The sequence below is a fragment of the Lolium rigidum genome, chromosome 3 (genome assembly GCF_022539505.1).
Source record: "Lolium rigidum isolate FL_2022 chromosome 3, APGP_CSIRO_Lrig_0.1, whole genome shotgun sequence".
Classification (NCBI taxonomy): Eukaryota; Viridiplantae; Streptophyta; class Magnoliopsida; order Poales; family Poaceae; genus Lolium; species Lolium rigidum.
The window spans coordinates 178,804,244-178,869,883 of record NC_061510.1 but is presented as its reverse complement, the minus strand read 5'-3'; the positions used below and the strand labels follow the sequence as shown (position 1 = coordinate 178,869,883).

Below are 65,640 nucleotides of genomic sequence, written 5' to 3'. Positions count from 1 at the left end.
GAGTCCGGGACGGTTTCTAACTCATCCCGCCAGATTTACAAATAACACTTCCTATTACAACTCTATCTTTTCCTTAAATACATCTTGGGCTCTCGAGTCTTCTTATTCTTCGGGTAGTGGGCCTTCAATAAACCCCGGGTACTATATTAGGCAGGCCCATTTGGGATGCCTATGTCACCAGCTCCATTTCATTGAAAAGAAGCCAAAATCTCTTACAGGAAGATTTATAAAGTTTTGCTAAAGGAAAACAAGAAAGAACTAAAAGTAAAAAAAAAACCGAAACTAACTGTGTTTCAGAGTTTTCGCTGGGGCTACTTCCGAAATACCAGCTAAACCGAAACTAGGAGCAGTAGTGCAGATCAAACGATATTTTAGAACAAGTCTACTACTCAGCTACAGCTCGAAAAGGTCTAGAAAACAGGGAAATGACAGGAATTCCTTCAGCTCTTTTTTGTTCATCTGAATTGCTCCTTCGCCGAATTCCGGAGGCATTTGTTCATAATTTTGCGCTTTTTCCTGAGGATCACATCACCACATGGATTTTGTGAGATTTATCAGGATTATCTAGGAGGTACGTCAATGTTGCCCTTCCTTCAAAGCTCGAGTTTCAGGTGGATATCTTGTAAGAAGGGGCATCTCACCCCACAGGAAGGCCGAGTGGAGCTTTCAAATTGGCCATCAACAGGTCCATAAATTGAATGTTTTTTCCATTTCCTAGATCCTTGAAAGGTTTCTTCAAAACCCGAAGGAGGAAGTAATCACCAATCAGACCCTCTCCTGATAGAGCACTTGGTGGGATTTATCATCACCCCGTACTTCTCTTAAAAACACCTATAACATGCTTGTACTATAACTTAACGGTGCACATAGAAATGCATAAATCATGTTGTTGTTTTAATGGCAGATGTTTGACCGGTATGCCACGGTGCCGTTAGGATTGCATTTATGTAATTTGCACCGGGTATGTTAGTATGTATGTAGATATTTTGACTCGATCGAGAGCATCTCTACCGGTAGCCTCGATAGCGTTTTAGGGGCTGGCGTGGTTTTTGGGCTCGCACCGGTGCGTCTCAAACGGCGATGACTTGTTTTCGAGCCTAATAGAATCGCCGGCATCCCCGTGCCGGCTCCTTCACGTAGGGCGCGAATCGGACGCGCCGGCGCCTCGCGGCACGACTGTTTCGCGGGTAGGGGCGCCTTGTCAGCAAGAGGACGCGATGGTTCGCATTGTCCGCAACGTGGGAAGGTTGGTCATCGACATTTAATGGTCTCCCGCGCGGAAACCGAGGCGGCCATGAGGGCAGCGACTAGCCACGTGGCGTCCATTCGCCTACGCCGCCGTAAATGCGGGTAGTTGCCACCACTATTTAGTACTTACGCCGTCCATCACCGCGGTGCTATCCTCTCATCTCCACCACCGCCGCAACGCCATTCTATCCTCTCCACCTCAAAAATGCTGCATCGTCTGAAGACGACGTACTCCATGCTTGGCCTCAACGGCCGCGCGCTGCCTCCACCACCACTGCAGCCGGAGCCGGAGCCGCAGCCCGACGCAGACTACAACTCCGACGATGACGAGGACCCATGGTTCGCGGCGTGGCACGAGGCCTACATCGCAGACGCGGAAGCTGAGGCGACGGAGGAGGCGGCGCAGTGGGGCGAGCAGCCGCAGGCCCCCACCGACCCAGAGCAGGCGTAGATCCTGGCGTCGTTGAACGTGCAACGCTTCCAGAGGTTGAAGGAGGAGGAGCGGGAGTTCGCCAACGACGAGATCTCGCGCCAGCGAGCGGCCACAGAGGAGGCGGAGCGACAGAAGCTCTACGAGCTCAACGCTCATCGCCACTATGAGGCGTTCGCCCGCGAGCAAGCGAGGCGACGAGAACGAGGCTTCTCGGCAAAAGCTGGAAGCGCGGGGCGCCGCCGGCAAGTTCCTGCGACGCAGGCCGCCATGATCCATGCGCGAAGCAAGGAACGAGAAGCGGGCATGGACGCATGCGGCAAAGGCGAAGAACGATGACAAGGCAGGCCCGTCGTGCGCCCCAACCGACGGCCATTAGGTTAGGATAAAGTTTAAATTTTATTTAGGTTTAAATTCAAGTTACTTTTGTATAAATTTCAGTTACCTTTGTATAAATTTCGTATGAATTTCGATTTTTAAATGTCATTTTAAATTTAAATTTTTATTGGGACTATACTATGGAAGCATCGGTGTGGGAGTAGCATCAATAGATAGAGGATGCTCTGCTGATGTCTGAGTGTCAGGCACGCGGTATTTTGGGGAGCCGGTAGAGATGCTCTGAAATATCTTTTTGTTGACTTGCTGCCTCTGCTCAATGGTAGGCTTTGGCGTGGTAGCCGCCCAGTGCCCAGTCAGGCACAGCTTCAGCTTTCTTCGACCAATGCCATGCCGCCATTTCTTCCTCCTCTTCCAACCCCATGCGCGCCCAACTCGACCTCCCGCCCCGCCCGCGGCCTACTCCACGCTATTCCTCACCGGAACCTGAAGCTGCCACCGGGCCGACGCGGCCGCCATCGCCAAGGCGGCCGAATCACCATCTCGTCCTCGTCGTCCACCTTGTCTGCCGCCCAAGACCTCATCGCCGACGCCCCCACGCCGCGCGCGTTCTCCGCGCTATTCAAGGCCGCCTCATCCGCCACATCCCCGTCCCCCTCCCTGGGCGTGCAGCTTCACGCGCAGGCCGTGGTGCGTGGCTTCCTGGGCGACGGGGATAACAGTAACACCATCCTCTCAACCGCTATCCTCAACTTCTACGCCTCATGCCGGGAGCCCGACCTCGCGCGGCAGGTGTTCGACGCAATGCCACGCACGAACGCCGTTACCTGGAACGCGCTCATCAAGGGATATGCGCAGGCGGGTCGACGGGAGGAGGCGCTGGAACTCTTCCGTGACATGAGGAGACAGGGCCATGTCGCTCCCGACAAGTACACCTTCCCGGCGTTGCTGTCCGGCATTGGCAGGGAGCGTGGTGGCGGATGCATGCAAGGGCTCGGGGGATCCATGCACGCGCAAGTCATCAAATCTGGGCTGCACAAAGATCCGTTTGTGGGTGCTTCACTCGTTTCTATGTACGCAGCTATAGGGGCACTGGAAGATGTGAAGGCCGTCTTCGATGATGTGGATACTTTGGACCCAGTCGTCTGGTCTTCTATGATCTCTGCCTATGTCAACTGCAAGGAGGAAGAAGGTGCTCTCCTTACATTCTACAAGATGCTGTGCCGACTGCCGAGATATTAAGCCGAGACAGTTTGTGTACTCTAGCCTGTTTGCCATCTGTGGGAGCATGTCATTACTGAAGATGGGCAGGCAAGTTCATGCCCACAGCCTGAAGAACATCGCTGACAAGGATGCTGCCATGACAAATGCACTTTTAACCATGTACTCGGATTGTGGATGCATTGATGATGCATGGAGAGTTTTCAGTTCAAACGACGTTGTGGATGTAGTGTCCTACAGTTCGATGATTTTGGCTCTTGGGCAGCATGGACACCCGAAAGAAGCATTTGAACTGTTCAGGCAGATGAGGTTTTCTGGTCTGGTACCTGATGAGGTCACCTTACTGAATCTGCTTTCTGCTTTCAATCATGCTGGTCTTGTTCGTGAAGGCTTACATATCTTTGATTCCATGTTGGATATACAAGGCATAAAACCAACGTATCAACACTATGCCTGTGTAGTTGACATGCTAGCTCGATCAGGAGAAATTGGGGAAGCCATCAAAACAATTAATGAAATGCCGTTTGAAGCTGAAACACCGTTATGGAGGATTGTTCTTGGTGCTTGTAGCAAACACCGTGATATTGCCACTGGCATGAAGATTGCAGAAATGCTGTTTGAGATGGAACCTTATGAAGCCGCAAATTATATACTACTTGGTAATATCTACACAAGATTAGGAAGGTGGACAGAAGCAGAAAAGGTTAGAAGTGTGATGGACAAGAGAGGTATAGGTAGCTATGATGCATTTAGCTGGATTGAAATGGGCAAAAAGACACATAGATTTGGTGTTGCTGACCGTTCACACCCTATCTCTGAGGAGGTATATAGGAATTTGGATAGGTTGATTGGCAGTATCAAGGCTGCAGGTTATGTGCCTGATATCAGTTTTGCTGCACACAACTTAGAAAAAGACAGAAGAGAAGAGTCACTACATTATCATTGTGAAAAACTGGCGTTTGCTTTTGGGGATTTAGCTTCTCCTTCTGGCAACACTCTCCGCATCATGAAGAACCTTCGGGTTTGTGGTGATTGCCATTCCGCATACAAATACTTCTCCCTCATTACAGGAAGAAAAATAATACTGAGAGACAATCACAGGTTTCATCATTTCAACAAGGGGGCTTGTTCATGTGGTGACTATTGGTGATGGATCAATTAAAAAATCTGTTATTCTCCGCTCATGCATCCTAACATTGATATAATCATCTAGCATTGCCTAGTACACAATGGAAGTTTAGTATGCCTTGATGTTTCATTCTACAGATTACTCAAAATCCCCTCAATAATTCAGACTCTAACACCTCATTTCTCGGTTTAACCAGTCCTACAATGTTTATTTTACATGGGCCAGAGGCTGTTACAACCTTGGGACCTTCTTAATCCTGTCACTGGACACCTCAATCATTTAAATAATCTTTCCAGAGTCCAAACGTTGCGCCTGCGAGGTCTTGAATTTCAGGAGTTGTGGGCCAGATACAATGCTGAGTTTCTTGTACTAACGGTTCCACTTAAACTTAAAGACTTTGATGAAAGGTGGATAACTTGATCATACTTTTTTTCTTTTGCGAAAACCTGTTCATACGAATACTATGTATCAGGACCTCATTTTAAATGATCATGCAAGTCACATGAAACTGTGGCCGTGCGTTTACTACTCCGAAATAAACATAAGGACGTGCACTAGTTGTCTCATTCAGACCCACCAAAAATATTTTGGTATGATTTCTGGTGATGCGTTTCAGCTTCCATTTTTTTTTTTAAAAAAAAAAGCTTGACGGTGTCATAGAGAAATTGGTGTTTTTAATGCCCTTTTTTTTCTCTGGGGCTGTATTTTGACAATATTGATAAAATTTCCACGGGCTCTCTTTGTTTTCGTCAAGAGAGAAGATAAGATTCTTCACAATGTAAATTGGAACCTATTGTGTTTTTACTCTTCTGGATTTATCTTGTTTACTTTTCTGATCTTAATTTTTTGGTTTCTTCAGCCAGTTAAAAATCTATAAGCTGGTGCACATTACTCATCAATAATGACCTTTCACTTTCCATCCTATAGATGTTTGTGTAGGTGTTATCTTCAAACTTCCATTTGTGCACCCTGGAAGGAAATTTTACTGGCATTTTCAGAAGTAGAACTAGTGCTATTATTGAACATGTCACTTCGAATGAAGTTACATGTAATTAAAGAGATGTTACCTGAATTTGATCTAAGTTGACAAGCCTAAGAGGATTTTGTCCGTTTCGCATGGTGTGGACAGCAGAATGGATCCACAGAGATAAAATACTTCTATTAGTTTTCTTTTCTTGCATTTTTTATACTGCTGTTTTATTACTTGCAGGAGAACAAAACGATGTAAGTGTCCAAGGCTGTCAATAAGATTTGAACGGCAGAAGTCAGGTGATAATGTCATTACAGTCATTTAAAAATCTGCCTCACTGTTTTACCCCGTTATATGTATTGTAATAAATATGCACTTAGGATGCATTATAAATGATACACATTCAAGAAGAATCCACAGACTGTAAATTATACTCGTTCAGGTACATTATACCGCAATTTTTCTCAACATGCTGGTCCAAATATCTAGGGCAAGTGAACTTGGATCCTGTAACTTTTTGTAAGAGCATCTGATCTAGTTCTGAAAGGTAATTTCTTATTAGTATGAAGTTGTATTACTTATACCCAGCATCCACATGTCATAGCCACAGTTTTGTTTTATGCAGAAATGTGCAACAAAATACATGTCTGTTGGCATCAAGGAAAGTTGCCTTGTCATAGTCTGAACACTGAAAACAACCTTCTCGTACAGTGATCAAACCCATTAAGCGATCACTATGATGAAGTTTTAGAGACCATCTTCAGCGCAGATATAACTTCTATATACAAAATGTAACAATTGTTTAATGGTCCTGGATGCTAGTTGGCACCACATTTTCAGCAGAAGCATACACATGATTACAAGAACATCAATCAGCAGCATGAACTACAATTAACTGCATGACAATCTGCCAAGAAAATTATGCACATGTCAATCAGCAGCAGAAATCGTCTTGAAGTACCTTTCTAGCATTATATCCCTGGGCAAGTCGGTGGGATAACCCTTGTCAACTTCAAGTCCTTGCTCCTCTGCTATCTGCTCCACCAGCCATTGAACCTGATCGGTACCAACATGATCTGGATCCAACAAGCATGCAATCTCCGTGCAATTATCCCCATGGAAAAGGGCAAGTGCTTGCACTGTCGGGAAACCTCCACTCCGTCCGGTCACCCTTCGGGTAATCCTCCTCACGGTTGGGATATCTTTACACAGTATTGGTACATTATAGCTCTCAATAAAAGGTTTAGCTCCGACCATTGTGGCACCTCTTTCACGAGAAACATGAATTGGGCCCACATCTGGCTTCATTGGAAGAGTATCAGGGAGCACCTGACCTGCCCATTGGATGCCCTTGTGATTTGGCCTGTAGTAGCCGAGCTCACGTCGTACTGCACTAACACTCTTGCCACTGGGGTGTGCTGCCGCATACAGGAACACTGGGACTGCATAGAGAATATGGAAGGAAGAGAATTAAAATGTTTATATAGCATAGCACTTTATGTGCAAGATATAGAAAATCTTGTGGTAGTTAACAGACCTTGCAAGCCATTGCCAATGTCAGAGGCCACCAGCTTAGCCAGCTGAGCAGCATCCTCCATTGTGGCTGCTTGACTCAAGGGGTGGAATGATAAGTCATCAACGACACCAATCCTTGGATGAGTTCCGCAGTGCACTTCAAGATTTATGGCTGAAAATGCAGTCTCAATCATTGCCAACAATACTTTCCTGATTGGGCTAAATACAGCTTCACCAGTTGAGCTGCCGCTGATGATATAGGAGACGAGCGTGTAGCGGACACGGTTGTAGTACTCATCCTCGAACTTGCTGAGTAAAACCACCTCAGGGTCTTTCTGTCCTATGCGACTGATTGCATCAACAACCATGGCATTTTGGCTTTCAGAGATGTAGAGCTTGCAGCAGATAACCTTTGAGTGCATCATGCTGAGCTTTGTCTTTACCTTTGCCTTTGGAGCAGATGGACAAAAGATAGGAATTCAGGTGGTGACAAATCGTATTTTGCAAGTTTTTTCCTCTGAAATACCTTACATAATCGGTCTAGAGACATCAGAAATCAGTTAGTTTTAGCTGATTTCTCGTGGAGCCCCAAAAATAGCAGGTCTTGTGGTTCTTTCGCATTTTGTTTAATGTGCAAATACTGTGTTCACAGTCCAGTATAAGTTAGAATTTGCTCCTTATTTGGAGACTTGGAGTACTTATGGTGCCTGAGCCGGATGATTTGTAGAACTGGGGTCGGAGGTGATTTCGTGCTATTAGTAGTATCAAGAAGGAAATCCCTATGAGAATATCAGCAAATTTCATTTTGATGTACTACCATCATAGGAATAGAAAGTTCAATAACTAGGTTTTCCGCGTCCTGCCTGTTGTACCTTCTGCCTGATTTCTTAATCTTGGTTCAAATCGTCAGGAGCTGCAGGGACTGGGTATCAGATCATACCTGGTTGGTGAGCTTGCTCTCCATGCCTGTTCAGCAGCTTCAGCTCCCTTCCTCTTCCTTCCTTCCTCTGCGTGCGTGCGTTTCTCTCGCCTGTGGGTGTGGGGAATGGAGTGGTAAGAGCAAACCCTTCTTATGGTTGTATGTATCAAAAGAAAGAAAAAAGTTGCTTGCAAGAAACCTTTTTGTTCTCGTCTTGTTCGCCGAGTAAGTCCCAACCATGAAAGGTTGCAGCATGTGCTCTGCAGCCTTTATGACTCAGCAGTCCCCTACATAGTTATCTTTGGTTCCACAGCAGCATGCCACCGGCCTACGGAAACATTATTCTTAAGCACATAGTAATACGTTATTTGCCTCCTAAACCACGCCGCCCATTGAATCACCTAGTTCATTATTCATAAATCCTGTCTCGTGCTACTCTTTGGTTGGACCTTATTTATTGTTTTGGGATAATGAAATCTTGTCCCTTACCCCCTTCTAGTTCTAGTGGCCAGTGTAATGTCATTGTCCACCTTGAAGCGCACGGTTTCAACGAAAACCGTCATCTATCTATTTTGCCAAAATTAAATGTCTTGTGAGGATCCACGTTGTGACGTTTATGTCGACTCATCACTGCTTTTATGCATTAGCAATTAATTCCCTGAAGACGTGTAACTGAAACTAGTTGGGTCTGAATGTGCTTGCCTGACCATCCTGCATTATCTTGAGATTGGGAGTGATTGGACCATCTATTGTTGAACAGCTTCACTGATGGTCGATTTGCTTGTCTCTTGCAGGTTGCATTTTGTCTATCAATTTGGTAACCCAAGATATTTCCTCCGGGGGCTTGTGATGGGGAACCGAACAAAATTGTGACCAGTATCGATGGTGAACGGAACAATGGCATATCAATGGAATGGGTACACTGCGCACGCACTGTTATCCGTTCCGTGCCCTCTGGATAGGGCCAACAGTTCAGCTAGTGGCTGTGCGAGTGTACGTGGCGATCACGTGAATGTTAGGAAAGCATCTGTGATCTGAAATGAGTAGTCGTTTTCCTCGTTGATGTGCACTATAGTCATCTGCACTGCCACTGCAGCACGAGGCGCTAGAGCTTTTTCGGTTTTTTTTCTTTTTTTTGTGTGCGGTGACTTGAGCTTGTTGACGGTGATTGGATTCCGGTAGCTTGAAATCAGTTATGTGGACTGAGCTACTTAAATTCGGTCAGATTGCTATAGTACATAAATAAAACGATTGAGCATGTCACTTCAATTCAAATCACTTTTAGCCATCTTATAGGTTCAGTCACTTATATTTATATATAGTCTAATTTTAGTGTGTAGGTTCATTTCATTTAGTTTGTATCTAATCTACTTCAAAAGCATCTATAACATCTTACATTAGTGCACGAAGGAAGTATAAAAGGTTGATGCAGGGGATACCACTTACATTGGAAACTCAAAAAAGAGAGAAAATAACATCCAAACAAAGGACAGTGATTACTACGCGCATTTGACAAAATGAAAATAAAACTGGTTGTCCGAAGCATGAGTTCTTCATACTGCCCCCATCAACTAGCAAACAAAGGTGTCAGGTCAGGCTCCAACCGTTATGGCAGCACCAAAATGGCTGCGGGCCTGCTATGATGTATAACTAAGATCATTTCCATCGACGCATCCTAAATAGGCGACACCTGCTCCCTCATTTGGAGAGAGGTTGCACACACCAACGATCCCGACAAGAAACCCTTAAAAAACAAAACAAATTTTCATTGCGATAGAAATATTGCATATGATTCATTTTGAGATAAAAAAATATGCATAGGCTTTATTTTGAGATAGAAATATTGCATAGTCTTCATTTTACATAGTTGCAAATGTGAAATATCAATGAAACATATACTAGAGACTGGTGATGGTCTTTATCTTCTTCGCTGCGAAGAAAGAACACCCGCTCACAAAAACTAGAGGGTTATGGTTCGCACCTTCATCGTTGCAGATGATATACAAACCTACCCTAGTGACTTCAACTGGCAATCGCTGCAAAGAAAGAACATCCGGAAACCTAAACTACACCCTTATGCTCATCGCGATTGTCCTAATTGTTGTTGTCGCTGTGGTAGTACCTATGATAGGATGTGTCTTCAAACATCTTCACCCTGAGCTCGCCGTCGTCTTCCCACTTGAAGTTCACTAAGCAGTCGACCTCAAGGTCGTGGGCACGGACAAACTTCTCCCAGCCAGTGTGGAGGAATATGCGGCCTTCCACGTCAAACAACGCCTCGACAGAAGCCACTGCTAGCTTCGCGCAAGTGCATGCTAGCTGGCTCCCGACCGGCGAGATCATGCGTAAACTTCTTCGGGAGCCTTTTTGAACCCAAAGGGTCCTCCTTGATGAGGACGACAGACTTGAAGAACTCATGGAAGCGTTTAGGGGATGGGGATCTTGCACCCGGCCTCTGCCTCGGCAGCCACAAGCCCACAACCCGTAGAACCGGCCATGGAGTGCTTGGGGAGATGGCTAATGAGGAGGATGGAAGGAAAGATGTGCCATAAAAGGCAGTTGTGCAATACGTGCAATACGAATTTGACTTCCATGTGTTTGAACAATGGGGGCGGGAGATTTTGTGTGGTGGTTAGGGTTAGAGATTTCACGCAGGAGAGGGAAATTACAGATTTAAGAGAGAATTAGGAACTTTGCTCCTCTCCTTTCACCATTGTGGTAGGCTGGTAGCTCAGGAAAAACGCTCATATAAGAGTGGCTGCAGTGGATAAATTCAATGAGTTGTGCTTTGTTTATAGTGACTCTTTTGATCCTTCCCGAAATTAAGGTACCGCTCTTCGTTAAAGCCAAGCAAGACTAAATCTGAGGTTTGCAACTTGACAATTGGATCTTCCGGTACAGTAGTCTGTGAATATCATGTCTCATCCTAACTTACGTGTCTAGAACAATTCTGGCAACCAAATTCAGATAGCAAGTCAGTCGATCAATAAATCATCTGTTCAGCAAGTTTGAATTCATTGGTTTCTGCTTTCTTTTGGGGAACATTAAATTTTGGATTCCGTTGCACAAAGCAATTTGGAGAAAAAAAAACCTCATACAATGAAATCCCGCAGATTCAATGTTTATGATGGATGCATATGAAGGAATAAAATTAGCAAGACACCAATCAATGGACTGGTATAAAACAGAGCATTTGCAGTGTCCACAAACATCAAGTTACACTGCCTTAAGATTATTCATGGTGGCTGAGTAGTGCAGCTCATCAAAACTTTGCCCACCTTAAAATATGCATCTCAGTTGCCACTGTTTATCCTCAACGACATACTTAAAGCAGAAAACAACATACAGTTGCGGTGTGAAATTAAACCCTGATGATGTAGGTCAATGCGCTGGTGCTGGTGCCACCTGCAATAGAATAAGATGAGTTTGGCAAAATTCGAATTGATACACAAAATGGCAGGCATGTCATTACTGTCAAAAAAAAGCATCACATTTTTTTATATCAAAGGTGGCTAATTTTTTATCTCAACTCTGTGCTTTCCCCACCTAATAAAATAAGCATCACCTTTTTGTACCAATTCAGATTGATAAGGAATAAGGGTATAAACTATCAATAGCTAGCAATTGGGTATGTGGAATGCATGCATTTGTAATATCACATCAAATATATTTAACTAAGTTGTGGAAGTAGAAAGTATACATACAGTACCATCAACATGGTAAGTAACAGGCATTGATACAAAAACGCATACAGCATATAGGCAAAGGAAAGTATGAGAGTTACTGAGAGGGGAGCAAGCGCAATTATTTAAAACTTGTGCAGAATTTAAAAGGGTCCAACTTAATTCAGGAGCCGTTGTACAAAAAATAGATGAACGGCTCATATTGATTGGTTCCAAACAACTCACCCTCAGGTTTACATTTCTATTTGAATATTCAGCAGCACTTATCTCGCATGTATCAAACAATTATCACTGGATTTTCATATGAATGATGGTATGTTTCCTATAGCCTGAAATAGGTACACGATGCTTAGTATCAAAAGCCTTTGATACGTTCAAAGCAGCATGACCATGCATGCTAATAAATTAAGGCAGGTAGTTAACATCTGCCAACCATGCTACTGACTTTGTGAATTACAATGCATCTGGCATTTACTATTTAGCCCTTGAGAATATAACACGCCACGTGATTGCATTCTACCATGTATGGCCAACTACCAAAATAATTCTTAAAATTTTCTTGTGCTGTGAAGAACTATGAACAAAAAGATTGTACATGGTTTAGTAGAAATAAATACCTCAGTTTTGACTTCCTTCTTCCCACCACCAAATGCCTTCAGTCCACCATAGACGATGCCCCCCCACATTGCAAGACTGGCAAGCACAAACTGCACAAGGAACAACATAATAAATAAGAATTTTACTATGAATTATTCATGAACAAACATGAAGAACAACGCAAAGCAAGCTATTGAAAGTTCCATGTTAGCAACTATCAGAACAGACTAATTGAAAGTCGTGTATTATGTACATTCAAGACTTTTCAAACGAAGTGCATCCAGAAAGAGATTGCATGGCAGAGAAACATAAATGCAAAGCAGACACTGCAAATAAGAGCACTGATTCAACAGCATGGTAAATGATTATATGCACAGAGAAATATACCTCCTCAAAAGGTAAATAGATGAGAAAAGGTGATGGAAAATGAGCGGTCTATTGAATTGCACAAAAAAGTCAAATTATACAGCAAGGACGACAAATGACAACAAAGGTTTTGGTCAGCTTTTGGTTAAAGGGTAACTAAAAGGCCTAACCTGTAGATCTTTGATTACTAACAAGATGCAGGTTAGATTAAATAATGACATTCCAACCTACTGTACACTCAGGAAGATACTTTTAAAGTGATATAGAGATTTTTTGAATTTTGTGATGAATAACATAAATCTCCAGAATGTAGTCAGATAGTGCATATGAGCATTTCACCGTTGTGTTTTAGACTACTCCTTGCATGGTGTTTTCCTGTAACAAATCACAGCAACATCTAATACTTGATCCCAGTGGACAAGTGCGAGAGCTGCAAGCGAACTTGTTCGGTGACCACAAGAGATAAGACATCTACCTGCCTAACCTAAAAGTTCTTGGTACCCACAACCAGCGATTGCAGTTTCTGTACAGCAGATCTTGACTGTTAGTTTCTCTTAAGCCAACCAATAAATGTCATGACAACTTTGGCTCTAGTGATTCCTCAGAACAGTGATATATTACACTACAGGCGTGGATAAGTACTCAAGAAAAAGAAACACATGAACTACCTACAAAGTTATGGTACCAAAGAGAACTATTAATTAATAATCTATTGTATGTTAAAATGATAGATAAAATAGACCCCTCTTTCCTCTCTGGAGTTTGATTTTATGCTCTTATTGAATTGCATACATCATATGACATTAAAAGAACGTAAGAGATAGTCTTTGCATGAACTGAAACATACGAGCAAAGCCTAATTTAACAGCCGTGCGACTATGCTATCCCAAGAAAATAATGCATACTAATAAAATGCATCCCTACACTTGCTATATGCCAAGGGCTAATGAAGTAGGAAGCCGTCCTAAAATGAACATATAGAACTCAATACTGTTTACTGCAATGTGGATGAAAAGAATCTGAAGGGAAAACTCACGTGCTCTTCCTTCCAGTTCCCCGGGTTCATGGGCTCTTGCCACATGTTGACCTTGGTGGAGCCGTGGTGATCTGTTAAAGCACACAAGACGAATCAGTCAGAAAAGTAAGACATCAAGCACAACGGCACGCGGCCAAAACTAAGTAGGGAAATGGGCTCTGATTTCTGGGGTCAGCGCGCACCGGGATATCCTTGGTAACTATGGAGACATCGACCCTAGGCTACCTATATCCCACTCAAGGAAAACCAATTGTACAACCGAATCGCGGTCAACAACCGGCTCGATCAACGAACTAATCAGCGGATCCAAACAATCGGCGTGTACGATTCTCAGATCTGGGAAGGGGAGGAGAAGGCGCGAGCGCGTATTCAGGCATACCTGCGGCGCCAGCGAGACCGCGCCTGGAGATGAGGCGGGCGAGTGGGGAGGAAGACGAGGAGGAGGACGCCGCCGCCGCGAGCAGACGAGATGCCATGGCTTCGATTCGTTTGGATTCACCAACTTCGGCGCTGGGTGGAGACTGGAGAGGGCTATTCTGACGCCTTCTAGTTCTAGGGTCCCGGATTTTACGTGGGCTGAGCTGGGCTGGGCTGGGCTGGGCCAAGGGTCTCCAAAGGGTCCGTGGACCGAGGAAAAAAATGCTTTGGAGCTCAACTGACTTTTGTTTTTTAGTTATTGAAAAAAAAAATTAGTACTCCCTCCCTCTAAGTTCTTAGTTGTTTCCACTTTAGACATGGATATATCTCTAACTAAAATGCATCCAGATACAAAGTAGAACATCTATACGATGGCGATGGCTCAATGGACCTATAGGATGATGATTGGAGAAGTTGCGGTGGTGCAATGATTGTGACTTTTGTGTGTTATACCAAGGTCCAATGGGTGGGGGATTTGGTGTGTGGCACTCTGGGCGAAAGTCCTACACGACTTTTGTCGGTGCCCACGGCGGCGCCACCTTGGGGCGTCGTCAAGGAGTCTATCTCCCTCACCATTGGGATGTTGCCCCCGTTGAAAATCAAGATCTGGCAAGCTAGATTGGTGATAGCGGCATCCTCGGCATCGCTTCATTGCTGGAAGCATCGCTCTAGGTGATAGATGAGGCCTTTGACGGGATTAGCCAAGTCTACCACTCACTTGCTAACTCACTAGGCGGAAAGGGTGGGAGGGGCCAGGTAGGGAATCTTCAAGGAGCGCTTCCTTCTTTGGAGGTGACCATCTTTGGCCGAGACGCGGCTATGAGGCTCTTGCAGGGCAAGGCAAGTCCTATTTTTTCACGGTTGTATCTAGAGTGGTGGCAAACCTTTAAGTTAGTGTTGTTGCATGGAGTTTGTTGCGACAACTGAGTCGCGTATGATGTTGGGCCGTCGGCCTCCTCTTCTATGTGTTTGATATGTTTTCCAGGACATATCCTTGAAAATCTATAAAGTTTCACATCGGTATGATGTGCCGTCCAGGACAAATTTGAACTCGTGATTTTTCCTAGACTTTTGGGCGCAAATTGTAACTTCGAAAGGTAATATCCAAATTTGTGGGTCTAGGTACACCCCAACTAATCTAAAAGATGGGGTACACCCAAACTAATCTAAAAGAAGGGGTACACCCCAGCTCATTCATTTGAAATGCGTATGAGGGTAACATCAGGTTGCAACGCAATGGTCCTATCATGCAATGTATGCTTGTATCTTGGAACCAGATTGCAGCTTACATAACATGCATGTTTATGTATATATCAACAGAGAGAACCGTCACATTAACATGATAACTTAGACAGCATCCAACTGCTACCGATTTTACCACAAATATAAGAACACAAAATACCAACTGGCATCACTGTAATTCTTTACCGCAAAATAATAATAACTGTAATCCAACCCAAAACCAGTTTGGCAAACCACCTAGAACCTAGAAAAATACATCGGATCAAGGTTAGAATGGCATAGCATAATTGTAGATCATTACCTTTTGCAAACCCGATATCATTACAAAATTGCAAGTACTAAACAAAACAACCCTTAAAAACGTCAAGCGAAACTGTTCTTGGATACTGTTGATAATATTGCTAGCCATCCACAATATAAACAAAAACACCTGACACTAAGACGTGCCACAATGTAAATTTTTAACACACTTTTTTTGGCACTAGTCAGAAACGTCTACACGGCCATTTTACCGGAATGGATACATAGAACCAGGCAGCTGAACTTTCAGCTCCTTCACACCCAGTCATTGATGCTTCTACCATAGAGACCAAACCATCATATTTTAGAGTAATGCATATTCTATTGTCAGAACAGCAAATCATTTATGCATAACAACATAATTATTTAGCTGACATTCTATGCACTGAGATGGCAAAAGTCATGGTGTAGCCAAATTTGGGTCCAAAAGATTACATCCATCACAAGGAACTTTATTCAAAGAGGAACACAATATCTCTAGCTCATCAAGTTCCTTAACACTGTGGAGAATATATGTTACACTGGCCAGGAAGGGACAGCTAAAACACCAAAGCAGTGACGTCACCTGCAGGTGGAGAAGTTATCATTCCGGCTTGAAATCAACTTTTTGGATCTGGAGATACACGTAATATATCCAAGGGAGAACTACATCCCTATATCTTCTATCTCTAAATAGTTGGTCCCATTTTCGGGGTTTCTCGTGCAGCCACGTCACCCCTATTCCCCTCCTGTGTTGGGCTGCCATTCCTCCTCGCATCTCGCTGGTTCCTTCCCGTACGGGCCACTTCGTCATATGTGGGCTGGTCGAGATATGCCATCGTGGGCTCGCGGAGTCATGTCGCGATTCAATGGGCGTTCCTTCAGAAAAAAAGCGGTCGCCGTTTCTATTCCGCTTCAGGCTCGCGGATTATTCTTCTGGAAAGAAAGAACTGATGCGATTCCTATTACTCCGCCCGTCCGCCGCCGTGACGTACCACCTCCTCGCCACAAATGCTCCTTCCACGATCTAACGCTTCCTCCCCCAAATGCTCATGAAGTCGCTCGAATTGAAACTGCTCCATTGAGTTGAACCACCGCCACTCGAGGTTAAATACACTAGCGCTGCCATTGGCAGCAAGCACACCAGCCTGCTCCCGTCGCCACCTCTGCCACCGGTCTCCAGGCTGGTAGTTGGTCACTCCAGTTTTGAATGCCCTCTTTTCTTTTTTCTTCAATCCCCAACATTGATTCCTCTATCTGAAAGGTTTTCCCTCTGGCTTCAAAGATGCTCGACGTTTTGCCCCTCCACCCGATTGGATTGAGTTTGCGTGGATTTATTTGACTATGTATGCTGGCCTTTGAATCTAGGAGGAGGAGGAGCTTTCATCTCGTGTACTGTCTACAGACACTGGGATTCGGACAGCAGCACCTGTTTGCATAGTTGAATTGGTACATAAGCTTCATCTCTTACTCTTAATTTTATATTTTACATTGGATTAGCTCATATCAATCACCTACTGCAGCATAAATCTCCAAATAGCTGGTCACTTTGCATAGTGTCCCCTCCTCATCTCACGCACTTTCTAAACAACAGGTGAGAGCCTTTTAGTTGTTTGATGAAATGCCAATAAGTGTTGACAACTTCATAAGTAGTTAATTTTCGCCAAAACTTCTAAATATTATACTTACTCTGCCATTCATGTGGTTGATGAAATCCCAATATTGCTGAAAGCTCCATCGGTATTTCATTTCGCCACTTTGTTAATTGCATCAGTTCATCCCATCTGCAGGTCTGTTCTTTCGGTTGCATGTATTTGTTACCGTGGAATATCCCTTGAACTATTTAGTTACATTAGAAATCACTTTACGGGAATATTCGTTTACGGGATGTTCTGTAGGTCACCTCTCCCTCTCTCTCTCACTAGGGTTTGCTGATGGGATTGACTTGATGCTCAACCTAATTTATGAAGTTACACTTGCTGTGTCGATTTGTTTCTTTTTGAGACAAATGCAGTTAGACAGTGCTGCACTATTTGACAGTTTTTCTTATAGTTTGCCAATCCTGTTAATATTTTGATCCAAAGTTTCCGTCATTCTCATATCAAACTGTGTCTATTGTACCTCATTTACACAGGAAGTTAGTAGAATATGCACCCTTCAAACCAGAGGTTTGTGATTTTTACGCCAGGCAGGCCTCTTTATGTTTAATGCTTGAGTCCTCATTTTTCAGTTCTACGAGCTTTTCAGTCCTAACTTTGTTTTTTATTCTCTGAGATTTTTCAGTTCTAAGCCCAAAGATAGTTTTACACGTCATTAAACAATCCTTCCAAGTTTTGGGTTCTGAATTCCTCATGTAGTGCATTTTACACTCCCTTACCACTAATGCCACCTTACTCATACATATCTTCTTACATTTTGGTATATATGCTTCCCATGTGTCCATATTTAACAAATGCCATTTTCAATCTATAACTAATTATCATAGTAATTTATAAAAAGTATTACCATGTTGCTTATTGGTCTTAGAACATGGAGGGAAGAGTCCCAGGAGCAAGCAAACATGCGTCTGTTGCATTATAACAAACCAAGATTGCAGAATGTAACCAAGTGGACAGAAAAGGAAGTCTCAGAGCGAGCATTCAAGGAGACTAGACATTGAAGTAATCTATTGGTGAGGCGCTTTTTATTGGCGTGTATTTCTACATGTTTCCTACATATCAAGTTCATACTTATAATAAAATTCAGTACCAATATTGTTTACTTCATTAGCGTCAAGTCGTTGTTTATTCCGGTGGGTCGCTGAGCCGCATCTGACAGAAACAACACTATGCCACTCTCTCTAAAGGTACCAATTCTTGGTGTTTGAGGATTATTTGGTTGTTCATTTTTTAAACATTGTGTTTTTACCTATTGAAATAAAGTTACAGCAAATAATACGAAGGATATAAATAATATTTGCTATTATTTGTTTACTCAAACCTTTGTGCCCAACATATTAGAATGTCAGGAACCTCCTCCATGTCAAGGATCGATCAGGTTAATTGCAGGAAAAAAAACAGACACTTAAATAAAACAAGTAATAAGCTAATCAATACAAAATCATTGCTCACAAATTGCCTCACTTTTTATTTTATTTTTGAGAAACCGTCTACTTTAGAGGTACTGTTTCTAACTCCTTAAAAATTAACTAACCACACCATCCCTCTATATAACAGGAACAATGCAATTTCATTAAGGAGTTATAACTTTCATTAAGGAGCATTACTTTCAAGCTACATGTCGTCTATCATACGGGAGCAACAACCAGGTACTACTAACTCAACCATGCATTTCTATTTCTATTTCATGACCACTGTCTTCATGTACATTGATCTCTATCTAGCATGCCATCAAAGCACGCCTCATCTGTACTTCCACCTTCTTCAACTCATCGACAATAGAGGCGAGCAAGAGGGGAGAAAATAAGGACCTTCACGTGCGTACATCTCAACATACTTGGATCTAATCATCCATTCTTCACAATTGAATATGTCAAACATGGAAAATGAACATGTCACGACTATCCTTTCTGATGATAAGACCTACAAGACGTTGAATAACTATTATTGTAGTCATCGAGTGCTTAGATCATGTAGTGAATGGTTTATTAACTTTCAAATCATGGAATGCCCTTTCTACATAATGTTTACAAATAGCTTTATGTATTCTTCTCCTACAAAGATAATGTAATAGATGATTTATTGACTTTTAAATCATGAAATACCCTGTTTGACATTGATGTTTCCAGACACCTCTATGAATTCTTATCCTATCCACCTCCTAAAAAATTCCCGCCGCAACGCGCGGGGTATCATCTAGTATACATAAAAAAGAAGTAGAGCACAAATAATGGAAATAAAATTGTATTCTCAAACTACAACTTACCTAGTACATGTTGATTCTGAAGATTGACTTCAAATTGAAAGGCTTGCAAAAAGGAGTTCAAGCTCCTCATCCTGGGACGTTGTCCTCTGCAAAGCAAAAGGTAAATGGGTCAAGAGAACTGAGCACAGTAAAATGCAAGCACATCTAAATGTTTAAAGTGATTTTTTCACATAAAGTCAATGATAAGTTTTAAGAGATAGCGAGATACCGTGCAAAATAACAGATACAACCCGCCCTACAGACCATCAAGTCCCCCAAGTGGACCGATCACTCGAGCTAGAGCCAAAGCTCTCCAACATGAAGTGAACTCGCTCCTTTCTACTTGTGATTTCAACACACCTTTGGATAATATACTACTTCATTCAGATATGCTATGTGTGATCAGGTACCAACCACAAAAATTTCACCCATTGGGCCAAGGCAGCAAGACCAACGGAAGGAAAAGGTGAGCTGGAAGCTCCAGGGTCACCAGGGACGGTACAACCTACTGCCGATCAAGCCTCGCATGGAAAAGCTACAAGATCGGTACTACCAGTGCCCCAACACCGGTACTACCGCTCGCCCTCCAGGACTGGTACTACTGACCCACTACCGGCTTACTACCAGACGGGGCCCCGGAGCTCTCTGTCACCCGCCAAACAAAGACTGGTACTGGACCAGGTACTACCGCCACCTGGGCTGGCACTACCGCCAGTGACGTAGCTTTTGGGCTTTGACCCATGTAACCTTATCCATAAGGTACCCCTTCGCCCCTAGTAGTATAAATAACCCCTTGTGGCTCAGATATGAGATTAGACTGAAATTGAGATCAGACTTGAGCATGTGCTCTCTTCCTCCTATGTGGAGTAGATCCCTAGTGGATACCAAGGCCTCTTATTAGATCCAAATCTATTGAGTTGTACAAAACCTGCTTTGATCTTTCCCTTGTAAGGAAGTGCTTGGTCTCTCCCTTGAATGGATTCTACCTGGTTGCTACTCTCTCCTTGCAACTGATTATATCAAGTCCTTAGCCAAACTAATCTCTCGCGTGGGACTCTACCTAACGTTGTCTCCCTCGTGATTCTATTGGGTTGGTGGATTCGGGCCAACGAGAGCTAATCGGATTGTATCGTGTGCATGTGTTCGTCTTCCACCATGCGTACTTACAATCCGTGAAGATTGGGCCATCCTTTAGAGGTTGGACCTCATAAGTAACAGCCACAATGGAGCTCTGAAAATGGTGTCTTCTGGAAAAGCTTCTTCTTTGCCTAAGTCTGAGCTTAAACGAGTCTTCTTCAAAAAGAGCCTTACCTAACAAGAGTCTAGTATAATCTCTCAAGGAGATACAATCCAAAACGATCGCCGATGGTATCCTAATATGCCATAATCGAATCTTTCAAGGAAATCTTATCCATAACTTCGACGACCGTAACTAATTCCTTCCTTGGACTCCTGCCACAGTTAGCAGCTTGATGCCTGGACTCAAGGCACGGCATGTCGGCACACCCCTTGACGCTAGCAGCCACATGCACCTAGTCCGCTTCTCCTTCCTGGATTTGGTATCACCTTTGAGATTTGTATGTTTTCCCCAGAAACGTTTCTATCGCCTAAACCCTTGAATAAAGCTTGCTTTTGGTCAAAACTTAGGATCCAAAGACTCTATTAATGTTCAATGCTGAAGACGTCAAGAGAGGGTCATGATAACTTGACATGTAAGTGACCGGAAATGTAATGAATTTATTAATCATTTGCCCTGTTACAACCCGAGGGGTTCAGAACATATTTTGTAGAGGCCAAGTATCTGGGACAAAATTGTTACTTTGACACCTTTAAGGAACATAGTACAATACTACAATCACACTACGTTTTGACAATCATTACCAGATATGGAAGACTTGCATAGGTGTCTGTCTTGATGAGCAATATGGGGTATGAGAAACATGCATATGTGTATGTCTTGACAAGCATCATTGTATATAAGAAACTTTCATAGGTGTGCGTATTGAATATTTGATAAGTATTATTAATATAGCTGTATAGTTGCAGGGCCAAAAACGTGTGTATTTTTGTTGGGACCCGTCCTTATGAAGCAATAACTCCAAAAACCTGTAGTATATGCTTTCATAGATTATACCTCCCCCGTCCCATAATATAAGATGCCATTACAACCAATATACTCAGATATTGGTTGCAATAATATCTTATAATATGGGATGGATGGAGTACTAGAAACTTTAAAAAGATGAGTCTCAGCAATCAACAATGTTGCTTATCTCCCATTTTTTATGATAAAAATGCAAAACGAAATGCCTTCTTCTTCGTTGAACATTACAAAGATGCATATACTGGAACATACACGAAGCTCTAAGTTGCACCTCGACTAGCCTCATGAGATGTAAACTTTGCAGGACGATTGATGACAACGACAGGGAATTTCTCATCACCCAAAAGGCAGAATTATGTAAACCTCACCTTTATAGAAATCAGATGGCGAAGTTTGCTCAGCACCTTCATGCGGTGAATCGCGTAGGAACTATTGGCTGGTAGCTTGTTAACCCTGACCATCTCGGCATCAATAGCAGCTCCCCTATCCCCTTGCAGCGACTCACCCTGCTTGCTAGCAAAAGAATAAGAAAACTTAGCTTTTAATCACTGCGTCACAGAACAGTCCGATTAACCGAAAAATTAGATGCACAAAAAAACAAGGATCCGGAAATTAAAGGTCCGCAAGGCGCCATATAAGGTTTAATTTGACATGCGGGGAAGTCTCTCGCTCCAAGAAACCAATTCAAGAACGCAGCCACAGTGGGCAAGGAGATGGGTCAAGACTCGAGAGAATATAAAGAAGAAACATACCGAGGTAGACGGGGTGGTGATGGTAGGGGAGAAGGGCGTCGCGCTACCTCCTCCGTCCATGATTCGATGCTTCAGGTATCTTGGTTTAGGAGATACAGGAGGAGGGGAAAGACGGGAAGAAGAAAGAGGAGGCTCCAGGAGACTAGAGTCCGGACAGCCGCCTCTGGAAGAAGATCACGGCAAAGGGGGAAAAAGCACGCGCAGGCCGGTAGGGTATCTGCTGGGCTCCTCTTCTAGCGTTTGGCCCAATAGACTTAGGTCAGTTTTTTTTCCCTTTCTTCCGGTCACGTGCAACTTAGCCTTTTTTTTAACAAGGGGACGGTCCCGAAGGACCGAGATAACGCTGCGTTAATACCAAGCGGTGGCAGTACAAATTACAAGCAGGAACTCAGGAAATTGGAAAATTACAACTTGGTCCTGGAACTTAGCATAGAGGACCTCCAAACTAAAAGTGAGAACACAATCAGGTCCTTTGTCTTCTCCACCGCGCTTGCAAGATGGAATCGCCTGCCGGCCGTCGCCACCATCACCGGGGAACATGCCACTTGGGAGGGAGGCAAGTAGAAACTCCGACGCCGATCCATCGAAGAGGGGCCTCACCTTGAGGTTGGATAGACGCCACATCCTTGGCGTCACGATTTGCCGCCCATCAGCATAGATCGATGGCCTGCATAGTGCCATCGTAGGAGAGCTCATATCTGCAGCTAAAAGATAGCCCCGCCACCATCCAGATCCGGCACACTTCAAGTTGTTCTCCTCATCTCCCTCGCCACCAAGGCAGGCCAAGACGAAGAGCTCATCACCGAAATCACAAGACTGGAGATAGCCACACTTATTGGAGGAGCCCGTACCAGCAACCTCATCCTTCATCTTCCTCCATGGAAGCTTAACAGAAAAGGTAGAGGATGACTGTCCAGCGGCGTGCGAGACCACCAGAACAGCAAAGCTCCAAGATACGGCTTTATTGACGGAGATCCCTAGGATTTGCTCAACCTCCTGAGACCAGAAGATCATAGAGGGAAGAACAAGCCCCAGGCCGCACCGGAACCAGCCGAGGAACTCCGGCGACCTACTCCCAAACGTCATAAAGGACAAGCGAGAAACTACTTCTATCTACATCGGCGCAGCTCCATGTCCAGCTCCGACCGGCTAATCCGGTGGAGAGGGCATCGGAGAGGCCACGACCTCTGTAGAAACCTCTCGAGGTACTGTTCACCACTGAGAGAGCGAAGGGGAAAAAGACTCCTTTTTCCGTGCAACTTAGCCTGGCAGCTACCTATGAGTGACAGCGTGACTTAGTCTAGTTTTGGTACTCTCATGTCAGCATTTTCTCTTGGATTCGGTTGGAGAAACGAGATTGGTAGTTTAAATGTTGAGGAGGGTTGGCCTTAACGAAACTAGTTTAATTATAATTACCTCTAATCTGTCTAACCATTCATCGATTCGAGATAAGATCTACATGAAAAAGATGCACCTCGATGTTGTGATTCCATTTTCGTAATTGGTCCGTCGCTTCGTCAAGTGTTTCAAACTCGGTTCCGTGTTTCTATTGGAGTTATTTTTGGACGAGTTTTGTCAACTTTTCGTACACGGTCGACCATTTCAAATTTTCTTCGGGGAGTAGCTTCACCTCACAATTTCACACTACTTTCATGTTCAAATTTTTCGGTTTCGACCTTCGTAAACGAGTAGATATATTACTTCGTACAGTGTACTATGAAGAGATGTACTCGTATACGAATATCCAAATGGAAAACTATAAACACAAAAGTTGGGTGCGACAGTGAGATGAAGCTACTTTTCGATGAAATTTTGAAACGCGCGAATAGATGTGTAAATTTTAACTAAAATCGGCCAAAAAAGCATCAAAGGAAACACGAAATTGCCATTCAAATACTCAAGAAACCAAAAACTATTCATGAAAAATGATTCGTAACATCAATATGCACAATATATTTCAAACCGACCCACCGTTTTGTGGATCGGGGAGAATTAAAATGATATACATTAGTGGTAAGGTTATCTACACATGCTCGTATGCCTTTAGCCATGAAGGGTCCACTTTCGTGCTTGCCAACGCTTGGCTGCGGAGAAACAGCCAAACTGGGGCCAACTTTTGCCTGCATCTAGGCTGTTTTGAAAATCATGCTAATCAGGAAACCTTTTTCGTTGTGGCCTACTAAACGTTTGGTTTTTTCCCCAAGTGATGCGAGAAATGAATTTGTGAGCAACCAATCACACCCTTTTTTTATCAAGGCATCTTGTGTTCCATTGAATTCAAAGACTTGAGGTACAACACCATCTAAAAAAAAGTTGAAGTACAACACATGTAGCCTCACTCTGGAACATAGCAGAGAGACAGCTCACCCAGAACTTCTACACAAAATACCCTGAAAGAAAAAAAATGCAAAAAAACCTTCGAAGTTCTTCTGTGCACAGCCCACAGCCCACAGCCCACACCCATCATCTCCCACCTCCACCGTCGCCAGGGAGATGGAGGAACGAAACCACGTCCCAAGATCTGGAGGAGCGCCATCGGAGACCAGCTCCTTTGTGGACCTCAAATGGAGCCCGCCGCAAACGACGAGCACTTCTCCTCTGTGGAACATCGCCCGGGCACGAAACCCGCAGCCATCACCATATCTCAGCCGGGCCACCCCCCCCATCGACCAAATAGAGGAAAGATGAGCAAGCTGCCACCCATCAACCACTTCCCGAGCTCCGGATTCGCTGTCTTCTGGTCAACGCTGACGCGAAACGACGACACGAAATGCCGGCCACCTCCTATACAAAGCTCCCCGCCTGCCTCGGAAACGCCAGAGGAAGCCTCGTCGGGGAAGGAGCGGAGTGAGGAGCACAAAATCCCAAAGCGGTGCCACCACCGCCACCACGACAACGCCGCCTATGGAACAAAAGTGTGCACTCAGAACCTCAAGAGAGATCTAAGCACCGCACCACCGGGCAGCCTGGTCCATGGCCGACCAAAACCTATGAAAGAAGACTACCTAGTCTACCCCTATACAGAGCCACGCGGCGGATCCGCCGACCCCTACATCCCTAGCGAGCACGAGGCCCCCATACAAGAGGATTCAACGGAGCCGCTACCGGCAACTCGTTTGCCTTTCTGTTCACCCTTTTCCTGGAAGAAGAAACGGACAGAGCGAAAACGGTTCACGTAACAAAGGTGCGAGTAGAACATGATAACCAATCACATCCTTAGGACCAAAGAGAACCGCATACCCATTTCGTATGACGGAAACAACAACATTGGCATGTGCTACACAACAGAGAGCCCCGTGCATGCGCTACCGTGCGGCAGCGTCATTTTCCTCCTTTTCGCTTTTTTATCTAGTAACTACACTCTACACACTAGCGTGTGTCAAGGGTGTGTCACCGTCCTCGTCCCTCCATAACCAAAATCATGCAAGGTTAATTACGTACGTCTAAGAGCATCAACTCTTACCGAAGATGAGATCCGTAGATCAGAAGAGTCGGACCTCAAAATCAAATCAACAAACATAAAACCTGATAGAATGGCAGGAGATTCGTGGGACACACAAGTCCACGCGCCTTTCGCTGGTGCTAGATGCACCACCAGAGCAAGGATATGACATGAAGTACCTTATAATGACTTCAAGACGTAGCCATCTCACCATCTTGAAGAAGAAATAACCTAAACAAAGAACCCTAGAAGAATTTTACTTCATGATCGTTATAACACCCCGGCCACCTTACGGCCGAGCCTGTTACCCCGGCAGCTCTTTAGGATCTCTAGAATGGTCATAAACCAACACTAGGATTTTCTGTGCACTTTATCCTTACTCGTGCGAACCCGGAATCAACATCCCGATCGATCACCCTGACACCCTCAAATCGCTCCAGGTTAAGCATGCTTAACCTCAAAGTTCTTTGAAGGTGAGCTCCCAAAAAGAAGTTTTAACTTGTTGATAATTTGATATGAGTATCCTATCAATCCTATTAAGCTCTAGGCCATGGTGTCACAATCACCTCTCTCCTGCCTCACGTACCGGTTGCATGTGTGCAACCATTATTACACTAATGCATGTTTAGATTAACACGCGTCTGCTCGCCTCACTCTTCCATGCATGCACGTAGATGACATACGCGAGATTTTCTTAAAATTTTAAAACCTTCATCTCTTGAATTGCTACTCCGTTCAGAGTTCCGCTTTCACAGTTGGTTTTGTGGCATCAAAATATTTAAAATTAGACACCTTATTGACATGTTCTGACAAATTTTTTGTCAGCAATTGTCAAATTGTCAACACTTTGTTGCCAGCCGAATTGCCAAATTATAACAACTTAGTTCCCATATCACTCTCACTATTTGGGATCAATGCAAGGTTGTATAATACTTCTTTTAGTGGAAGAATATCTCCTCGTGGTTATTGAAAACGCTAGAAATACTCACTCCCTAGCTCTATCCAACATTGCAATGCCTAAAACCATATATAAATCATCGGGCAACTTTGAATTATTCTCTTGGAAACTGTTCATTGTTAATTTAGCAACCACACTATATATAAATGGAAACTAGTGCGATGAAAAAATATCATTGAAACATACGGACATGTGATCTAGTTTGGAAGTCGTTGCTGATATGAAGTCAGCGGTGAATACATATCGCTAATCCGATTAACGGTTTAGAAAATAAATCATTTTAAATATGCCCTATTTGCATTTAATGCAATGACATCAACGTTGATGTATGTGCTCTCCTCAAGGATGATTCCTGTTGTAGACTGTCGTATGTTAACGCTAACTGGGGTGCCCGTTAGATTAGCCGAACAATATTTTTAGATATAGCTACTTCAATATCTCTTGTAAAAAAACTCGTCCGGACCCTCCTTATGCGACATGGGTGCCATGCTTCATCCGGTCTTCGTGCTTGTCAAGTTAGATGTATGTTCTCATCTCTTCACGATTTTGGTTTCTTTTGTTACCGATTAATCTTGATGCGAGTATTAGCTAGGCCAGCCACCTGAAGAGAGGGAAGTAAGAAGGAAGGTGAAAATTTCTCTACGCTGAAGAAGAGACTATTGTAATTGCTTGACTTCAGGTTCACTAGGGTGCGCTACCGGTCATCCTGGAATTATTAGGATGGAGTAGTCATGCTCTAAACTCAGATGCTGCAGTTGGCTCGCTTCTCGAGATCAGGAGCATGCGAGGGATGATATCATACTTTTGTCCAAGAATAACATAGATTCTGGAGAACCAAACTGGAACCTAAAGAAAAAGTTTAGCTGCAAAACACAAAACAAGAATTTCCAGACACAAATAACCAGCTGAAGAGCCGTAGAGTCGATGCAATCCTATAAGAGAACTCTCTGGCTCCTGGCAACTCAAAACACTTCTTAGCCCATCACCACATGGAACTCCTTCGCGTCTTCTCGATGTTCTTGTATATAAGACATAGTCGGTCGATTTCCATGCGACGAACCAGTTGCAGATGTCTTTCAAGATAAGACCCATCCAAAATGCTTGTAGATTAGTCTGGCTTCAACTCCAGCAGGTGTTTGAGCCTTCTGGCAGCGGTGCTAGGAATTGATCCAACATGACCAATTTCTGGTCCTTATTATTTTCTAGCTCCGCAGGTACGATAGAGTATGATGCCATACCCGTTTCATATTCAACCAGGTTTTTTCTGTTAGGGCATCTCCGGCGCGACGCATTTTAGCGTCCGTGCGCGTCCGTTTGCGTCGGCCGAAATGATCGAAATCGACCACGCGTCCGTTTGCGTCGGGGGTGGCTCCACTGGCACGACGCATTCTTTGGCCGAATCATTTTTTTTAAACATGAAACATAATTTACATAGTTAAAATATGAAAAAAAAAACCATAACGCCTAGTGTTGCTCCTCGTCGCTGTCGAGCACGATGAGCTCCGGTATCGCCCACGGCGGCCGCGCGCGGGATACGATGCCATTGAAGGCGGTGCAGAAGCTCAACCGCCGCCCGCCAGTGCGCAGAACAGGCAGCTGCGCCATTGATGGTGAAGGCTGCAGCGCAGACGCGGAAGCGCTGACCGCCGAAGCGGTGCCCTCGATGCAGACTCGCTGCCAGGGGGGCCCGGTGGAGACGCGAGCGGACACTTTGAGCGTCCGCGCAGCATCCACGGAGACGCAAACCTGCCGCATATTTGCGGCAGGTTTGCGTGTCCGCAGAGACACAAACCTGCCGCAAATATGCGTCTCTGCGGACGGCCCGGTCACTTTGCGTCGCGCCGCTGGAGAGGGTGCCAGACGCATTTTCGGTCAAGATGGACGCAAACGGTCGCGCCGCTGGAGATGTCCTTATCTAAATGCTCCAAGGACAATATATGTTATAACAGTAAGTTGCTATCTTCTATTACAAAGCCACTTGCTCACTAGAAGCTTAGCTTTGAAAGTCATTAATAATTACATTTAGAACTTCATAAAAGCTAGCCCAGGGAAGCTGGATACAATGCATTTAAAGAACAAGTGTTTAAAAGGAGTGTGGACTTTTGAAGCCCGAGCTCCATATAGATCGTTTTTTTGAAAAATTCAAAAACCTAGTTTTAAAGTCCCAAAAAATATGCAAAAAAATCTGGATGTAGCCAGAGATGTATCCTACAAGTGTGTAAAATCTCAATAATGAAATACTACACACAAATGACAAAAGTACAAATCTTGGTATAGTGAAAGGTACACAGTTTCAAACTCGCAAATATTTGTCAAAACTTGTCATTTTTGAGTATCCCAACGTATGAAGTGCATATCTAGATTTTCTTATTCAGATTTTTTTGAAACATGTAAATATTGTTTTTGTTTTTTGTAAAAAATAATGAGCTAGGTGGAGCTTGAGCTCTAAAGAAAGTTTCCATGTTTAAGAGTTTCTATCTTTATTACAAAGGCTGCACTCAAGAGATTTCGGAATCATAACTTTATTTTGAGAGAATAGCCAAAAGAAGATTTGAACTCTAGGTGAAATTTTCAGTTTCCGCATAGAAGTCAAAGAAAACAGGCAGTTAAGCTCATCGTTGTCTTCAAATTCAGTATTGACAGGGATGAACTTTGTGTTCATAATCTACTCTTGTTTTGCATGTTAAGCTACCAAATAAAAGCATTGAGAACGATCACATGCACTTGTCAGCTCTGCACTACAATCAACTCTTTTCTCTCCCTTCAAGATGCATCCGATTTCAGGTAAAAAAAAGATGCATCCGATTTTAATCTAGCGTTGGGCCAGTCCGCTGGTAATTTCTTGTTGGTTATGCCTGTAGAACAACTGTCTGCGCCGAGCTCTCGTCCATGGCCATACTAATTCACTGTTACAAGATTCAGCAAAGATGATGACTGCACCATATGGCAACGCAAGCTCTGCTCTTCAATCTGAGTGTCAAGTAATAAGGCAGAACAACCGCAGTCAAGACGTTATTAGTTAAGAACCTGTGCACAAGACCAGATAGTATTTCTGGTGAAAGAAAAGCCAAAACTACCTGTAGTGCAGAGACCCGTCCAAGCAGGTCGAGGCAGTCCTGTAACAGAGCTTGCTCCTCACGAGCCACATGCACCAGCTCCGAGACTAGCACTGCCGTATCTTTAGCCTAGCATATGCATGTATAATGGAGAAATTCCTAGTCAGGCGTCGGTGAAAACTACAGAGATGGGTTGACGAGCTTTGAGCTTGTTTTTTCGCGAAATGATTTACCACGGGGCTAAACGAGCGAACTGATATCCTGGCCGTCATTGCGAGCTCGAACATTTGCTCCAGTATGGATGCCATCGCCGGTAGGGACACCTATATATGAGGAAAAAAGTTCAGTGATGTTAGATGCGTGCTGCAACTTACAACTATATACCTTCGGTGCAATCATATATAAAAATATATTTTGTACTTTTGTGGAAGTATTTTCTGGAACCCTTTCACTTGGCTAGGAATATGAAGTCGAGCTATTTCAGAGAGCATACCTTTGCTCCGTTGGTAAGAGGAATCCTGCAAACTGCAGCCTTAGCGCAATCCAGTGTGGAGTTCAGAGCCAGGGTGTGCTTGCTCTCCATCTGCCCCCAGATATCCAGACCCCTCATCTGTAGAGATGTTCATCATCGATCGGTGCATATTCTTGTAGATACCCTATTAAATATTTGCAGTGAAAACTTATAAGGTCAAGGACATCGGATTAAGTATACTACCTGAGAAGAGAGTATGTTGGTGAGTTTAATCTTGAGATTCTCCTTATCGAGCTGCACTTGCTTCCTCGCTACTTTCCCTCTCAGCTCTGAAATACTGGCCCATGCACCCATCAACTGAACCTCGGCGATAGCACGCTTGTTCTTGGACGCAGCGTCCGCCTTGGCGTTCAACAAGCGCCACTGCAGAAACCGGCAGTGCATCATCCTCATCTGATGCCCGGCCTCCCCAATTCCTCCGTTGCCGCGTGACACCGGCAATGCGTTGGCGAGGGTGGTGGTGGCAATGGATGAATCTGTGTCCATCGTCTTCCGTCGGTTGAAGAGATGGCCCCATCCCATGCTCAACAGGCTCTTCTTCCCCTTTGATTCCTGCACGGTCGCTAGTGTCTTCACGGGTGAGCTGCTTCGCCGCCCAGGCGAGAGAGCCCACTGCGTGTTGCTCGACCCGAGCAGCCGGACCGAGCTCGCACGGGCAATCAACGGCGAGGGCGGCTTGGGGATCGTCGACCTTGCACTGGATCCCCTGGAGGCGTCGCTGCACTCCGATCCGGAGCTGGGGACATCGGCGCGGGTGTCCATCGAGGAGCCGACGAGCCTGCGGAGGTCGGACGGTACGATGCGACCCGGGGTGAGCGTGACGCTGGCAGGCTTGGAGGACGGCAGGAAGCGCATGGAGCGCCCGAACGCGTGACCGCCCTTACCGGAAGACCTGCCGATCTTCCTTTCCTCGGCGTCGGCGTCCGCGAAGCGTGGGAGCTCGGTGCAGCTGCGCTGTCGAAAGAGCGACTGGGGCGACGGCGCCACGGCGTGGGCGCTGTCCATGGCCTCGTTCGTCAGGTGGTCGGCAAGGGTGGCAACCGAGGGCGACGACAGTGACGGTGACGGGCTGGGAAATGGCGACGGCGACGGCTTCTTGCTGCTGATCTTGCTGTCGGAGGAAGAAGGCCAAATGCTGCGACCGCCGGTGGCGCCTCCAGGGGCCGGGTCGGAACGGGAGACGGAGCGACGGGAGCTATGGCGCAAGGGTGAGAGCGCCGCGACAGGGAGGATAGACCGGCCTGCTGACAGGTCCGTGCCGGATGAGGGGGAGGAAGACCACCGTCTGGACGACGACATGGCTCGATCAAGCGCCGTGCGCGTGCTCTTCCTTACGGCGTTTGCTTGCTAGTGCCGGTGCGGATTGAGGACAGCGACTATATATCCGAGTTCGTGTTGGAGATGGCTGATGCATATGTAGGTATGCATACGAACAATATTGGCGTAGAGCTGCCGGCCGGCACAAAGCGATCGATGAAGAGCGAACGAGTCCGCGAGGTTAATCTGCCGCCGTGCAGGACAGCGTAGGATGCGCGAGAGACAAATGGAAGAGGCTGTACGACTTCGTTAATCCAAATACTGTGTGACGTACACGAATGGCCAAGTGTAGGAGGAAATCACACTCTGCACCCGTCGTCTTCTGCTAAGCAAAATCCCGAGCCGTCTTTACCAAGGTTTTGCGTATCGGTAGGAAAAAGAATGATGCCGGGATTTCCGGTAATCCCGCTTACAAGAGAAAACCGGTCTAATACCGGGCGAAATTCTTAAATAAAATTTTAATTTATAAATTAAAAGATATCTTAACATTTCAAATAGTATAATATTTGGAGGGAGAGAAATTAAGCGCGATTTTTTCACACAAATGAGTTGGGACACGAGGTTATAGAGGACGGGGAATACATGGGGTTTAGGTCATACTAACTAGCCAGCCAAAATGCAAACGAAATTCAGATGGACTGATTTTTTGCACGATAAACCCGTTTACTCAAGGAGGCTGGGAATTCTAGTTACCGACTGGTAACCATGGTATTTCACTAGGTAACCAAATCATGGTCCTGACACCATCTTCCCAAAGAGCGTATTGCTTTTCATAAGTTCCTTTATGTCCATAGTTTTACGGAGGGACTCCATCGAACCAAGATTGTGGGCAAACCAAGTTATATAGGCTTATACGATAATTGACACAAAGTAGTTGAAGAACGATCTAAAGTGAAAAAATAGAAGACGGTTCATTGGTGTTTTCATTTATTTGATTCGTAGGAAAACCGTACTATCAAGAGAAGTTTCACGTAGAAAGATATGAGTGGAATCAAATAACCTACACAAAACACATATTGCACCAACTAAGTCTTTCTTCTTTTGTTGCCAGAGAGACCCTCTAAATTCTAGTTGTTGGAGTATTTTGTTTCCCTAGGCCGGAACTTCCGATGGTCTGCACCCTGAACATTTGACCAATCCGTTTCTTCCCCAAGAGGAGGATGCCTTCTTATTTCTCTCATCCATTATTGTCAAAGCTTTCTACATCTCTCACCATCGCTACCCAAACTTGTTGATCTTCTACATCTAGGTCAGAATTTCGAGATCCATTGTTTAACCAAAGGAAATTTGATTCCCACTGCTATCTCTTGTGGATCTCGTTGCTATTGGGTGTATGAGCATCTGATAATCCTCAAGTATAGGGAATCACCGTAGTACAGTTCGATTAGTATTTGAGTGTCGAACCCACGAGAAGCTAGAGGCAAACTATCCATTCTCTAAATCACTATAGCCTACTTATATGGCCTTTCGGCAAAGCAATGAATTAGAGTGTGGAAGACACTTTTACTTCTAACTAGAAACTGTTAAGTGCTGAAAGTATATACAAAAAGTAAAATTAGCTAGAGCAAGTAAAGTAAAAGCAAGTAAAGTAAAAGTGGGTAAGTGAAAGCGGGTAACTCAAGGGAGCACGTGTTCCAGAGAATTGTTATTTCATTCGTTTGGTTGTCACAATTAGTGAATCACAAATCCTACATAGCCATATGCATGAGTTCTTTAAGATATGTGCATCCGTGATACCTTCGATCTGGATGATGAATTGTAGTATTGTAATCTTTTTTCTAAAAGACCTAAGTTTAATCGAACCTTGGGAATGCTAAAGTGGTGTAAACGTCTACAATACTTGCTAGTTGATTTATCTTACGTTTAACGGACCTTTCCAGTTTACTTTGTTTGGTGTTGTGTTCAATGGATTAAAATAGGTGAGGGTCAAGGATTCTCCTGTAGCTATGCATACATATAGAAATGAAGTCAAGTGTATAGTAAATAAAATAGTGATAACAGATTTGTGAGTAGCACATCTCTAAATACTATTGCCCCTAAAACCAGAAATGACAAGAGTCCGTTGATCCAACTATTGTCCTCACAACCGCGGGTAACAATAGTTATTAAGTAATTAAATACAGACAAAAAACATTAAGATAGATGATTGTGCCGTTGATCCCAAACGAATTACTAAACATGTACCGTTACTTTCTCCTTTCTATCACTGATGTTTCGCGATAGCATATCGTTCTCCCCTTGATCGATCCAAGAGACATGGGTACCTGCAGGTCCTCGAGTCGAGGCAAAGAGATAAGGATACAAGATTGCAAAGCTCCTATTCAATTTCTACACAAACTCAAAAGATTAGATGGTATAAACGCTATGAGGATTCACCCCTACTCGCAGTCCGTGAGGACTACTCACACATGATATCAATATCAAAGATAGAAATCATTGTTGCAAATACTTGGATTGAAATCACAATATTCTTACAATGATCACTAATTCTCAATCTCTATTACAATGGTGATGGTTGTGGCTATGGAGGAGATTGGAGATGAAATGGATGAACAATGGTGGTGGATCTCCTTCGGTGTGGTGTAGATGGATCTGATGGATAGTGGCTCTGTTTGGCGACGAATGGCTCTCTTTTTCTACTGACTTCCTTCACTAAACTTATAGGGTTTGACCTCGGGAATGCTGCAGCGCACAGTACAGGCGAACGGTACGGACGGGCCTTGCCCGTACCGGTGTCCGCTAAACCTTCTGGAACCGACTTTGACCCTCTGGTTGACTTTGCTGCACTTGTGACGAAATTTTCTTCAGTAATTACAGGTCAATTTGCCATTAAGACTTGATTTCCTACACACCATATAAAGAGAGAAATGATTGCACATCTTTGCAATAATTAGTTATCAGTGACACATTTAGAGAGAAGTTTAGTCAATTTGTTGACTTAGCAAAGGGTTTAAACATGAAAAAATGGTTTATTTCACAACCATCAACCTCTCCAAGCTTAGCCTTGATCGTCATCGAGCAAGAAACAAAGAATCATAAGGATCTAGGCGTTTAAACCAAAAGAACGAGAAAGTAAATTCACTTACAAGTTGTAACCTTATGAGTCCAGCACTTCTTCCATTCGAAAGCTTAGCATAGTTAGAGAAGTGTCAAGAATATAATATGAATATATGTAACTCGATACAATCACAGTAAAGATTTATGAGCATGAATAACTAGTTGTGTAAGCAAGGCATATGTTTTTTTTGCGTGATTGACCAATGATCATTTGATTTGGTACAATAGCGGTGCTAGAGTAATGTTTTGATTTTGTTGTTTATTTTCATAACACCTTTGAGCGTGCTAATTTCCTCAACATTCTGCACCTTGCATCATCGCAACCGTTTGGCCTTTTTGTTATTGAACCAGTGTAGCAACTTATTTCAAGAAAGGGAGCACAAAGTTAACAGAATGTTTGTGATTTGTGAATGCTACTTCTATTTGCCTGCGCTGAACGAACGCTTGCAATTGCCCTGATATCTTCTGAATGTCTTGATGTGCAGCAATGTGCCAATATTGCGCAGTTAGTTCAAGTACAGGCATGTATGTGTGCACGATGTTTATAAAAAAAACTGATTATGCCCCTCCCTACAATTACAGCTGGGCATCTGCAGGGGAGCAGGTTCAGGATGTGCACCGCACAGGGCCTCCAAAATAGGAGGGCCTCCAATTTTGTGTTAATTAGTAGTAGTACTTAGTGATCATAATGGCAGGTTTAATTGGTCCTACTAAATTCATTGACCCACAGCCCTCAACTCACGCGTGGGAATTGGCCACAGATTAGCACCACAGCCCCCAACCCATGCACGTCTCCCATCTCTCTCTTCTTCAAGAACGAGCAGTTCTCTCTTCCATCGCCGATTTGATTCCATCCTGGCTTTCCCGAATAAATCTGCTGATGCAATGACACGTCCATTGCAGGCTGCATTCTCAATACGCTATCTAATTATTTGGTGTTCTCTTCTCAATTTCCCATCTATAAATCTCTTTTTTCAGTGCTCCGCTTCTTCCGATATAGCGACCCCCTTGCTGTTTCCACAACTGCAATCTGGTGCATCAATTCGCGTTGGATACCTGGCCAAAACTAATTAAAGATTTTTATCTCAAGAAATACTAGAACGATGTCATGTTTCTGCTAAATAATGAAGTGTTTATGAATTTTGAAATTGCTTTCCCATAAGATCTTATTCATGAAAAAAATCGTACCACCAACCTAATAATAAATATACAATATACAAAACTGTGTTTTTCTAATTGCCAATGGTTATGTTAAGGACCTAATTTTTTTATTCGCACCGGGCCCCCGTTTTCTCAGGTACGGCCCCTGCTGCAGCTGGCCAGCCCTCCTCCATACCTGTCCACCCGTGTCATCTCAAGCAGAAGGTCCAAGTATCTGAAGGGTGTCAACTTTGCTTCAGGAGGCGCATGAGTGTCAAGTCGAACAAACAAGGTAAAAATGGAGATGATGGAGTACGGCATAAACAAGTCGCCAAATTTTACTAGAACTAGATAATTTCCCGCGCGTTGTTGCGGCATATTTAGTTAAAATAACTATAGAAGAAATATGTGTATGCTGTAAAAACTACATAGAGATTCATCTGCTACTTCTTAAAATGGCATGATATTCGTGTCATCAGTACAAATGAGTAATTTGCACCAAATTTGTCATGAAGGAACATCTTACAAACAAATATATTTAATTTTGTTCAATAAAATTAGTGACAAATAAGCTTCATTTGTTTGGATAATTGTTACAATTGACAGGGAGAGATATCGTAGGTAGTTAAAGCCCGTAACATAGCAACCACCAATGACTATAGTGGTGTCGTAAAAATGTCATTCCTGCCATGTGCTACTTCAGTATCAAGTCTTATTATTAGGAATAACAACTCATAGCAATTAAGGATATGCTAATCTTCTGAAAATATATGTTCAAAGATGCTTTCGCTACATATGATCAATAACAGTTGTGAGACAACAAAGCATTGTTCCAATGATAATCGACATTGGGCAGGAAAATATCAATGCATGTTGTTGATCCTTTTTGAAATTAATAAATCACAAATGACCAATAATACATGGATGCTTGGAAGAAGTGCATCCAATTGAATAGAAAAATGGAGGAAGTGCATAGTAAATGAATACCAAATTAAAATATAGCCTAAGTACAAAATACATCCCGTGGAGGAGAGCATGGTTCAGCTTGCAAACTCTTTCATTTGTACTGCATGTTGAGATGAGCGACCTGGGCATAACGTGAGTGTGATTCTCTTATGAAGGACTATAGGGCTCACCTTGTGTGATGTAGGATAAAAACACATAGAGAAAAGTGATGCAATTATGCAAATCTGAATAACTGTCAGTAGCAAGTATTATTATGAGCAATTGATCCAGACATGCAAGGAACCGAGAGATAACACACACATCCAAACCAAATTTCATGAGAATATGGCAGTGATTAGCTGGACTCAGAATACACGAACATAGTTCTGGCTAGAGCTGATGGTTACCTAGCTTTCCATGGCGAGATGTGCTCCACGTTCCTATGCGGAAAGGAAAAATTTGGAAGTGAGAAGAAGTGATGAGAGAAAATAAAATGGAATCTGGCCGAAGCTGATGGCTACCTAGCTTGCCGTCGAGTACCTGGTCCATGTTGCTCTCTCTTGAAAAGGAAAAATGTGAATGTGAGAAGAAGCGATGAGAGAGAATAAAATGGAAGGTAGCTAGAGTGCACAATGAAATGTGAGAATATGTTGGATTGGATGTAATAAACACCACTACCGTGTTAGGCTTAGTTTGGTAGCAAAGTATTTTTGAAGTATTCTAAAAATACCGCAGCTTTCAAAAATACTTTAGTTTTTAATAATTTGAGGTGTTTGGCTACAAGACAAAATTGCAGTTTCAATACTTCAGTATTCACAAAACTGTAGTATTTTCTCAGTATTAAAAAATTAAGTCCGAACCTCTTTTTTTGAAAATGAGATTTGGGAGAAAAAATAACTTCTCCACCTTGCTGCTGCTAGCTGCTCTTATGCTATCGCTGAAACTTAAGAAACGTAGATTATTAAAATGCTAGCTTGCTGAACGGCATTTGAATATTCTCTCCAACATGGTATAAAGAAAAAACAATTGATGGACTATGCGGCAGTTGCCCGACGCTAAAGAACAATGAGGATAAATCTCACAACGCTAACCTTCTAGAAGAAATGAAAATCATGCTTAATAATTTTGAAGCTTGGAAAGTGGACCAAGTGAGGCGCTTAAAGATGCTTGGAGGGAGAATCATGCACATTGCTTCACAAATTAGCAGTAACCAAACAGGTACAAAGTATTCACAATACTTCAGAATACTGCAAAATGTCAAAACTGAAGTATCTACTACCTACACGATAAAATACTTTAGTATTCGAATACTTCTGTTTTTAAAATACTATGCTACCAAACTAAGCCTTAGTCTATTAGCTAGTGGGGCTTGCCGTTACTAATAGAAATAATCTGGTGGCTAGTCTATTAGCTAGTGGGGTTACCGTTAGCTAATGGGCAACTGTATGTAGGAATTTCGTTTGAAGGAAACATAAAGTTTAAATTTTAGAAAGCACAAATAACATATACCTATACTTGGGCGCGCATGTGTGCAGTGCAGAAGGGGTAAAACGGATTGTTCGGCAGCCAAGACGTCCTACACCTGAGGACGTAAAGAATGACCTACAGTTAAGCCATGTGAAACTAAAACTCAGAGATTACCTGAGAAAGAAATCAAGGTATTTAGGTGGCTGTGTAACATGGAAGGATTTGGATGAACAATGCAGCTGGTTGTATAGTTTTTTCAGTTAACGCAGGATATTACCAACAATACTGTTGAGATGAAATACAGATGCAGACGTCCAATTGATTGATGACCTGAGGAAACATGGAGCATAGAGAGAATGGGAGGGGGTTGCTCACCAGTGGTAGCAACGGTATGAGCGAGTTGGAAGAACCCGGCTGTACCGGAGGTTGATGATAGCGAAGGCGGGGGAGGTGGAGCAGAGATTTTAAAGGGGGCGAACTATGCGGAAACTGGTCGGATTCCTCCATACGTTTCCGATTCCAACGGAGATCGTGGGAAGAGTAAGTATGAGTGCCGTCACAGGGTTGATTGGGAAGAGGAAACGGAAATCTTCAATGGGGAATCGATGCGGACACAGAAGGTCCTGGTTCTGTCGAGAAGACAAACAGTGATCACGTTTTTTTTCTAAAAAGAAAATGCAGAGACAAAGACAGGGTTGTTTGTGGGCTTATGGGAATGGGCTGCTTTCGGGTTTGTGTAAAGATGAAAGACTGGGCTTTATCCGGCTTATGTGAATGGCCTTCTTTCTTTTCCTTTCTATTTTGACGAAACAAATAAACTGATTGTGGTATAACAGACAGAGGAAATTTAGATAGTTCTGAAACTCTCTCAAAAAAAAAAGTTCTGAAACGGATGGAAAAAGTGAGAGTATATGACGTGGACTGCCTACATGTTGAGAGAAATCAATCTAGTGGGTTGCCGCTATTTAGATACTAGATAATACCCCGCGCGTTGCGGCGGAGTTTGTAGCAAAAAATAAGATTTAGAAAAAAATCTTACTCTCCTTGAGAAAAAATTGATGCATACATGTCTAAATATGACTACTTTACAAATGTAGAATCGTACTACGCTACCACTTCGTGTTCAGATTTTTTTTAGATGCCTAATATGATTTTGATTGACCAAATACCTATTCAAAATTAATGTTATGCCGTGATACTACGGTATCTAAGCCCGCATATAGGGAATAAAATCAAATGTTGATCAATCTTCAGAAATGCGAGCAATACTAAAATCATTTTTCAATGTACATTTAATTTCCCAAGCAGCATGGAAATGAAATAATCCGGTAAGTAATCAGGAAACCAACCATACATAGTTTCAGACTAACTCAATTGTTCCTGCTAAACCTAAGTGGGCATCTTTTTTTTTGAACATGAAAAAAGGGCATCTGTGCGCCGGAGTTTGTGGGCTGAAAATTTATGTGCTTTCTCCCTTTCTTCTACCTCTGTCCGTAAGCTGAGTGAGAGAAGAGCTAGCTAGTGCTAGCGCCTACACCAATCACATATTCTGGGACTTCGTACATCCCACGAAGACGACCGCGCAGAAACTCGCGGCAATTTCCTTTGACGGGTCATCGCCGTTCGTTATCCCCAGAAATGTTCGTCAGCTAGCTATGTGACGCCGCCATCTAAGGCAAAGCGTGTACAAAGCTGTGCCGATATAAAATAGCTGTGAAAAAGGAACCCTGCTTGCTTCCGTGCTCCTCCTTAACGAGGGGTTATGTTGATTTTTTCCCCTATCTTAGATCAGCCAAAATCCATATCCAATGTATAGCCTATATACAGTATCTATACGCCATGTTAAAAAAGGGGAGTGCTCCGGTGTCCCCCCCTCTCAAAACTTTGGTTGGTATGAATGGCTAGGATTTACTGATACCCCTTTGTAGGCTAAGATAAAAAAAGCCCAGATAACCCCCAGATGTTTTTATATTTTGGACACAATATCCCCTCAAATTATAACTAACATATTTGGCCTCTCAACTTTCCAAAATGATGTAATTCATCCCTGACTTTGATTAGCAGTTTTGAACAGCGAAATTTTCTAACGTGACCAAGGGAGGTGTTCCAGATAACGTCATGGAGCTTCTCTACCGCATCATCCATGGTAGCAAGTCCACGAGGACCCTAAGAAAGAAGGCTTGCCGCGATGCAGCCACCAGCGACGGCCGACTGCGTAGCTCCAAACCTCAAGCGGCAGTTCCCATGTCCTCGTCTGCCATTTCCATGGCACTCCTCAGCTGTTCCCCATGGCATCAACGCTTCTGCTCCAGCTAACATCTTGAGCATGACTACACATCGACCAATTTGGAGCATGATTACACAACGACACTGCAAATAGCTTCAATAGCAGTGCGACAGAAGCCTAGTTGCACTGGCATGCTGCCACCGGCCCGCTCTTAGAGCATCTCCTGCACGTCCCCCAAACTGTTCCCCAAACGGCGCCAAATTGAGTGTTTGGGGGACATATTTTGTTCGTGCCACGTTTGGGGGATGTTGCTCCCCAACCGCGTTCCCCAAACACCCACCCCAAATAAATATTAGTGCACGAAAATAAATATTTTCATTCAAATTTGGTTATATATTACAAAGTTTGAATGAAAACGGCTAGATTTCATCTAAATCCTAGCCTACTGATCGTCCGACGGTGCGTTCGACGGCCCTGCCCATCTTCGCCTTCCCTCCGCCGCAGCTCATGCTGCGCGCGCCGCCTCTCCACGTGTAGGGCGGTGAGCACAACGCCGCTGCTCCAGCACCGTGTTGACGCCTGCCCTCTCCTGTTGCGCCGCCTGGAGGGAGAGCTCGACGGCACGGTGAAGCTGCGCCTCTTAGCAGGCACGGGTATCGTCCTGGAGCTTCTTCTCCGACTCGAAGGACTCGGCGAGCGCTTGTTGCTAATCCACCGCCTCATCCGGGTGCGGCCCATCGTCCTCGGACCACTCGAAGTCGTCGTCGTCGTCCTACTGCTCCGCCTCCTGCTCCTCCGCCTCGTCCTCGTCCTCCTCCTCCATTCGCCTCCAGTTGCGCCGCCAACGCATCCTCCCGTGCCCCCAGGCCGCCTCCGTTGCTGCCAGTGCCGCCTCCTGCTGCTGACGCTCCTCCGCCGCCTGCTGCTGCTGATGCTCCATCGCCTCCCGCCGCCACTGCTCGATCGCGTCGCGCCGTTGACGGTACTGCACACCCCGCTCCATGCGCTGGCGCCGCCGCTCCGCACACCACCGCTCGGCCAGCTCATCCGTCTGGCGGCACCGCGCCTCTTCCGCGGTGGCGGCGTCGAACGCCGCAATGGTGTCCGCCAGTGCTGCCTCCTCCCACACCGCGTTCTCCTTAACTAAGGGGTCTCCCGCTGCTGACGCTGCCGTCGCCTCACGCTGCTGACGCTTCCGCTGCTCGATTGCCTCCCTCCGATGCCGCCGCTCTGCACGCCAAAGCTCCGCTCGACACCGCCGTGACTCTTCCTCCGTGGTAGCGTCGATGCCAAACTGCGAATTCGGTAGTGGAGGTGGTGGTGGAGGAGACGGCGGTGGAGGGAAATGGTCGGCGCCGGGGCGGTTCATCATTGCGCAGTGGTGTTCGAGCAACGAGGGTTGTGCTTGTGGCGGAGAAAGGGATGCCGGCGGCTGTGGTGGCTGCCATTGAGCCGGGGGGCCCTTTTATGTACGTCAGCGTCGGAAAGAAACCGCGGGAAGAGGCCAGAAGCGGCGGGAAGAAATGCGCGGGAACGCGTGGTGGCATGCGAACGCGGCGACACGTGGAAGTTGCGCAGCACCGACGAGACATCTCGTCTGCCCCTTCATCGCCATTAAGGCAAAGCTGCGACGCTTCGGTCATGTGTCAGTGCGCGCCAATAACTTCCGTTGGCTCGGGCCGCCGGACAACATATCGGGCCGCGCCGGACAAAAAACGGCTTTGGGGAACGCGACTGAAAATGTTATTTTTTGTCCAACGCGCCCCAAATCCCGTTGGGGATGGTTTTGAGAACGCGACTGGAGATGCTCTTAAGTATTTGGCGTGGGCACATCAAGCACCACACCAGTAGCAACCAGCGGCAATGCATGCGTGCATGGCGAGGATGGCAGCTAGTCCAAACTGCAAGGCAGCCACGGCCGCGACAAAGGCGTGCACTTCTCTAGTGACAGAAGGTTGCCAACCGTGGACATGTACCTTCAGCTGGACGAAGACGCTATTGCTCAAGTGCAAGGTTAAGTATGACAGTTTTAATTTGAGGGTGTTGTGTCTAAAACATGAAACATCTGGGTTAGAATTCTTTTGCTAACTTACCCATTCAACTTAGGGGGGGGGGGGACACCGGAGCGTTAAAAAAAAGAGCTCACGTGACCGGGTAACCATCTAACTACCGCCCCATGTCGTGCATGCGTGGTTTAAAAACCTGTTGGCGGCATACACAGCTACTAGGATGCGACGACTTCCCGCCGACGACGGAATCGCTACGCCTTCAGAGATCTTGCTAATTAAGGGTATTACGTGCGCCAGTCGTCTCCGCCATCGCTTGTGATATCTTGGCCGCTCCAGGTCCGCCAGCCCATCGGCAGAGGGTACCCTCTGTTCTGGCGAGGCTAGGGTTAGGGTCTCCACTCGATCATATCAAGGTGTTGGGATGGCCAGGTTGAGCATGCGGCCATAGTCAGGTTCTCTTGCTCGGTATATATGAAGTCACACACGCACGTGATCGTATTAGTACGCCTCGTACAAGACAACATGGACTATATGGGCCACTACAGGGTTGTACGTACATGTATGATTAATTTTATGATCATGCCCCCGCTTACGAAGGAGTATGGGAAGATCTCCACCGTCTTTATTTTTGTCGCGGCCAGAGTTTTACCAAGGGTGGAGCACCGCAGCAGCGGTGGTGAAAATGACTATGCCGTTAGAAATTCAGATTGCTATTTGTTTCGGGGATTCTTTTAAACGCGGGTTTTAAGGGGAATTCACACTGCTATTAGTTGGGAACGTTTTAAATGCTTCTTCCTAACTTACAACATATATTGTTCAATAATATCAGGATAACAATTTGACAAACCCAATTTTGTACAACAAAAATTTTAGACATGAAGATTATATCAACATCAAAGAACAAATTACAAGGCTCTTGAGCAATGAACATGAAACAAGTGTGCTACGAGCAGAAGATACTAAGGACTACAAATGAAGTCAAATAAGAGACTCGAATATTTCAAATGTTTTCTTTTATCCAGATATGGTGCATTTTCTATCCAGATGTTTTGCCAAGTGACAAGCAAGGTGAGCGAGGCGATGCCCTTTCGGTTGAATCCCCCATTCGTCATAATCCTCCACCAATGATCCATAGTGATCCCCAGCCATTGGCTAGGGTGCAAGTTGGGGATGCCCATCCAATCTATAATCTCTTGCCATATGCGCCTAGTGAACCGACAATGGACAAAAAGGTGGCACACCGATTCCGTAGTTTGCTTGCAAAGGGGGCAAAAAAAGCTTTCTGGCCAACCTCTTTTTTGGAGCCGATCTGCCATCCAAATCCTATTTTGCATTAGAAGCCAAGCAAAGAATTTTGTTTTGGGAGGAGCCCACACTTGCCACACGGATTTGTGCATGACGGAGGTCGTGGAGCCAAAGAACTGCACCTTGTAGGCGGATCTCGCCGAATAGTAAGCACTTGCCGTGAGCTTCAAGAGATGTCATCATCAACCTCTTGAAGGATATGCACACTTTGAAGACGAACCCAAAGGTCGGCAAATTGTGCGAGGTGTTCTAAGGCTGTATGGGAGGACAAGTTAATTTATCTCACCCAACCATCATCCTTCATCGTTTGGTTTACCTTCCATGATTTCCTCTTGGTCTCTTGGAGATGTCGAAAATGAGTGGTGCAATGTCCTTAGGCGCTCTCCCAACAAGCTAAGGGGCCTCCTAAAATGGAGTTTTGCAACCATTGCCAACGGTAATCGTGGTTGCAGGGAGGGTTAATCAATAGGGTTTACAAGGAAGTCATGATCAAGCACCTGAATTAAGCATTCAGTACCCAAAGACCGAAGCATGCCAAGTTACAGTTCCTCCTTCTGCTCTCGCAAAATTCATGAGGCGGTGACCAGCCCTATTTTGCGTGACATCCATTTTTACAAAAGAAATGGTTCTACGGCCCTTGAACAAATCATTGATCTACGATTAGATGAGTGAGCGTTGAAGGATCCCGAGACTTCTCCATGATTGCATCCACCAAGCACGAATGATCCGGCTCCACAAGGATTGGTTTGTCGCTCAATTGCAACGCCAGTACTGCGGCTTCATGGCATGCCAGTGTTTCAGCTTCCAAAGGGTCCGAACAGTCCATGTTTTGACAGGCTGAGAAGACCACTTGTCCATCCTCGTCTCTGAGTATCATACCAGCTGCAGCAGAATTATCTTCCAATTTAACCGATCCATCACAATTCAATTTAACCCATCCATGAAGTGGCCTAGCCCTACTCTTGTCCGGGGGTTCTTTTCTTTCGGGAATAATTGGATGAATCTTCGAACTGTTACCAGAGGGTGCTCGCCTTTGACTTTCTTCAGGATAACAATTTGACAAACCCATTTTTGTATAACAATTTCTGTATACATGAAGATTAGGGTAACATCAAAGAACACATTACATGGCTCTTGAGAAAAGAGCAAGAAACAAAAGTGCTAAGCTGCACAAAACATGAAGAAGATGACAACACAGCTAGAGCAGAAGATATCAAAGACTACAAATGAAGTCAAATAATAATCGTTTATCATTCAGCAATTTAACTCAAAATACCGCATCTGCAATCTCCAATGATCTTTTACGTACTTAATACCTCCGTAGATGGCTCTCCCGAAGATCTATCTGTCGTGTGAACTTGAGATTGGGGAGACTTGAACTGTAGATATAATAGAAACAAGATGTCAGCGCTCAATATTCTTGCCTTCACATCTGATTGTTATATATACATTATTTTTGTAAGTATTAATATCCGAAGTAGTTGAGCGCTGAGCGCGTCATACGTCAAGGAAATTCCCAAATGAAAAGGAGCAGAAAAACTATGTGGAATCATGCACAATATCAGCAAGAGCCACCGATGTATCCACACTATCGGCGCCGGAAGTCACAAACAACCAAACACTGTCCAGTGATTATCACTGTGTGTATTGGTTCAAAGTCGACACTACTGGCCAATACGTCAATTCGAAGATAAAATCGTCATTTCTGAACCTGATCATGACAGCAGATCGGCCATGGCACCACTGCTACAGTGAATAATCAACCCTTGAGATACTCCCCTTTGTAATTGGTGCGAACGGGTTGGACAAGAATGATCTTCTTTCCTATTTTTGGTCAAAGGAATACATGCACACGGCTACACAAGCAGTCAGGGTAGAGAAGACCCAACACCACCACGAATTTAGCCCTGTCCTGCAGCATTCTATCTGTCTGGGCATATGTAGCCAACGAACAGACAGGTACGTCTACATATAACTCACAGTCTCCATCTCGCACCACCGCGTCGGCCATAGCCGATAAGCATTAGCTTCAGAACGCGGTTCCTTCCGCTTCTTTCTCGTTCCCACCTCACTTTCTTGTTTGAATCTTCGACACCACAACAGTGTGCGGTGCATTATTATTCTTGCAGCCTCGACTTTGGTAGATCTATTATTCTCTCCCATTTTTTAGGAAACTCTGTTCGTTCGTGTGTGTGACACATGTGAGCTAATATTTCGACAAAGCGTACTTTTATTAGTGGTAAAGGATGTGTTAAGATGACACAAAAGTTCCAAGAATTCAATCCTGATACACATAAAGAGATGTCCATTATAAGCACAATTGCAATTCACTGTCATATTTCGTACTATTTTCAGCGGAGGTAAATATCCTCAGATACCGAACGCTCGCTAATTAGGTACCGTTTCTTCACACTTTTAACCTTCTCATGACACATAGATACTAATACCAAAATAATTCTAAAGTAAGCCCCCAACTGTAGTAGTTCTTTCTGCTAAAAAAGCCGTGGTTTTTGGTGTAGACAAGTTTTGACAAGTAAAGGGAGGCAGATGCACGGTAGGTTTGGTGGCATCTTATTTGGTGTTAAAACAAGTTTTATGGACGTGCTGGCCTATCGGATGGTGTGTTTCATAATACATTCCATACTCGCAAAATGGTTAATCTTACTAAGGATAATTGATAATCATGTTGTTATACGTGAGAATTTAATATGCCTGCATCCTAGCATAAGAAAACCAACGCCCATATTAAAAGGATTGATATGATCAACTCACGGACACACGAGATTTTACGGCTTTACAAAGAATATACGTTATGAGAGCATGCACGACGACGGAGAAGACACGCCTTCTCTTACCAATCCACACCATTTAGATAAGACAATAAAATATAAGTGGTAGAATGCATTGTGTCATATTGTTTATCGCGTCCGCAGACGGAGAACACCAGGGGTTTGCACCCCTTGATTTGTTTGGTAGATGGGCGCTGGGCGCTGCTACTTGGATCAAACACAATACGCACAAGTAAAAGATGTTTACCCAGGTTCAGGGTGTCCCGAGGCAAAACCTCTACATCTTTCTTGTCTGAATTTTTTGGTTATGCACAATGTACACGAGGAGTTGAGACTCATCTTTCCAACGCCTTCGTTCTAGCTCTTTCTCCTTCCTCTGAGCCTAATCTTTCTAAGGGACACAAGATCCTCCTTTTATAGTCAAGGGGAATCCACATATGAAGCATGCGTGTCGAACAAGTGTCGAGCGGTGACACGGGAAGCCACGAAGATGGGCCCGCCAGTGTTTTGCGCTGCGAGTATTGACGGGATGCTTTCGCGATGTCGCGTCATGCTGCCCAGTCAAGTCGTAGGGAGCAGCAGACGTGGTAGCCTGGACGCCGCGTCCTAGCCGTCAGTCCTTTCCTTAGAGGTAAGCTGACACGTGCCTGCCATGCACTCTCAGGGGGAGGATGTGTGTACCCTGGCACATGGCTCCTTGCTCCGTCGAAGCGGCCATTCCGCAGGGTGGAGCTTATGGGGCTCCCGAATCAGGCAGTGTGACGTGGCGGCTCGAGTGGACGGTGCAGGGGAAACCTGGTTTGCCAAGCGTCGACATTGTCATTGTTACCAATTGATGCGAATTGATTAAATTCTTACTAGGAAATTCTTGTGCTAAGGGAAAGCACATGGTACAAAGGACAAAATAACCCTATCTTATTTCCTAAGAGATCAGCTAAGGGAAGGAAACCTTCTATTTTTTTTCTTTCTGTCTCCTCTAGCTAAACAAAAATCCGACGTGGCGATCCTAAGGAAAAGCTGGCATCACCCCATTCTACATGCCCTGACACGCATAAAAAACGTATTAACAATACAAATATGTATAAGATCAAGATAATCGCACTGGATGAGACAATGACGTATTCGCGTAGTTCCTTCCTTTCGAGAGAAAAATATATCTATGTTGGAGAGCTGTACTAACACAAAGTCCACCAACTCTACAACAGCTCACCCTATTCTCTGTGTGGTAATGCCACAAAGGCGATCACATGATGATCCAGTCAGCGGTGACCTTGACAGAGGCAACCAAAACCATTAAAAACAAGGTTGGAAAATCTCCATAACTCAATTAGAGGCTCCCAACATGAGCAAGAAGTTTTACACCACACGAATAGGACAACATCTTCCATCTATGAGCATCTCATGTCGCATCCCCAAAGCGCCCCTAAGATTTTTGGGGCGCGCCGTATATTTAAACCAGCCCCAGTCGCGCGCCTCAAAGGCCCTTTTCGCCCGGCGCGTCCCAATATGTTGTCTGGCGCTCCGAGGCCATCTCCGCTCCATAGGGGACGCTTTGGGCACGCTGGATAGAGTGAGAAGTGACGTGGGTACCCACCTGGCGGCGACCACATCCCGAATGGTTGGTTTCAGCCTTTATTTATCGTCGTGCCTCCCACCCCTCCTCCTCCGCTCGATTTTCCGGCCGTCTCGACGGACAATTCCTCATGCGTCGGACACCGCTGTGACGAATGGTTCCGTCGCCGTCGTAGTCGCCGCAGCTTTGCCAACGTGTCCCAAAAAGCGCTGACCAATCCGCCCTTCCTCCACGCATAGAAGGTGTTTGACGGTTTGTCTGGTAGGTGCGACAGGTCGCTATTCGTTGCCTCCTCTGCCGCGGATCAAATTTAACCATTTGTTTTGCTTCAGACATGGATAGCGAGGACGAGATGATCGTGGAAATGATGGAGGAAGAGCAAGCCTTCGACGACGACCTTCATAAGCATTTGTCGATCATCGCGTCCTTCCAAAACATTCTAGACACCGACGTGGAGAATAAGAAGAGGCCGTGCCGTGGAGGTTCAAATCCGGGAAGAAAGATGTCGAAGCCCCGACAGAGGATGGAGGGGCATACCATGCTTGCACAACGACTTCTTCGCAGAAGATGCAACACAGGCCGACAAATTTTCGGCGCCGATATAGGATGATCAAGATTTTGTTCATGAATATCCTCCACGATGTTCGAGAGTTCGACCCCTACTCCAACCTGAAGCATGACGCTGTTGGCATGGACGGGTTCTCGTCGATTCATAAGTGCACCGCCACCATGAGGATGCTTGCATATAGAGCACCTGCCGATACACCTGACGACTACCTACGCATGAGTGACTCTACTGCCATTGAGTGCATGTATAAGTTTTGCCGAGCAGTCGTGGAAAAGTTTGGCAAGTACTACTTGACATGGCCAACTGAAGAAGATACTAGTTCTGGAAAATGCATAAAAGTGCCATGAAGTGTAAACAAAACATATATCAATTGGTGTAAAACAAGCATGGAACATCAAAAATTACAGACACGTTTGCAACGTATCACTGTGGAAAATCATGACCTATGGATTTGGCATTCTTTCTATAGCATGGCGGGATCACACAATGACATCAATGTGTTGCAGCGGTCTCCGGTGTTTAGCAAACTAGTGGAAGGTCATGCTCCACCATGCAACTATGAGATCAATGGCCACCAATATACCAAAGGTTATTATCTAGCCGATGGTGTATGTCCATAATGGGCGACATTAGTCAAAATAATCCCGGTGCCATCAAGTCATAAGAATTGCCATTTTGCTTCGCAGCAGGAGGCTTGCCGGAAGGATGTCGAGTGGGCATTTGGTGTGCTCCTCGCTCAATTCGCTATTGTTCGGTACCCTGCTCTAAGCTGGTCTCACGACCAAATGTGGGAGGTGATGTAGGCTTATGTGACCATGCACAACATGATCATCGAGGATGACTGCAAGAATCGGGCCAGAACATATGTTGGTCCCTATGAGTGTCAGGGCCCTCTTGCGGAGGTTGATCACGAGGTGCTTGCAGATTTTGTTGATTTCCTCGCCATGCACGCAGATATCAGTGACATCAATGTTCACGAGCAACTTCAACATGATCTCGTTGAGCATATGTGGAGGGTCAAAGGATTATCAGCAAATGCAGCGGCACCTTGATCTAGACCAAGTTATTATATTTTTTGGTTTGTTATTGTTTGTTGTATTTTTATTTGGATTTTTTAGCAAACATGTTTATTTGTATGCTATGTTTAATAAATTGGTTGTGTTTTTCGAATACTCTAAACGAAAAAAATTAGGGCCTCGTTTGGGGGGCGTGACTAGGCAGAGACGTGCCCCAAATGCGGCATCAAGCAACCAAAGCTCGACCCAGCACAATTTGGGGGACACTTTAGAGGACGCGACTGGAGATGCTCTAAGGTTCCAATAAACCCAAGAGTAACATGTTCCATAATGGATTTGAGAGGAATACAATTTCTTTGGGTGAAGTGGTAGATCTCAAACCCTAAAGGGCATGATGTTTGGTTGGCTAGGACGAGATATCTAGGACACTTGAGATCAGAAAACATGGTGAAGAGAGAAATGGGTCAGAACCCCCTCTTCGAGAAGAAGGTGGCCTTTTATAGGTGCCCTAGAACTAGCCATTGGAGGAATACTATGCTCAAACACTCAAGCCTGGTGGACCGGAGCTTCTTGGATAGAGACTCGGGCCTAGCGTAGAGCCTACCAGTATCTTCAGACTAATATCTAGTCAATGTGCGGACCGTCTATCGAGCATCACACTAGATGATGTGAATATCGTAGATTTGGGCCCGTAGATTTTGTGGGTGTACAATTTTTTTCACTTTTTTAGGGTAGCTCGCCATTCTGTGCTATTCACTGAATGTACCTAAACACACTTTGCACACTGTGAGATAACACCTGTGTTGTCAACAAACATCAAAAACACACTTAGCAAGGGAAATGACCTTTCATATTTTGATACACATTTGTCTTTCTTATCCCATGGTGTTATGGATACTTCGGATCTTGGAAAGGTTTTAATGACATGAAGACAATTTACTTGGGTCCATAATTACCCGACGTGAACATATGACAAGTTGGATAGTGTACTGATCGATACCGAATAACAGAACATACCGGACGTACTTTGAATGTATAGGGGCTCTTTTGGATCATGCCCTCTTTTACTAACCCCAGATACCTAAGGCCACCTGATAGATTCAACTGGTGCCTTATGCAACCTGATAAAAGGGGTTTGGATTAGACAAAAATCCAATTAAAGCTGGAACAATAAATCAGGGCTTTATGGAAACACCTTAGAGGATGTGAGCTTCATACAATTATCTATGTTGTCTTGGGTTATAACAATGTGGAACTTGTTACTCTTGGGTTATAAGAAAAAAACAGATGCTATAATCGACGAGCTCGAAGATCGCAGAATTATCTATGTTGTCTTACATGGAGACTAAGCTTAGAATTCAATTAAGCAAACAAACTATGCTTCTTGTGCTTGAGGAGGAGCTTAACGGGTACCATCCAAGTCCAATTCATTCTCGAACAGGATAATAATGCAAGATGATTAGATAATATGACCAATGAACGTCATAGGATGAAACTTGTTAATACTTTTAACCAAGATGTGGGGAGTATTGAGGGCCATGAGAAGCTAAAATAATATATCACAAAATACACATGTTAGTTTGGGGGACTGGAGGATTTTTTTCTCTCGATGAGTCCCGAACGGATGACATGCCCCAAGTCTCCAAGGAGGATAACATCTTTATACCGTGCCTTTTCAGCGAGGACGGAGTGACAAAAGTGGTCTTTAGAAATGGAGCATGACAAGGCCATGGGTCCAAATAGCTTCCCTGCTGAGTTTTGTCAAAGCTTCTAGGATTTTAATAAGTAGGGTTTTCAAGATTTATTTGCCTTTGTTAATCTCGGAAAGTAGACATATTTTCATCGAATTATGGTGAGATCATTATGTTGTCTAAGATTAATGATGCATAATGGATCCAAGAGTACATATCAGTCTTCCTCTTTAATATCATAATTTTCTAAGAAAATGCTACTATTAAGCGCATATCGATGGCAAACCTCGTGGCTCGATCAACTCAGAGACATTTATGCAAGGGAGAAACATCCTCGATGCGGTGGCGATTCTTAATGATTTGATTAAAAAAATACACATGAAAATATATACTTTGAAAAAGCATACAACAAGGCTAAATGGTATTTTTACCGGACCCTAAGAATGAGTGCCTTTTATGAATCATAGGGTTCTTGGGTCCATGAATTTTTTGTTGAAGGTAGTGTGGCCATTAAGGGCAATGATGACCTAGGTCATTACTTGTAAATAAAAGGGCAATGATGACCTAGGGAAAGGCAACCCACCATCACCCATGTAATCAAACATTGTGGCAAATATTTTGGCTATTGTCGAGGGAACTCCTCGGAAATGCCCACCTTTTGGGGCATAGGGTTGATGGAATCATGCAGGATAACACGATATATTGAATACTAAACAAACGGGGAGAAAGATTACCCAGGTTCGGGGCCCCCGATGAGGTAAAACCCTTCCTGCTTGTTTGATCTTGATTATCGAAAATATCAGGTTACAATGGGGCAGCCGAAGGCTTGAACTAAGATCTCGTTGAGAGGCTAAGATTTCGTATGACCTAGCTCTAGACTTGCGGTGGTTATGGCTAATTTGATTGTGTGTCTCTCGGCAGACCCTCTCCTGGCCCTGTTGACGTCAGAAACCCCCTGGCGGGCAGAGACGGGCAACACAGTAGAGCCGGGAACAACTAGGGCTGCGGCTGGCCCCAGTCCCTCAGAGCGACGGCCCGCAAAGCCTCCTGGTCACACGTCCGATGCTATCGCAAGGGCGTGCCACCTGACCTATACCTGGTCGGGAAGGTGTGGATGATGCCTCGCTTAGTTTCCTGCATGGCATACACGTAAACATTAAATACGAGCCTCGATCGGCTCTCGAGGTTATCCTGTGAATCGGCTCAAAGAGCCGATCCACCCATGATTCGTACAAGGTGTCCGAATATATGGTGGTCCTGCTTGATCAAGATAAAGCTAATGAGATCTACGACGATTTAGGGTTTTCACCGCATAATCGGATCATCCTACTCACGATTGGGCCTCGCGCTCGCGCACGGTGACCGTAAGCCGATCCCGAGACGGGGCCTAAAAACCAACACGAGGTTGATCCCCGGAACATCCTTTCTAGGGCTAGCAAACGTCACCCTACACGCCGCTGGATCCTCCAACCCTTTGTAGGGCCTAACTATTGCGGATGTTAAACTAATCCTTGATGAACAAGGAGCAACCGTAACGGATCAGATCTACTAAACTATGATCAAGCGGGGTGCCGCCCCTACACCTGAGATAGGTGTAAGGGCGGCTAGATGTGCAAGGGTTGCATAACGAAAGCATGTAATTCGAAGAACAATGCTAACCCTAACACATCTAAGATAACTACGTTGCTCGCCATCAAAAAGGCTTCAGCACGAGCAACACATGAACAACGTGGGCAGGCTTGTGCTGCCTAGATCGCAAGATGCGATCTAGGCAGCATGGTGCTCTACGGAGAAACCCTCGAGACGAAGGAGTTGCCGATGCGCCGAGATTTGTTTGTGTTGAACGTTGGTTGTTGTTTATTCCATAAACCCTAGATACATATTTATAGTCCAAGGGACTTTCTAACATGGGTGTGCACCTAACCGTGCACGGGTAAAACTCTAACTCTTAACCGACACATAATCTAATATGTTACAGATACAAGGGCAAACTAGCCCAAACTTTGCATGTAAGGCCGATTCACGTATTTCTTCTATATATATATATTCTTCGAGTCCATCTTGATCGCGGCCCACCTCTGACTCGGTCAAATTCTGGTGATAACACATGCCCCCCTGGTTTTGGAAATGACATTTCCAAAATCATTATGCTCTTCTTTCGTCGGGTCATGTCGTGGCAGAGCAAAAACCGCCGCAGAATCCTCATCATGATGCCTTGCCCCCTCCACTTCTCCACGTGGCCGCAAAACTTTCCTGTTGGGCAACATCTCCTCGGAAACTGCTGTGGCATTGAATCTCCCTCATATCCCTTTTATTTAACCGTTCTCAACAGCTTGCGCCTCCTTCGTCCTCCTCGCCTTAGCACCAAAAAACCCTCTGTGCCACCATGTCTTCTTCCTCCTCCTCCGAGCTTTCCTACGGGTCCTCCTCCTCCCGCGAGACGCCGCCGGAAATCCGTGCCCCAGAAGAATGGGACGAGGAGAGCCACGCCTCCTCCATTTGGTCCGAGGACGACAAGTCCTTGACCAGCGGGGATGAAGATCTTCAGTTCCTCGCCGACGGGGAACTGGAGTCAGAAAGCGAGGACGACCGGTTCCCCTGGGACGGCTTCCCCACCTCTGAAGAAGAGGAAGAGGAAGACGACGACAACGACGACGACTCCCTCGAGGGCTACCCGCCGGCGAAACGCCTCCGCATGTGGTGGGACGACGACAGCAGCGATGATGAAGACGGGGATGAAGCTCCCGTAGAGGGCTACGGGAGTGACGACGAGGAGCCCCTCAGCAGCAGTGCCGATGAGAGTTCCGAGGATGACGACGAGGGCAGTGATGGCCCGTAGATTAGGATCTACTAGTATAGGCCTAGCAGTAGTAGATTGGTCAATAGACCCTTCTTTTGTTCTTCCTTCTTTGAGTAATCGGTTCTTCCTTTGTAAGAAATCCTGTTTATTAATGAAGAAATTTCCCCAATTTGGCATCGCCGATTTCTTTTGAACCGATTCTCAATGAGCCGATGGCAACGCATCGGTCTCTCGTAATCCGCCCTTCATCTCTTCGACCATAGGGTGACTGGAATCTTGGTCAAAACTCAATAAGCCGATGTCAACACATCAAGTCTTCATGAATTATCCTTCATCCTTTCGAATAATGAACTTGAGTTCCGCCAGATCACCACCCTTGACGAAAATCGCAGCGCAGGACTAGCCGATGGCCACCCAATCGGCTTTCAAAAACGGAGCATCCATCAGGCCAGCTGCCCCCGAGTCTCAGTCAAGGCGAACAGAGAAGAGGGCATGCCATTCAGACAGATGGACTTGGGCTAGACCATGTCTGAGAGAACTATCATGCAGAGCTAGCCGATTCCCAGCAAAATCGGCTCTCCAGAGTAGAGAACCTTCAGGGTGAGCTGCCCCCCGAGCTTCTTCAGTCCTTCCTGCACCTTGCCGGTCAGATCGGCTCCTTTTCTTTGGCGGATCTAATGCAATCCAACCTTGACCTGATCTGCACGTCCCAGGCTGCTCTTGGCATTGGTTCTTGAAGAGAGGATCCGAGCCCCTAAACCACTCCATTGAGGAGTTCTTCCATCATAGTCTCTCTTCGTGCTCCATTGACCCTCTGACAGTTATACCTCTGCTGCATCGGCTTTTATATCCTTAAGTCGATGTCTGCTGCATCGGCTGTGCTCAAAATTTTTCGAATTTTTTTGAATTTTTACGGCCGATTTATGCATCGGCCCCCATACTTTAATACTCATCACCAAAGGATGAGACACTTCTACTGCATGTCCTCGTGTTTTATCCACACTGGGTGCCCCCCGAGCCGATTCTGTCAAGAGAATTGATGGTATCGGCTCTGTTGGATTACATGTTGAACCCAGGCAGCACGGATGGTGAGGATAATTTTGGCCGATTGCTGGAATCGGCCTCCACGTTGCTTGCTCGATGAAGGTTTTGTAACGTTCCTCCATAAATTTTGGGGCCGATCACAAGGATCAGCCTCGCCACGTTTGCTCATTGACTTGTTCTTGCCACTCGGTCAGGCCGGTGGATAAAACCAGCCCAATCTCTGACTTTATCATGTTGGTGCGCTTGCTGTCGTACACCTTGAGTGCACCGTGTAATCGTGGAGCACTAAGCTTCGTCGGAAGAACGAGCACCATGTTTGTGCCAGCCGATGTTTCATCATCGGCTCCCCTTTGCTTGGGGCGCCACTCCATTTTCCGTGGACGACCCTCTTCGTCCAGGGTTCGCTGAACCTTCGCAGCCAGATCAGGCCTTGCCTTCCTCAATGTATGCAAGTATAACCTTTCGGCTTCCTCTAGGCCGCGCAATCGCTGAACCCTGCGCTTCTGGGAACGGCTGAGTCCATCAGGGCACCACCTTGGCCGGTGGTACCTGTCTTCTTCTTCTCCCTCGTTTTCTGAATCTTCGAGATTTTTCAACCGAGGGGACTCAGCTCGTTTACTTTGTGGCGGGAGAGGCCCTAGGCGCTTGAACACGGATACGTTGGCTGTCTCCTTCTTCTTCTGGTTGCATTCTGGGCAGTTGCCGATTGTAGGCAATCGGCTCATTCCTGAATCCCAGCAATGTCTGAAGAAGGGACAGTCCCGGTGCCTATCCTCGTCGACTCGCTCCCCCAACTTTTCCTTGGCACGGCGCTCGTGCTCCTCCTCCTCGCGATCATGCCGACGACGTCTCCTGTCGTCCCTAGCCAGACGATCTTCTTCATCATCGTCGTTGTATCGCCGGCGTTGGTCATACTGACTCACATACTTGCTGAGGAGGTGACCAGAGAGAGGTCGTTGATACCTTATGTTTTTCACCTCTCCCTCTGTGACGTAGCGCTTGCCGTCTTGGCGGAGCCGATCGCGTGGAGCGGCTTCCTCTGTATCTTTGCTATGAGAGCAGCTGCCCTCATCTCCTTCCTCACCAGAGTGGTGTCCAGGTCCTACCATGTTGATTTTGCACGAGAAATCCGGCTGGCACCCTCCATGGTAAGTATACTCCACCATGTTTACGGCGGGGAAGGGGTGTGTGTCGACCTTCATGGCGTATTGGTTGAAAATCAACCGTCCGTTTTCTATCGCCATTTGGATCTGCTGCCGCCACACCCTGCAGTCGTTGGTGGTGTGGGTGAACGTGTTATGCCACTTGCAGTATGGCTTTCCGTTCAGCTCTTGCACCGTGGGGATCTTGTGGCCTTCGGGTACCTTTATATGCTTCTCCGTGAGTAAGAGATCAAATATCTGCTCAGTCTTGGTCACGTCGAAGTCGAACCCTTTTGGAGGGCCTTGTGGCTTCACCCATTTGCAGGACACGGGGCCTGTCACTCGAGTCCATTCAGCCACTGCTACCTCCCGATCTCCCGCAGCACCTTCATCCTCGTCTCGCCTCAACCGGGGTCACCGCACGCTTGAATTTGTCACGGTAAACATCCGGGTGGCGCTGCTCATATGCTTGACGGCTTCTTTTTCACTTACATGAGCCGAAAAGCATCGGTTCCTAATGGTCCTGAAGCGCTGGACGTATTCGACACTTGTCTCCCCGCGCTTCGTCGTACTTGTGCTAGATCGGCAATACCAACATCGGAAGCCTCTGAGTGATACTGCTCATGGAACTGCTCTTCCAACTGCTTCCAAGTCCGGATGGAGTTCGGTGGCAGCGATGTGTACCACCCAAAAGCCGATCCTGTGAGGGACTGTGCAAAGAACCTCACACGCAACTCGTCTGATGCTGAGATCGTGCCCAGCTGTGCCAAATATCGGCTCACATGCTCGATGGAGCTGGAACCATCTGATCCACTAAACTTTGTGAAGTCCGGGAGCCGATATTTGGGTGGTAGCGGGATCAGTTCGTAGTCGTTGGGGTACGGCTTGGTGTAGCCGAACGTCTTCCTTTCGGCATCATGCCGAACTGATCTTTCGAGGATTGCACAAATCTGATCCGCGGTGATGGCTGAAGGTGTCGAACCCCGAAGATTCGCCGGGGTGGCATACTTAACCAGCCATGCTTGCTTTTCCGGTTCTAAGCCAACTGCAGGAGCTGGGCTCTGGAGGTTTGTCGGAGTGGCGTACTTAGCTAGCCACGTTTGCTTCTCAGGATCGGCTCCCGACGTTCCTCCTGCCGTCCCAGAGGCCCCTGCCGTTGCAGCCTGGTTCGAGAGTGCCCAGGTGTTGCAGTCTGGTACGTATGCGCACGCGTATCCGTGCGGGATCTCCTTGGGTGCCTCAGGTAGGAATTGGTAGTCACTAGGATCACCACCAATATTGTAGACGACGTATGCCGATGAGTTCGGCAGTTCCGGTGCTGCCCATGCGAACGGATGGGGCTGGAGTGGCATCTCTCCTTTGAAAGTCCCCAGAGCTGGTCCCGACGGAGAATACCGGTGGCTCATGATTTCCTGGACCACGCGCAAGCGACACGCTCCAAAGTGTTCACCAGGCTCTCAGAGTGGCGGTGCAGCGAATGAGCCACCATGTAGTTGATTTCCTGCCGCAGCGACCTGGTGCGTTCTTCTGACGGGGCGGACAGGTCCACGCCATCGAGTGCGCCTTCAGGTGTGAACCCCTTCCACCTGACGCCATGGGAACGGGTTCTGTGGAAAGAGCCGATGAGTTCGGCTTCGAGGGTTGCCTTGATCTCGTCATGTTTCTTCTTGAGCTCATCGAGCAGATCCTCGTACTTGACCGGAGTGCTTTCCGCCATCTCGGATGTAGATGGCGATGTGGTGGATGTCGAAGGTTGTCCCACCGGGCGTGCCAGAATGTGTTGACGTCAGAAACCCCCTGGCGGGCAGAGACGGGCAACACAGTAGAGCCGGGAACAACTAGGGCTGCGGCTGGCCCCAGTCCCTCAGAGCGACGGCCCGCAAAGCCTCCCTGGTCACACGTCCGATGCTATCGCAAGGGCGTGCCACCCGACCTATACCTGGTCGGGAAGGTGTGGATGATGCCTCGCTTAGTTTCCTGCATGGCATACACGTAAACATTAAATACGAGCCTCGATCGGCTCTCGGGTTATCCTCGTGAATCGGCTCAAAGAGCCGATCCACCCATGATTCGTACAAGGTGTCCGAATATATGGTGGTCCTGCTTGATCAAGATAAAGCTAATGAGATCTACGACGATTTAGGGTTTTCACCGCATAATCGGATCATACTACTCACGATTGGGCCTCGCGCTCGCGCACGGTGACCGTAAGCCGATCCTAGACAGGGCCTAAAAACCAACACGAGGTTGATCCCCGGAACATCCTTTCTAGGGCTAGCAAACGTCACCCTACACGCCGCTTGGATCCTCCAACCCTTTGTAGGGCCTAACTATTGCGGATGTTAAACTAATCCTTGATGAACAAGGAGCAACCGTAACGGATCAGATCTACTAAACTATGATCAAGCGGGGTGCCGCCCCTACACCTGAGATAGGTGTAAGGGCGGCTAGGTGTGAAAGGGTTGCATAACGAAAGCATGTAATTCGAAGAACAATGCTAACCCTAACACATCTAAGATAACTACGTTGCTCGCCATCAAAAAGGCTTCAGCATGAGCAACGCATGAACAACGTGGGCAGGCTTGTGCTGCCTAGATCGCAAGATGCGATCTAGGCAGCATGGTGCTTACCGGAGAAACCCTCGAGACGAAGGAGTTGGCGATGCGCCGAGATTTGTTTGTGTTGAACGTTGGTTGTTGTTTATTCCATAAACCCTAGATACATATTTATAGTCCAAGGGACTTTCTAACGTGGGTGTGCACCTAACCGTGCACGGGTAAAACTCTAACTCTTAACCGACACGTAATCTAATATGTTACAGATACAAGGGCAAACTAGCCCAAACTTTGCATGTAATGCCGATTCACGTATTTCTTCTATATATATATATTCTTCGAGTCCATCTTGATCGCGGCCCACCTCTGACTCGGTCAAATTCTGGTGATAACAGGCCCTTATATTGTCATCATATATGTCCTATAGTTGTTACCAGAATTGTTCCTATAAGCATTGTTGTTGAAATTATTATTTTTAATGAAGTTCACATCAACATGTTCTTCTTGGGCAACCAATGAAGCTAAAGGAAGATTATTAGGATCAACATTAGATCTACCATTCACAAGCATAGACATAATAGCATCAATCTTATCACTCAAGGAGGAGGTTTCTTCAACAGAATTTACCTTCTTACCTTGTGGAGCTCTTTCCGTGTGCCATTCAGAGTAATTTGTCATCATATCATCAAGAAGCTTTGTTGCCGCCCCCCAAAGTGATGGACATAAAGGTACCTCCAGCAGCTGAATCCAATAGGTTCCGCGAACAAAAATTCAATCCTGCATAAAAGGTTTGGATGATCATCCAAGTAGTCAGTCCATGGGTTGGGCAATTCTTTACCAAAGATTTCATTCTCTCCCATGCTTGAGCAACATGTTCATTATCTAATTGCTTAAAATTCATTATGTTACTTCTCAAAGATATAATTTTAGCGGGAGGATAATATCTACCAATAAAAGCATCCTTACATTTAGTCCATGAATCAATACTATTTCTAGGCAGAGATAGCAACCAATCTTTAGCTCTTCCTCTTAAGGAGAAAGGAAACAATTTTAATTTTATAATGTCACCATCTACATCCTTATACTTTTGCATTTCACATAGTTCAACAAAATTATTAAGATGGGCAGCAGCATCATCAGAACTAACACCAGAAAATTGCTCTCTCATAACAAGATTCAGTAAAGCAGGTTTAATTTCAAAGAATTCTGCTGTAGTAGCAGGTGGAGCAATAGGTTGATGGCGTGTATTTCACACGTTCGTTGGGCAACCCCAAGAGGAAGGTATGATGCGCACAGCAGCAAGTTTTCCCTCAGAAAGAAACCAAGGTTTATCGAACCAGGAGGAGCCAAGAAGCACGTTGAAGGTTGATGGCGGCGGGATGTAGTGCGGCGCAACACCGAGAGATTCCGGCGCCAACGTGGAACCTGCACAACACAACCAAAGTACTTTGCCCAACGAAACGATGAGGTTGTCAATCTCACCGGCTTGCTTGTAACAAAGGATTAACCGTATTGTGTGGAAGATGATTGTTTGCGAGAGAAAATAGTAAAAACAAGTATTGCAGCAGATTTGTATTTCGGTATTAAAGAATGGACCGGGGTCCACAGTTCACTAGAGGTGTCTCTCCCATAAGATAAAAGCATGTTGGGTGAACAAATTACAGTCGGGCAATTGACAAATAGAGAGGGCATAACGATGCACATACATGACATGATAAGTATAGTGAGATTTCATTGGGCATTACGACAAAGTACATAGACCGCCATCCAACTGCATCTATGCCTAAAAAGTCCACCTTCAGGTTATCATCCGAGCCCCCTCCAGTATTAAGTTGCAAAGCAACAGACAATTGCATTAAGTATGGTGCGTAATGTAATCAACAACTACATCCTCGGACATAGCGCCAATGTTTTATCCCTAGTGGCAACAGCACAACACAACCTTAGAACTTTACGTCACTGTCCCAGGTGTCAATGCGAGGCATGAACCCACTATCGAGCATAAATACTCCCTCTTGGAGTTAAAAGTAAAAACTTGGCCAGAGCCTCTACTAGTAACGGAGAGCATGCAAGATCATAAACAACACATATGTAATAACTTGATAATTAACATGACATGGTATTCTCTATCCATCGGATCCCGACAAACACAACATAGAGTATTACAGATAGATGATCTTGATCATGTTAGGCAGCTCACAAGATCCAACAATGAAGCACAATGAGGAGAAGACAACCATCTAGCTACTGCTATGGACCCATAGTCCGGGGGTGAACTACTCACTCATCACTCCGGAGGCGACCATGGCGGTGTAGAGTCCTCCGGGAGATGAATCCCCTCTCCGGCGGGGTGCCGGAGGAGATCTCCGAGAATCCCCGAGATGGGATCGGCGGCGGCGGCGTCTCGGTAAGGTTTTCCGTATCGTGGTTTTTCGCATCGGGGGTTTCGCGACGGAGGCTTTAAGTAGGCGGAAGGGCAGAGTCGGGGGCACGACGAGGGGCCACACCATAGGGCGGCGCGCCCCCCCAGGCCGCGCCGCCTTGTGGTGTCGCCACCTCGTGGCCCCACTTCGTATGTTCTTCGGTCTTCTGGAAGCTCCGTGGAAAAATATGCCCCTAGGTCTTTGTTTCGTCCAATTCCTAGAATATTTCGTTACTAGGATTTCTGAAACCAAAAACAGCAGAAAACGAGAAGCGGCACTTCGGCATCTTGTTAATAGGTTAGTTCCAGAAAATGCACGAATATGACATAAAGTGTGCATAAAACATGTAGGTATCATCAACAATATGGCATAGAACATAAGAAATTATCGATACATCGGAGACGTATCATAGGTGTGCATAGGAAATCATTATTATTTGTGCTAGTGAAGTCACACAACTTAGTATTCTCAACAGTACCCATTTTAGTAGTAGTAAATAAAGCAAACTAAATAAAGTAAATGCAAGTAACTAATTTTTTTGTGTTTTCAATATAGAGAACAAGACAGTAAATAAAGTAAAACTAGCAACTAATTTTTTTGTGTTTTGTTTAAGTGCAGCAAACAAAGTATTAAATAAAGTAAAGCAAGACAAAAACAAAGTAAAGAGATTGGAAGTGGAGACTCCCCTTGCAGCGTGTCTTGATCCAACCGGCAAAGGCGCCAGAAAAAATGCTTGATGGGGGGAAGTTGACACGTCCGTTGGGAACCCCAAGAGGAAGGTGTGATGCGCACAGTAGCAAGTTTTCCCTCAGAAAGAAACCAAGGTTTATCGAACCAGGAGGAGCCAAGAAGCACGTTGAAGGTTGATGGCGGAGGAGTGTAGTGCGGCGCAACACCGGGGATTCCGGCGCCAACGTGGAACCTGCACAACACAATCACGGAACTTTGCCCCAATGTAACGGCGAGGTTGTCAATCTCACCTGGACTTGCTCGTAAACAAAGGATTAGATGTATAGTGTGGATGATGATGTTTGTTTGCGAAGACCAGTAAAGAACAATTGCAGCAGTTTGTATTTCAGATGTAAAGAATAGGACCGGGGTCCACAGTTCACTAGTGGTGTCTCTCCCATAAGATAGCAGATGTTGGGTGAACAAATTACATTTGGGAAATTGACAAATAAAGAAGGCATAACAATGCACATACATATATCATGATGAGTACTATGAGATTTAATCAGGGCATTACGACAAAGTACATAGACCGCTATCCAGAGATATGCCTAAAAAGTCCACCTTCAGGTTATCATCCGAACCCCCTCCAGTATTAAGTTGTAAACAACAGACAATTGCATTAAGTTTGGTGCGTAATATAATCAACACAAATATCCTTAGACAAAGCATCGATGTTTTATCCCTAGTGGCAACAGCACATCCACAACCTTAGAACTTTCTTTCACTGTCCCAGATTTAATGGAGGCATGAACCCACTATCGAGCATAAATACTCCCTTTTGGAGTCACAAGTATCAACTTGGCCAGAGCCTCTACTAGCAACGGAGAGCATGCAAGAACATAAATAACATATATGATAGATTGATAATCAACTTGACATAGTATTCAATATTCATCGGATCCCAACAATCACAACATGAAGGATTACAAATAGATGATCTTGATCATGATAGGTGATGTCTACGGGTGCTTCTATTCTTGTAGACAGTGTTGGGCCTCCAAGAGCAGAGGTTTGTAACAGCAGCAAGTTTCCCTTAAGTGGATCACCCAAGGTTTATCGAACTCAGGGAGGAAGAGGTCAAAGATATCCCTCTCAAGCAACCCTGCAACCACAAAGAAAGAAGTCTCTTGTGTCCCCAACACACCTAATAGGTGCACTAGTTCGGCGAAGAGATAGTGAAATACAAGTGGTATGAATGAATATGAGCAGTAGTAACGGCGCCGAGAAAAGTGCTTGCTCGGCGTGTGGTTGATGGTGGTAATATTGCAGGAAGTAAAGATGCAGTAAAACAGTAAACAAGCGGCGATAGCAGTATTTAGGAACAAGGCCTAGGGATCATACTTTCACTAGTGGACACTCTCAACATTGATCACATAAAAGAATAAATAGATAGATGCTAGACTCTACACCCTCTTGTTGGATGATGAACACCACTAACTGTGTAGGATTGCACGAACCCTCAATGCCGGAGTTAACAAGCTCCACAATATTCGATGTTCATGTTTAAATAACCTTAGAGTGCATGACAGATCAACATAACCAAACCAAGTACTAACATAGCATGCACACTGTCACCTTCACGCTACGAAAGGAGGCATAGATCACATCAATACCATCATAGCAATAGTTAACTTCATAATCTACAAGAGATCACAATCATAGCCTACGCCAAGTACTACACGATGCACACACTTGTCACCATTACACCGTGCATGAGGAATAAACTACTTTAATAACATCACTAGAGTAGCACACGGATAAATTGTGATACAAAACACATTGCAATTATAAAGAGATATAAATAAGCACTTCACTATGCCATTCATAACGAGTGAATAAGTATTACGTGAAATATAGCCTAAGAGACCCACACGGTGCACACACTATCACCTTTACACACGTGGGACAAGGAGTCTCCGGAGATCACATAAGTAAAATCCACTTGACTAGCACAATGACATCTAGATCACAAGCATCATCATATGAATCTCAATCATGTAAGGCAGGTCATGAGATTATTGTATTGAAGTACATAGGAGAGACATTAACCACATAGCTACCGGTACAGCCCCGAGCCTCGATGGAGAACTACTCCCCCCTCATGGGAGACAGCAGCGTTGATGAAGATGGCGGTGGTGTCGATGGAGGAGCCTTCCGGGGGCACTTCCTCGTCCCGGCGGCGTGCCGGAACAGAGACTCCTGTCCCCCAGATCTTGGCTTCGCGATGGCGGCGGCTCTGGAAGGTTTTCTCTGGTTTCGTCGAACTTGTCGAGGTTTTTAGGTCAGGGACCTTTATATAGGCGAAGAGGCGGAGTCGGAGGGTCGACGAGGCGACGACACACTAGGGGGGCGCGGCTGATACGTTCCCGACGTATCCATAATTTCTGTTGTTCCATGCTTGTTTTATGACAATACTTACATGTTTTTCTTGCACTTTATGATGATTTCATGCATTTTCCGGAACTAACCTATTAACAAGATGCCACGGTGCCGGTTCTGTTTTTCGTTGTTTTTGGTTCCGAGAAAGGCTGTTCGGGCAATATTCTCGGAATTCGACGAAACGAAGACCAAACCTCCTATTTTTCCCGGAAGCGTCCAGAACACCGAAGAAGAGTCGGAGAGGGGCCGAGAGGGCCACCACACCATAGGGCGGCGCGGCCTGGCCCGGGCCCGCGCCGGCCTGTGGTGTGGCGCCCCGAGTGCCCCCTGCGCCGCCTCTTCGCCTATTTAACCCCTTTCGACCTAAAAACACCGTAACTCTTGACGAAACTCCGGAAAGACTCCGGGGCGCCGCCACCATCGCGAAACTCCAATTCGGGGGACAGAAGTCTCGTCCCGGCACCCTGCCGGGACGGGGAAGTGCCCCGGAAGCCATCTCCATCAACGCCATCGCCTCCATCATGCTCCGTGAGTAGTTCCCCCATGGACTACGGGTTTTAGCTGTAGCTAGTTGGTATTCTCTCCCCCATGTACTTCAATACAATGATCTCATGAGCTGCCTTACATGATTGAGATTCATCTGATGTAATCGGTGTTGTGTTTGTCGGGATCCGATGGATTGCTACGTTATGATTGTCTATCTACAAAGTTTATGAAGTTATTGTTGCTGCAATCTTGTTATGCTTAATGCTTGTCACTAGGGCCCGAGTGGCATGATCTTAGATTTGAGCTCTATACTTATTGCTTAGATTGTATCTACAAGTTGTATGCACATGTCACTTGTCCGGAACCAAAAGCCCCGAAGTGACGAAATCGGGACAACCGGAGGGGATGGCGGTGATGTGAGGGACACATGTTTTCATGGAGTGTTAATGCTTTGCTCCGGTGCTCTATTAAAAGGAGTACCTTAATATCCGAGTAGTTTCCCTTGAGGCCCGGCTGCCACCGGTCTGGTAGGACAAAAGATGTTGTGCAAGTTTCTCATTGCGAGCACGTACGACTATTATTGGAAAACATGCCTACATGATTAATGATCTTGATATTCTGTCTTAATGCTATTTCAATCCTATCAATTGCCCGACTGTAATTTGTTCACCCAACATTTGTTATTGGAGAGTTACCACTAGTGTAGATAGCTGGGAACCCCGGTCCATATTTCATCATCATATACTTGTTCTACATGTCATTGGAAGTAGTATCAACTATCTTCTGGTGCCATTGCTCTGTGTTACTATTACTGGCTGCTGTGTTACTTGTTACTATTGC

General features: G+C 45.2%; 2 protein-coding genes and 2 long non-coding RNA genes across 4 annotated transcripts; all 4 read right to left on the bottom strand.

Annotated features, from left to right (window-relative positions):
- Positions 1-6,093: 6,093 nt before the first annotated feature.
- Positions 6,094-8,138, bottom strand: LOC124702752 (formimidoyltransferase-cyclodeaminase-like). The gene is made up of 4 exons (XM_047234910.1): positions 7,968-8,138; positions 7,790-7,879; positions 6,872-7,298; positions 6,094-6,776 (listed from the first exon to the last, which is right to left on the bottom strand). Exons 2-4 carry the CDS (start codon positions 7,811-7,813, stop codon positions 6,265-6,267), a joined length of 963 nt encoding a protein of 320 aa, XP_047090866.1. The 5' UTR covers positions 7,814-7,879; positions 7,968-8,138; the 3' UTR covers positions 6,094-6,264.
- A 2,781-nt stretch (positions 8,139-10,919) lies between these two features.
- LOC124702750 lies at positions 10,920-13,970 on the bottom strand. Its single transcript, XM_047234909.1, has 4 exons — positions 13,830-13,970; positions 13,451-13,521; positions 12,069-12,158; positions 10,920-11,173 (listed from the first exon to the last, which is right to left on the bottom strand). Exons 1-4 carry the CDS (start codon positions 13,924-13,926, stop codon positions 11,150-11,152), a joined length of 282 nt encoding a protein of 93 aa, XP_047090865.1. The 5' UTR covers positions 13,927-13,970; the 3' UTR covers positions 10,920-11,149.
- A 1,739-nt stretch (positions 13,971-15,709) lies between these two features.
- LOC124702751 lies at positions 15,710-18,963 on the bottom strand. Its single transcript, XR_007002644.1, has 2 exons — positions 16,907-18,963; positions 15,710-16,817 (listed from the first exon to the last, which is right to left on the bottom strand). It is a non-coding gene; the product is annotated as an uncharacterized LOC124702751 (long non-coding RNA).
- Positions 18,964-35,792: 16,829 nt separating this feature from the next.
- On the bottom strand, positions 35,793-38,883 carry LOC124698726. Its single transcript, XR_007001079.1, has 3 exons — positions 38,104-38,883; positions 37,116-37,153; positions 35,793-37,034 (listed from the first exon to the last, which is right to left on the bottom strand). It is a non-coding gene; the product is annotated as an uncharacterized LOC124698726 (long non-coding RNA).
- Positions 38,884-65,640: the final 26,757 nt, after the last annotated feature.

What these genes read in the sequence shown, in the direction of transcription:
- LOC124702752 (XM_047234910.1), bottom strand. Translation starts at nt 7,813, where the DNA reads ATGGAGAGCAAGCTCACCAACCAG. An exon ending in AGAGCAAGCTCACCAACCAG is followed by an intron (nt 7,299 to 7,789) that starts GTATGATCTGAT and finishes TCTGCTCCAAAG; the next exon opens with GCAAAGGTAAAGACAAAGCT. An exon ending in CATTGGCAATGGCTTGCAAG is followed by an intron (nt 6,777 to 6,871) that starts GTCTGTTAACTA and finishes TTCTCTATGCAG; the next exon opens with TCCCAGTGTTCCTGTATGCG.
- LOC124702750 (XM_047234909.1), bottom strand. Translation starts at nt 13,926, where the DNA reads ATGGCATCTCGTCTGCTCGCGGCGGCGGCGTCCTCCTCCTCGTCTTCC. An exon ending in GGAACTGGAAGGAAGAGCAC is followed by an intron (nt 12,159 to 13,450) that starts GTGAGTTTTCCC and finishes TTCCTTGTGCAG; the next exon opens with TTTGTGCTTGCCAGTCTTGC. An exon ending in AGAAGGAAGTCAAAACTGAG is followed by an intron (nt 11,174 to 12,068) that starts GTATTTATTTCT and finishes ATTCTATTGCAG; the next exon opens with GTGGCACCAGCACCAGCGCA.